Source organism: Antennarius striatus, chromosome 1, assembly GCF_040054535.1.
Source record: "Antennarius striatus isolate MH-2024 chromosome 1, ASM4005453v1, whole genome shotgun sequence".
Taxonomy (NCBI): domain Eukaryota; kingdom Metazoa; phylum Chordata; class Actinopteri; order Lophiiformes; family Antennariidae; genus Antennarius; species Antennarius striatus.
In genome coordinates, this window is record NC_090776.1 from 19,626,877 (window position 1) to 19,694,849 (window position 67,973).

The 67,973-nt window shown below is 40.0% G+C and overlaps 4 protein-coding genes across 8 annotated transcripts in view; all 4 read left to right on the forward strand.

The window, feature by feature from the left end:
• Window positions 1-14,235: 14,235 nt before the first annotated feature.
• On the forward strand, window positions 14,236-22,980 carry cops2 (COP9 signalosome subunit 2). The gene is made up of 13 exons (XM_068321987.1): window positions 14,236-14,386; window positions 14,819-14,932; window positions 15,137-15,214; window positions 15,306-15,431; window positions 15,534-15,623; window positions 15,714-15,791; window positions 16,061-16,235; window positions 16,351-16,529; window positions 16,775-16,827; window positions 17,580-17,677; window positions 17,762-17,844; window positions 22,085-22,143; window positions 22,511-22,980. The coding sequence occupies exons 1-13, from the start codon at window positions 14,333-14,335 to the stop codon at window positions 22,653-22,655; spliced, it is 1,332 nt and encodes a 443-aa protein (XP_068178088.1). The 5' UTR covers window positions 14,236-14,332; the 3' UTR covers window positions 22,656-22,980.
• Window positions 22,981-23,931: 951 nt separating this feature from the next.
• On the forward strand, window positions 23,932-39,319 carry secisbp2l (SECIS binding protein 2-like). Of its 3 annotated transcripts, none has more exons than XM_068320536.1 (18): window positions 23,932-24,021; window positions 27,241-27,443; window positions 28,307-28,634; window positions 28,733-28,871; window positions 30,331-30,554; window positions 31,180-31,204; window positions 31,329-31,438; window positions 31,714-31,809; window positions 31,897-32,007; window positions 32,419-32,586; window positions 32,713-32,854; window positions 33,145-33,317; window positions 33,452-33,584; window positions 33,674-33,836; window positions 35,070-35,290; window positions 35,647-35,801; window positions 36,328-36,547; window positions 37,094-39,319. In XM_068320536.1, the coding sequence occupies exons 2-18, from the start codon at window positions 27,310-27,312 to the stop codon at window positions 37,693-37,695; spliced, it is 3,144 nt and encodes a 1,047-aa protein (XP_068176637.1). In that variant the 5' UTR covers window positions 23,932-24,021; window positions 27,241-27,309; the 3' UTR covers window positions 37,696-39,319. The 3 variants fall into 3 exon arrangements, with proteins under 3 accessions (XP_068176637.1, XP_068176636.1, XP_068176638.1); XM_068320535.1 differs by having other exon boundaries at window positions 23,935-24,154; XM_068320537.1 differs by lacking the exon at window positions 23,932-24,021 and adding an exon at window positions 26,758-26,830.
• A 1,239-nt stretch (window positions 39,320-40,558) lies between these two features.
• On the forward strand, window positions 40,559-53,025 carry LOC137597778 (SHC-transforming protein 1-like). Of its 3 annotated transcripts, none has more exons than XM_068318364.1 (14): window positions 40,559-40,693; window positions 40,865-40,966; window positions 41,037-41,500; window positions 42,850-42,920; window positions 46,425-46,485; window positions 46,733-46,849; window positions 46,961-47,014; window positions 48,429-48,480; window positions 48,578-48,704; window positions 50,312-50,501; window positions 51,018-51,090; window positions 52,048-52,135; window positions 52,208-52,355; window positions 52,448-53,025. In XM_068318364.1, the coding sequence occupies exons 3-14, from the start codon at window positions 41,039-41,041 to the stop codon at window positions 52,619-52,621; spliced, it is 1,617 nt and encodes a 538-aa protein (XP_068174465.1). In that variant the 5' UTR covers window positions 40,559-40,693; window positions 40,865-40,966; window positions 41,037-41,038; the 3' UTR covers window positions 52,622-53,025. The 3 variants fall into 3 exon arrangements, with proteins under 3 accessions (XP_068174465.1, XP_068174467.1, XP_068174466.1); XM_068318366.1 differs by having other exon boundaries at window positions 46,964-47,014; XM_068318365.1 differs by lacking the exon at window positions 40,865-40,966 and having other exon boundaries at window positions 40,571-40,693.
• Window positions 53,026-62,512: 9,487 nt separating this feature from the next.
• The window catches only part of fbn1 (fibrillin 1), a 62,530-nt gene continuing 57,069 nt past the window's right edge, over window positions 62,513-67,973 (forward strand). The window contains exons 1-5 of the mRNA XM_068313523.1: window positions 62,513-62,774; window positions 63,018-63,308; window positions 64,794-64,876; window positions 66,383-66,481; window positions 67,460-67,555. Coding sequence (XP_068169624.1) covers window positions 63,118-63,308; window positions 64,794-64,876; window positions 66,383-66,481; window positions 67,460-67,555 — 469 coding nt within the window. The 5' untranslated portion in view covers window positions 62,513-62,774; window positions 63,018-63,117. The remainder of the gene's footprint in view (window positions 62,775-63,017; window positions 63,309-64,793; window positions 64,877-66,382; window positions 66,482-67,459; window positions 67,556-67,973) is intronic.

Genomic DNA, 67,973 nt, shown 5'->3' on the forward strand with positions numbered 1-67,973 from the left:
GATGAACCCGATGATCCCTGGTGCAAACACGAAGATGCCTCAGATTGTGGAGCTTTGCACCAAAACACACTGATTTGCCTTTGGTTCTGTCAGCCAACTATCTGATTGAGTTATTGTGTGTTTAGATCACAAATTACAAGTTCCAAAACACTGAAATAGATCACCAAGACTTTGCAATATTGATATTGATGAAGTTTTATTTTTTCATCTAACATTATGGTGGCAACATGAATGGCTCCTCCAAAACCACAACAATAGTCAGACTAGAAAAATGAGGAGGCTGCTAGAATAAACACTGTTCTGTGGTTAAGACGAAATACACACCATGACCACGTGGGTCACGAGGAGCACCCGCCGTAATGAAACAGCAGATTCAGCCCTGCACGTGGACGCGTCTATTAAAAGTGATGAGACCAATCCTCTATATTTGTCCGTGTTAAGACAGCCAGTAATAAAACATACTCACACTCAGTCTGTGTGGCCATTAAGGGATGTGAGTCTGACACGAAAAAGAATGACATAATCTTCTGAGAACCTGAAAAATCAGCTTACATTGGAGTTAAGTGGGAACAGAGGGCGGACGACTCGTGTTTGCTTTCCATTTTCAGCTCTGGAACAGATTCAGGCCACCTTTAAGAATCTGAAAACCATTACGTGGGACGATTGGTCAAAACTGCAGACTGTATAGGATATCATGGTGCAGTCCCTTAACAGAGAGATGGAGTGATGGAAATGACGTTGGGGGGAGGATGTGAAAAGGATGTATCGTGGGTAAGATATCGTGCGAGAGGGGAATACGCTGAAGCGGGCAGACGTTCATCACGCCTTCCTGCACAGACGTCTCAATTACAGCCGTCTCACTTATGTGCATGTGTTTGGTTTCACAGAAACAAAGGCATCTTTGCAGTGATGTAATGCACAGTGCTGGTTCATCCATCTGAAGTTACCTTTAAGCTTGTCTAACACGCCACCTTTTGCATGCAACAGTCAATCGGATATAGACAGGCCTCTTCCCCTTTTGTCTCCCCCACACGCACCCACTGAACACGCATGAAGAGGGGGTCACGCACATGAAGACGGCATCCGCTGCTCTCTTGTACAGCTCTGAGCGAGCTGCTGACTGACGTCTCTTAAGAGAAGGAAGTGGTTTAGGTGTGTGTGAGTGTAAACCTGTGAGTGTGACCTTACATGTGCCTCCTTAGTGTGTGTTTATGTCCCCATCAAGTAACTGGAGCTGAAAATTCATTATCAAACAAGCAAATGGAAATTTATTCTCTTCTGTTAATTTTATCCAGTCTTTAAGGTTTAAATTGAATCACATTTTAAAAGTAAAAACGGACTTTGATGCAGAAGAGACATTTACGAAAGCTTCAATAACAGCCATTTGTCTGAATCAGGGGTATCAGCCATCATCAGCATCACGGCTGTCCTCAAAGGGTCAGATGTTACTAATAAATGTAACTAAATGTAACTCAGTGTAATGTAAAATAAATGTAACTACTCCTTAATGTTAAATAACTGAATTTATTACTTATTCAAGTTACAAACATTACAGTTAGACAGAAAAACACATGTTTGTTTCTCTGTTTTAACATAAATTCTTTTAATTTGTCAGGCTATTAAACCCACAGAACTCCATCAATCATGAATCAAACTAAACGTTTGTGTCACAATCAAAGTGGGCTTAACAAATGCATTGTGGGAATTGTAGTTTTTGGTTAAAGCACACTTTTGACCTATTTATTTTTAGACACTCTGTCCTTTTATGTTCTTGTGGGCCACATAAAATGATGTGGCGGTCGACATTTGGCCCCCGGGCCTTGAGTTTGACACATGTTGCAGAGGCACCATTTGGCTGTCGTTCCAATAGCATGTGTAACTGAATGCTGCTGCGGATATAGTGTCTTATCATAACCATGTACTGAGTATTATTTTGCCAACAAACAACTCTGGAATCAAACACTATCTATATAGTATCCTACTTATGAAAGATTACTGTGTTTTATCAGAAATTTCTGTGTTAGATTTTGTCGTCAGAATCAACGCACAAAATTAGTTGTCTAAAGCTACTAAACTGAAATCCTTGATTGTTTTACTTTTGTTGATATCTGGTAATGTGAAATCAAATCCTGGACCAGATGTAGGCCTTAGGTGTTTAGATACTCCATTAGATCTGAAAAATGCACGTGGTCTGAGTATAATACATTTTAATGTTTTCAGTCTACTTCCAAAAATTGATTCAATAAGGATCTGGGGTGAGTCAACCGATGCAGATTTAATTGTAGTATCTGAAACCTGGCTGAAAAAGTCTGTCTCAGATAGAGATATTTACATAAATGGATATAATGTGTTTCGCTCCGATAGGCCCAAAAAAGGAGGAGAAGTTGCTATTTATGCCAAAACCAAGTTTGGTATAAGTGTGTTACTCTCACAATCCCTGTGCAGACAGCATGAAATACTTGCTGTTAAAGTAAAGTGTCTAAAGAAGTGTTCCTTACATTGGTCAGATGTTACAGATCTCCAACTGCTCTGAGCAACACTCTGACTTCTTTCTCAAATTGCTTGTCCAAACTAGATTATAATGAAGTTGTCATAGTTGGGGACTTACAGTAAAATGGGTCTGGTTAAAGCCAAGCTCTGATGAGCTGTGATACTATGAATCTGACACAATCAATAAATGTCCCAACCCGTCCGAATTTGAAATTTCCAGAACAATCAACTCTCATTGATATCTTCTTAACTAATGTTCCCCATAAATACATGGCCATAGTTATTTTTTCAAATGATGTGAGTGACTACTGTGCAATTGCAGTTGTGCGCAACACCAAGGTTCCTAAGACCAAGTCCCGCTTTATAAGCAAACGGTGTTTTAAGCATTTCTCAGAACAAGGTTTCTTATACTTTCTGATATGTATTATTATGACTGGAGTAGGATCAGACTTATTCCTGACGTTGAATTGGCTTGGACCTTTTTTAGAGATAATTTCTTAAACATTACAAACAAACATGTTCCCATAAGAAGTTATAGGATTAAGGGTAGGAAAAATCCTTGGTTTTCTGAAGAGCTGGCTGAACTGATACATGAGAGGAACTTAGCCTGGGCCAAAGCTAGAAAAAATGGTTCAGTTTCTAATTGGATTAGATTTAGGTTTTTAAGAAATAAGTGTACACACCAAATTAGGAAACAAAAATCAGATTATTATTTATCGAACATATCTAAAAATTTGAATAATCAAAAATACATTTAGGAAAACAGTCAAATCTCTACATACAATTTCTAAACCTGAGTTGCCACCACATATTAAAAAGGGTGTGGAAATAGTTTCTGATAGAGTTGAAATATTAAATTGCTTCAATGACCACTTTATTTCCTCTGGCTCTCTGTTCAAGGCTACATCAAATGATCAAGGATTTACAGATATAAAGCAAAACACAGGAAAACGTTTTTGTTTTACTCCCATTTCTGTATCTGTGGTACATAAAGCTCTTAAAGGTATAGATACTAATAAAGCAATTGGTCCAGATGGTTTAGACCCTTATCTCTTGAAACTATCACCTGATATTATAGCTGTGCCCCTGTCTTATTTACTAAATCTTAGCCTTGAATTAAATGAAATCCCCATGGCATGGAAGTCAGCTTTTGTTGTTCCTCTATTGAAAGGTGGCGACCCTTCAAATATAGTATGAACAACTACAGGCCCATTTCTAAGATCTCAACTCTTGCTAAGATTCTAGAAACCCTGGTGTATGATCAGATTAAAGACTTTTTACAAGATAATGATATACTAGTCCAGTATCAGTCAGGCTTTAGAAAACAACATGGCACCACAACAGCAGCAATTTTATTTCATAATGATGTCATCAGTGCTCTAGATGATAAACAGCATTGTGTCTCCCTTTTTATTGACCTGTCAAAGGCCTCTGACATGGTTGACCAGGACATCGTGAAACAAAGATTAGTCAACATAGTTTTATCTGACATGGCAGTGGGTTGGTTCAGTAACGACCTGTCGGACAGAACACAGTGTATGTAATATGAAGGTATGACGTCTGACAAGCTGAGTATCCACAAGGGGGTGCCACAGGGCTCAATTCTTGGACCTTTACTCTTCACAATTTTATATAAATAACATTGGAAAAGGTGTAGAGAATGCTAAATTTCATATCTATGCAGATGACACAATGATGTACTCCTGTGCACCGACATTAGAAGAGGCTTTTGAAAAACTTCAAAGTGCTTTTACTAGCTTACAAATGCAGCTCTGTCAGCTAAAACGTACTTTAAATGCAGACAAGACAAAGTTGACGGTATTTACCAGGTCAAAGAATGAGCCCCAACCCTTACCTCAGATTGCGACAATGAATAACAAATCAATAGAAAGAGTATCAATTAATAAGTATTTTGGTTTTTTAATAGATGATGGACTTACTTTTTATCCCCACATTGAGTCTCTGGTGAAAAAGCTCAGACTTAAGTTAGGTTTTTATTTTCAGAATAAATCATGTTTTTCTTTTGAGGTGAGAAAAAGACTTGTTTCTGCTACTTTTCTTCCTATGGTGGATTATGGGGACATTCTTTACATGCATGTTTCTAAGGCTTGGTTGCGTCTGCTGGACTCTGTATATCATGGTGCCTTGAGGTTTGTGCCAAACTACAAATCATTAACTCATCACTGTGTTCTTCATCAGAAAGTGGGATGGCCGTCCCTCATTTTACGCAGGTTGACTCAGTGGTATGTTTTTATTTATAAGGCAATATTGAAACTGCTCCCATGCTATTTATGTACATAAATTGTCCAGCAGACAAACACAACTTAGTGTTTACGCTCACAAAACTTGTTTTTGCTGAATGTAAAAAAGACTCGTACTGAGTTTTGTAAAAAAGCGTTTCAGTTCGCAGCTCCTATGGCGTGGAATGAGCTCCAGAAGGACTTTAAATTACAGGAGCTCATCTCTTTAAATGCTTTTAAAACAATAGTTAAAGGTAGGGCAGATGCTGAAAAATGCAACTGTTCCTCCCCATAGCCTATATCACAAACCATTTGTTGTTGTTGTTTTTATTGTTATCTATTTTATACTGTACATCTCTCATCTGTAAAATGTTGTAATTTGTCTGTATCTGTAATGATTTGATGTGTGTCTGAAACTTTTTGTTGCCTTCTTGGCCCAGGTCCCTCTTGAAAAAGAGATTCTTAATCTCAGTGAGGCTAACCTGGATAAATAAAGGTTGAAGAAAAAAATGAAATTAAAAAACCCCATCACAACAATGACTTTTGCACATTAAAATGTGCGTTACATTTAGGACAAAGTATAAAAACAGTAAAATAGTTCATACCATACATAGAAGTCTGATGTTGAATTGGACAGTATTTCTGCAAAAAGAAAACATCTAGAAGAAAAAAATGAAGCCGTAGTGAAATTATGAGCGTAATTTGTCCCAAAATGAAAGTTTTACAACATCAGACCGGTATGCTGTTGAAAGAGTAAATCATGCAGTTCAGTGCTGGTCGTCCTGTCAGGTTTAACCCTTTGGCTGCCAGCCATGTGTTACGTCACTGAACGGAAAGACGCCATGTGGCGTCTTTGGCAATCAATGTTGATAACAATTTTTTCTTGTGAAAGTTTCTAATTTCAAATAAGGATATTCCATGGAAATCCTCTGATATGTCAGGATAACGTCCAAGTATTCTCCAAGGAGCGGGAAGGGAGCCCAGGTTGATTTTAGGAGTCAAATGATCCTTTTTTTAACGCTGGACGAGTAGGGTGATATGTTTTTTAAAAATGTTGGATCATTAAATGACCTCATCTTAAAGTAATCATCCACTGACAACAGGAATGACAGATCCACAGCAGTCGGCCTCCGACTCTCACGCTAACACACTGATGTCATTTAAAGGCTCCTCTTCTGTTATTAATACACAATTTTACCAGTAATAGACTTTCATCACATCATGCTGCGTTAGAGAACAAACATGTAACAAAAAAATGACATTTTTTTATTGTAGAAACGTCACTGTTGACGACTGATGGTGTTCTCCATCCCTGAAGGAACAAGTGCAGAGCCCTCAGAAACACATTTTCTGGGGGGTTTTTTTTCATCGTCTGACCACCTGCAACCTGCATGTGTCATGCTATTGCTAGTTAAGACATAAAGTAAATGTAATCCAGACGTGTGCTTTGGGGTCCAGTGAGTTGTGAGGTGGGGGAGAGGGGGTGTGTGTAATGAGAAAGCAACACACTCCCTCTGAGCTGTGCACAACAATCATTAGGCAACCCATCTGCTGAACGCTCGCATGCTAAGCTGTAATTTTCAGGCTTTAGGATGTGTGTGTCTGTGTTTCTGTGTATCTGAGCGTTAATGTGTGTGTGTGTGTGTGTGTGTGTGTGTGTGTGTGTGTGTGTATTGCATATGTATTTGTGTGCATGTGTGAGAACGCCAGAGAAGCCACTGGTGGGGGTTCATGCAAGAAGTGATGCTTGTGCAGCTGTGTTCACAGCATGTGTGTTCACAGTGTGTGTGTGTGTGTGTGTGTGTGTGTGTGTGTGTGTGTGTGTGTGTGTGTGTGTGTGTGTGTGTGTGTGTGTGTGTGTGTGTGTGTGTGTGTGTGCATGCTATTATCTGGATGCCATCATAACCACAGAAATCAGGGCCTGATAATATCTACCCCACCCCCAGCCAGAGTCACGAGAGCCGAGGGTCTCGTTTGGCCACACACACACACACACACACACACACACACACACACACACACACACACACACACACACACACACACACACACACACACACACACACACACACACACACACACACACACAGACACTGCATCATGCTTTCACATTGTGTAGGTAAACATCTCCAGATTGGTGGAATTCCCGCCTCTGTGGGAAACGAGCCCAGAACCATTTGTAAATCCTTTTCTTTTAACTCCCTACAGATTGTAAAACTTTGGATTTCTCTTGAGGAGGTTACTCTATTTTCTTTTGGTCATGACATGCCAAAAACTGCAGTCACGCAAAACATAACACCAATTTATTTTTGTCGATCCGACACGTCGCATGTATTAATTTCCACAGTGTTTTATGAAGTTGCACACGCTACACTGGGGCTCTTGCTTCTGTGTAAATATATTGTCAACAGAATTCCGCCTAACGTAGACAGATAACATGTAGACAACACTGTGAATGATATAGATTTAGATGCATTATGCGTTATGAATTACGCCCATGACTTTACATGAGTCACATCCATCATCTTCAACCTGGATTCCAGAAACATTAGGACATCATTTAAAATGTTAATTAAAGCAGAATGGTATTTCTCCCTTTCATTCCGCTCATTTCTGGATTGCTTATACTGTATCACATGTGTCAAACTCAAGGCCCGGGGACCAAATGTGGCCCGCCACATCTTTCTATGTGGCCCGCAAGAGCAAAAAAGTGTCAGTGTCTAAAAATGAATAGGTCAAAAGTGTGCTTTGAGCAAAAACTACATTTCCCATAATGCAATAATTAAGCTCTTTTTAACTTTGACAAAACCATTTTGAACAAAGTTAATGTCCAAACTTGTGTTTGATGTTATTTTTCTTTATTCATTGATAGTTTGATCCTTGATTGATGGAATTCTGTGGGTTTAATAACCTGACAAATTGAAAGGATTTATGTTAGAACAGAGAAACAAACAAACATGTTTTTTCTGTGTAACTGTAATGTTTGGAACTTGAATAAGTAATAAATTCAGAGTTATTTAACATTAAGCAGTAGTTACATTTATGTTATATTACATTGAGTTACATTTAGTTACATTTATTAGTTACATCTGGCCCTTTGAGGACAGACATGATGCTGATGTGGCCCTCGGTGAAATGAATTTGATAACCCTAGCTTATATCATTAAAAAAACCCTAATCTGTGGTAGTTCAGGATGCAGACACAAGCAGACGGAACAAGTTTTTTTGTGAGTTTAAATGTGAGCTTGATCGTTCTGATTTGCAGTGAACTGTGATGACTGGACCTATTTCTACTGATTCTCATCAGCAGCGACCACAGCATCAACAACAATTTTGCGCATTGCCTCTGCAGCAGCTCCTTATCTCGTACGAGGAACGGTTTCATCTGGTGTGGGGAAACGTAAGGTCACACTTCATCCCTCTTTCTCTCTCTCTGGGGGTGGGGGTGGGGTGTGCAGACACAACTCACATGATGACCCAGCTAACTGGACTCCACACAGTTATGCATGGTTTTTTGTTGTTGTCCCAAACATAAACAAGACCCGCGCCAATGAATGATCATCAATCCACACCATCATTGAGACGATTTCCTTCCACTTAAACGCCCCCTTGCTTTTCCTAGAACTATTTAACATGGGGGACACTCAGATAAGGCTCATCAGAGTAATCTCTGGGCGGTGGAACTGGTTTCATGAAATGGAAAGTTACTATTTGTGACTGACGATGGAAAATCTTCTATGCCTCCCTAGCTGAGGACCACCAGTCTGAGCAGAGATCCCTCATGCAATTATGTGCTATGACTGAGCTCAATTCCCATCAACAACATTTTCTTTCTACTTCTGAAATCCTTCATTATCTTTTGACGTAGAAAGCAAACGGGAATTTCACAAGTTACATGTGTTGAATATTGTCAGGAACAAAAAACTGCATCATTGGTTGGGAAAGTGCCGCAGGTTAAATCCAGGGTAAACATGTCTGCAGGTTTCTGTCGTGCTAAATTGTTTTTTACTGTGAAAGTCATTTGGCTGGTGGTGCGTAAATAATTTCCCCGTTTATTTGAATCCAAAAATGTGTTGTTATTTAATATCAGTACCCTTTTTAAACACAAGTTTTATTATATTTTATGTTCTTTGTCTCATGAACAAGCAAAAAAAAGATAAATAAAGCAAAACATAGTGTTAATTGACAGAAAGTGATGAAAGAGAAACAATGACTTACATGTGGAAAGACTTCATGGAAGAAATTAATTTGATTTGTGATTTTATTGAGCGCAGTACAATTATTACCAGTTTACAGTCATGTGAGTTCAGAATAAATAATCTTCAACAAATTGACGTCTTTTAGGACACTTCTAACGTCCATCTTGCTTTGGTAATCATAAAATTATTAATAAATCATAAATATGGAGAATAACTTATGAAAAAATAAGAAAAAATATGTTCTGGTCTGAATTGAATCCATTCAAGATGGAAGAATTAACTTCTTATGATTAAAAAAAAAGAAATGAAATATCGTAACTCACATTGCTTTCCAAAATTTAGTAGGAAAAATCCACACTGTTGTCTCAATGCCACATTTGCTTGCAGATCAATAAGTTCCATCTGTAGCAATCCAGTGTTGATCTGTTTACCCTCCTGTGAAATGTGGTGACATTTCTGAGCAGAAGGTGAATGTAAATTAAAACAAGGAGCTGCTCTATAAGACCAAAGCTGTCAAAACAACAGCAGAAATTTCTGATCAGTTTTTGTTTGACTTTAACAGGAGAGGAAACATCTCTGCTTGAACGTTTTATTACTGTGGAAACTGAGTTCAGTCTTCTTGCAGATCCACTTTGAAAATGTCCATCTTTCTCTGGAAAATCTAGACAGCTGCTACCAAATCACACACTGTTGATTTTTATTTTTTGTGATTTTATATTAGGAGTGACGTCATGTCAGCTAGTGGTTGTTGCTGATATCAGCAGAAATATTGTGAGCTGAATCATGGATCTATGTGTGTACATCCTCAGTGCATATGTCAGCTTCAGGATCTGTGCAGATTGTTCATACTGGGATTTCAGCTCATTAATTTTCTTTATTTACCATCTGTTGGTAAGTATCTTCCACATGACGATCATTAGCTGAATAATGGTAGTTAATATTTCCACTTTCAAGACTGCTGCAATCCAGCAACTTACACTACAAGGTCTAACTTGCATGAGGACAAAGAATCCCAGAGACAATAATCCACCAATAGCAGACATTCATGTGAGGATCAGAAATGAGCAAAAGGTGTGGTATCTGATCTGTATTTGTGGTATGCGGAAACCAAACACACACGCAATCCTTTCAGCAGGAGCCAAATACATCCACAAGTCGGGGTTTTACTACTTACTTCTGACAAGTACTTTCACAACTGTGGCTCCTCTGAGCTCGGCTGTCACCTCAGGGTAAGAGCCTTTCTCTGACAGCTGAGCACCATGACAACAGAACCTGAATTAATTGCAAACAGGGCTCAATTAAACCAGAATCCTGTCGCTAAAGACCTTGTCATGTCAGAAGACACTAGACATTTTTTCATATTGGTGTTGAATGCGTGAATGTGGGATTGGGAGCCTCAGGAGTGCATTTTCAATCCGGTGCACCTTGACCTGTGGTGATTCTCTGAGCTGAACGCACACAGATGAGTGCAGCAGAGGACAGAGAGAGGACATAAAAGAGGGAAAAGACATTAAAACAGCAGGAAGGAGAGACGATATGTATTTTATAGAGTCCCATCCTCCTGGACCTGATGTAAAAAGCTGGGCTTCTCTGTTTTTGCCACATCTGTTTTACATTTTAATTGCAAAATAGAATAGTAAAACAGAACAGCTTCGAGCTGTTAGTCTGCCATCCCATTGTCGGGGGATGTGGAGGTGGAGGGGGGGTCACATCAGAGAGAGTGGATGGGACACACTGATGCTCCTCGCTGCAGGGAATAGCTTTTACCTACTGTATGTGTGTTACTCATGCTATGTTCACTAACACACCTCCATGCATAACATCGTTTGTAGAGCATTTTTTAACTTTGCACTGGTAACGATTTTGGCTGATTCTACAACATTTGTGCTTCCAGAACATAATTTGAAATTTTATCACATATCAGATCACAGGATATTTTTACACTTCATATTTTTTTTAGGTGTTTTGTTGGCATTAAATTCAGAATGTGCTTATATTTGAAAAACTCGTTGACCTTGATGACCTGTAACTTTACACAATGAATGTGACAATTTTTGTAAAATATCACATTCTACTTTATTAATGTTTGGAACAGGGGACACCTATTCCTGGCTTGAATGAATGGACGGAGCTTATTGAGTCATAATCCCAAACCTCCAAGCAGAATTCGAAGGAACTTGTCCGACATCAGTCTTGTCTAGCATAGTTTTGGCTAAAGTTGTCAAACCAAACCTAATTCTCCTCATCAATTTGATCCTTGTCCTGTGTTGTGTTCTGGAGCTAACCCAAAAAAACAGTGAAACTGTTCATTTGATACTATTTTATTCATTTTTGTTTTCAGTCGTGCATATTTTATAACACCCACCACAAACAGAACATCCTCAAACTCCAACTCCAGATGCTCCTCTCAATGCACATATCACAAACACGTCTCATCGCGGTAGCGTGTGATGCAAAAAGGGGTGCGTGTAGACTTTGCTGTCGTGACTGTTTCGGCTCTAGGAAGTTGGATTTCATCTGTTATAACAACCTCGCTTGATAGAAGTTCCATAAAATCGAGACACGTTCTTACATACCTTGTAAAAATTAAAAGAGCAGCAAAAAAAAAAAAAGAGCAAAAACAAACTGGCTTGTCACGCATCTCGCACAAGTTGAGAAGTGAAAGCAGCTATGATGACCTCAGGGCAGGTCGTACATACTTGGCAACTGTGCAGGTTCTCAGGGCATTTAACAGCATGCACAGGCACACATGATTAAGCAGGTGTGTATATTAGATACACATAAATATACTGTGTATGACCATATAGTATACACTATATGAAAATCTTATCATCCACAAAGGGGTTGGCAGTGGTTCAGCTGGTTAGCACCCTCATTGTAGACTACATAACCAGGCAGCCTGCTGAGAGAGACACACGTGTGTTCTGCTGCCAGATGCCATGCTGGAGATATATTAAAGACTCTCATCTCGTGTTTAAGGAACTGTCAGAAATGAGATTATATTAACTCTATTAAGATTATTTATCAGGTTCGGCATAAAACAGTTTTTGGCAACCAAAAATTAAACGGCTTATGAAAGCCTGTGTATACATTGAAGCCAAGGAAATAATATCCATGTACTATTTTTATCGAATTAATCATAAAAGATGATCTGAAAGGACAAGAGCTCCTTGGAGATGTTTATAAAGCTTATTACATGACTTTTGGATATCTAAATAAGGTTAGTAGATTTACATGGCAAGGTTAAACACGATGAACTTGTGTTTATCCCACCATCTCCCTGACTCAGTCAGATAAATAAAAATCTTTGGCATAAAGTTTTAGTATTAAGCTCGGACTGGGAGGGTCCTTATTTGTCTTTCAAGTACTTCAGCAGCATTGTCCCACCACAGCTGGGAAATGCACTCTTACCATTGCCAGTGTGTTGACAGATCAGACAGCCTGTGGTGCTAACGGTGAATTTCAGGTATGTGAAGAAGCCTCATGCCATGTAATTTTGCAGAGGCTGTGATGACAAATCAGGGTGTATTTGCACTCGTAAGTCTTTTATCTCCGACCCACAGCTTTTCTGGCATTGTTCATTCTAGCACTGAAGCCCTGCTCATTAAGTAGGCCTTTGTGTTCATACTAATACAGTTCACTTAATGAAATTGCTGACAGACAATATATGTGTATCACTGTTGCATCTCATGCATGCAACAAATGGGTGTGCTCATTATTTCATGTGGCCACACTGCACAGTTCAACACACGTTCATGCACACGCTGTTCTCCAGACCGCTTCTAATGCAGAGCATGAAGTTTTTTGTTTTTATGTGAAGCCAGTGGATATATATGGCTTTCTGTAGGAAATACTGTAAGAAATATAATATGGCTGAGAGATTCGCCCTCTATAACATCTGTGAACACACTCTAGGACAAGTACTACTACTGTCGACATTTTTAATGCTTTCAGAATTATAACTCCATCTATGAAAACATTCTTTCCTGTAGTATCGGTGTTGGCGATTCATGTCTGGATATTGTAAATATTATGGCCAAACTGACTGCGTAGGATGATGGACTCGAGTTTTTCATCCACGTCAGTTTTTTGAAATAAACTTGTGAAACATAACTTGATGACACACAAGCTGATTGCAAGAGTTTTTGGGAACACAATTGTAATTCAATCAGTAATTGAATGTTTTGGAGGGTCCGAAGTGGAGTGACCCCCCGAAGAAAGCTGAGAGGAATGTGATGCTGCCAGTGGGTTTCTCAGTGAGGCAGCCACGACTGTTCTTGGAATAGTCAGCAAATCTATTTGACATGAACCTGATTCATGGGGATGACCAAAATCTGATGCACACTACTGTACTTCAGTGGATTTCTGCAGAGAATCAGTAAAGTACATTTACTTAAGTACTGCATATGAGGGCAATTCTGTTTTGTTTTTTTGTTTTTTCACAACAGAAACTGTTTTATTTAATAATCAGAGGGAAATACAGTACTTATGTTTATTCATATGACAGCTGCTAATCCTTACCTGGATTAACACTAAGAATATTCTCAAATTCCTATCTAAATGTCTAATGTTTTTTAAAACGGTTAAGATTTCTACATAAATCAACTGCAGGATGCTATTAACCCATTCATGAATCAAGAATAACATGCAAATATAAAGAACTCTCAGTACTTGAATATCGCTGATGATTATTTTGGATTTCTAAATCAGATAGATGTCAGTGTACATTTTCAAGTAGCTTTCGTAGAGCTTTTCACTGCACCAGTGCTTCTATTGATATTCAATGAATGTGTGAGAGCTGAAGTCTTACTTCCGCTTGATCATTCAATTCTATTCAATTCAAAAAACTTTATTTATCCCCAATGGGCAATTGAAGGCACATAAAGCAGGATTGGCACACAAAAAAAGAAATACAAAGCAACCCCCCCCCCCGAAATAAACAAACAAACAAAAAACACAGAAAGCCAACGCTAACACTAAAATATATAATAAACAGATATGTACAATATAAAAAGGTATGTGCAATGTTGTAATAAATAAAGATATCAAGACCCTTCATATTGTGGCTGCATTGTGTGTGCAATTATTATTTATTGTTCCATAACCTATAAAGAACCTAAACAATTGTTGGTAAGTCAAAAAAAGTACCTCGAAAGTGAAATCAAATTCATTGCGTTAGTAAATGTATTTGTGATATTTGAGCACCGCGCTCCCTCTATTCCGACTTGTGGCGCGTCATAAACGCATCTGAGGTGATCTTCTAGCGCCATCTATCGGCCACTCGCTGCCTCTACACGCCCTGTCAAACGACCGCCTCACCATCACCGCAAACTGCGCGGCCGGGCTAACGACTCCCACTGAGTTCAAAGAAGGAATACCCAAAGACCGTGGAAGACCATCAACATGTCTGACATGGAGGACGATTTCATGTGTGACGATGAGGAAGATTACGACCTGGTATTTCATAATTTAATCTGCGCTCTAGTGATATCCGTTTGTCCGCTAACGGTGGAATGCTAAGCTAGCTAACATTAGCTATAACGTTAGCTTGTTTGCTAACATGACACTGACAGTATTTGAGCAACATCAGCTTCTCACCAGCTAATCCTGGTTGAATTCAGTTAATATCAAACTGCCTGCGACAAACATAGTCAATAAAGATCACTCAGATTAGAAAATGCTGTGTTTTTATTTTGTTACTATCTTTAAAAAGAAACTAGCCGGCTAGTAGGAAAGACATGGCGTTAGCTAGCATAACGTTAGCTCATCTTGCAGAACCACATTCATCTCACAGGGTTTGTTTTCGTGTGGTAGCCTCGAACACCTAGCTGGAACTCGACTTTATAATTAAAATTTTTAACATGCACATTTTTTTTAAAAAAAATGTAGGAATACTCAGAGGACAGTAATTCTGAGCCAAATGTGGATCTGGAGAACCAGTACTACAACTCTAAAGCTTTGAAGGAGGATGATCCTAAAGCAGCTCTCAGCAGTTTCCAGAAGGTGGAGTGCCCTGTGTGTGTGTGTGTGTGTGTGTGTGTGTGTGTGTGTGTGTGTGTGTGTGTGTGTGTGTGTGTGTGTGTGTGTGTGTGTGTGTGTGTGTGTGTGTGTGTGTGTGTGTGTGTGTGTGTGTGTGTGTGTGTGTGTGTGTGTGCTGTATTATTAAAAAGGACAACATTTACCAGCATTGTTTAATTGTGCCTTCAGGTGTTGGAGCTAGAAGGAGAGAAAGGAGAATGGGGATTCAAAGCATTAAAACAGATGATTAAAATCAACTTCAAGTTGGTATGTGGTGAAATAAAATTCATGACTGAGCTTAAACTTGTTTATCCGGCCATATGTTGTCAATTAATATTTTTCTGACTCAACCCCATAGACCAATTTTCCAGAGATGATGAACAGGTACAAGCAGCTCCTTACGTACATCAGAAGTGCCGTCACGAGGAATTACTCTGAGAAGTCCATCAACTCCATCCTGGACTACATCTCTACCTCCAAACAGGTGTGATGAATAGTGTTACCATTTAGATATATTTGTCCTTAAATCTTAAGATACCAGATTTAAAAAAAAACTTTGACAATTCTGATTTATTTTTTCTATCAGATGGACTTACTACAGGAGTTCTATGAAACCACATTGGAAGCTTTGAAAGATGCAAAAAATGACAGACTGTGGTTCAAAACTAACACAAAGGTTTGAAAATGTTTTTCACTCATTGTAGATTGTCTGACATTTTAAAACTATTAATGCATGCGCTCAGAAATTCCCCCCATTCCTCTGCAGTTAGGGAAGCTGTACTTGGAGAGAGAAGAGTATGGAAAATTGCAAAAGATCCTGAGGCAACTACACCAGTCCTGTCAGGTAATAAGTTTTTTTTTTGTGTGTGGGTGTGTGCAAAAATATTTCCTTGGGTTGATAAAAATATTTCTTAACCATAAGCAGCAATATTATGCCTGTTCGCCTCTTTACCTGCTAATTAATAATCCACATGATGTCAAGCAAATCTTAAGTTGAGGCAGGTCTTTCTAAAAAACATAGATACAGCTTTAAAGGCATGTGAAAGTTGACAATTTCTGTGTGTGCGTTTGTTTTGGTGTGTGTGTTTAATGGTCTAATTTTCTTATTTACAGACAGATGATGGAGAGGATGACCTGAAGAAGGGCACACAGCTGTTGGAGATCTATGCTTTGGAGATCCAGATGTACACAGCCCAAAAAAACAACAAAAAGTTGAAAGCCCTGTATGAACAGTCACTTCATATTAAATCTGCCATTCCCCACCCACTCATAATGGGAGTTATCAGAGGCAAGCTGCTGCACACATCTCTTTGTCCATAGATCACTTTTAATGCTTCGTGTTAAGTATGATGATCACAGTAGACTCTGTTGGACTGACGTGTGCTTTGTTTGTTCCCAACCAGAATGTGGAGGTAAGATGCATTTAAGAGAGGGTGAGTTTGAGAAGGCTCACACAGACTTCTTTGAGGCTTTCAAAAACTACGATGAGTCTGGAAGCCCAAGAAGGACAACATGCCTGAAGTACCTGGTCCTAGCCAACATGCTGATGAAGTCAGGAATAAATCCTTTTGACTCTCAAGAGGTACAAACACACCTGTTACCAATCTAAATGTGTGCTTTTAATAACTGCACATGTTCGTAATGATATGAAACATCATGAAAACAACAGAGACTGGTGGTTGCCACATAAGTTAGAAATTTAATTTTTTGTTAAAGCACAGCTTGAAGCATTCTGATGTAAATGATTTGCTGAAGATATTTTAGGAGTTTGTGTTCAATCTGTGCCAGACATAACTTCTTCTTTTTTTTTTCTTTTTTTTTTCAAAGGCCAAACCATACAAAAACGACCCGGAGATTTTAGCAATGACGAATTTAGTAAGGTAAGAGTGCATTAATGTCTAACCTCATTCACAGATGAAGTCTTTAATTCTGACAAGAACCTAATGACTGTTCTAGCATGAGCCGTAACTTAACCTGTGGTAACATTACACATTACCCTGATCCATATTGTCGACCGTAAAAGGTCGAGAGTAGCGTGACCACCTTGGTACCAAAAGTTGTTTAACCCAGCCGTCTAACTGATTTGTCATACTCATGAGTTTATATCATGAACATGCTTTAAACCAGTGATGTTTCTGCAGTAACTTTAGGTCTTTCGATTCATGTTATGAATTCGGTAACAGATCAAAACATTTTTAACTGCCAACCTCCTTCACTAAAAACATTATGATGCCGTCTGTAAGATGTTTGTATTTGTTAATCTAGTCATTCACAATCCAACCTTTTATTCAACCTAAGAGAAATTTTCATATCGATTAACACATAAATAATCGACAGGGGCTACTGAAGCACTGCTCTGTCCAATTAGTGTTCATTTCACAGACTGAGTTGTCTTCCGTTTCCTTGTCTGTTCTCTTTTGTTCTCATGCTGGAATCGATAACAGCCAACGTCTCAAATTACTTGAGTTGCATTCATTTGTTTAAAGTTCAGATTCCAAAAACAAGAAACTAAGAGAGACCGCCGGAATTTGGAAAAAGAATTGTGTTTACAAAAAGCGTCTCGTTGACAGCTAGCTTGATCACGGAATCACAATGTATGAAGCATAACAAAGCTGACTGTTTCTCTTTCTAGCGCCTACCAGAACAATGACATCACCGAATTTGAGAAAATTTTGAAGACAAATCACAGTAACATAATGGACGACCCCTTCATTAGGGAGCACATAGAGGGTGAGTGGAGAACATGACCAGATCCCATTGGACAAGATTTGTCTGTACTGACGTTTAGGTGATTGTGTGATTTTTGTGTTGCAGAGCTGCTGAGGAACATTAGAACACAAGTACTCATCAAACTCATCAAACCTTATACTAGAATACACATCCCTTTCATATCTAAGGTAAGCCCTTAGAGGATTCCCTTTGCGCATGCGCGAGCAGGCTGCAGTTTCCTCTGCTCTGAGCGAGTTTGTTATGCTTAGTTTTGTGTTTTTTTCTATGTTTCTGTGTATATTATTTTAACATAAATTTAGATAATGTATAGTAATATGCTTAGTGCACTCCAGGGAGGAGTTGATGTCTCTGAGGGTCAAAGGAGACCCAGCAACATGCGATCTCATCCCCGCTGAGCTCCGACGGAGATATCGCGGATGCCGAGCGGGTCGCGTTGAAAGGACTAGACTAACGGCTAGAGCCGCTAACCGGAGGAGAGTCAAGCCCTCCGTCCCCTCCGTCATCATGGGGAACGTGAACTCGCTACCGAAGAAGTTGGACGAACTGACGGCGCTGGGCAGGACTGAACAGCGCTACCGGGAGACCAGCTTGTTTGTGTTCTCTGAGACGTGGCTAACTGGCGACGTGCCAGACGCTAAGGTCAGACTAACCGGCTTCTCCTCCGTACGAGTGGACCGGGACACGAACACCGCCGGTAAGAAGAAAGGAGGTGGATTAATCATCTATACCAACGATAGATGGTGCCATCCGGGACATGTGACGGTGAAATCAACACTGTGTAACCGCGATCTGGAGCTAACAGCTGTTAGCATCAGACCCTACTACCTGGCGCGTGAATTTTCACACGTCATTGTCCTCGCCGTCTACATCCCTCCACGGGCGGACCCTGAGACTGCACGAGAGACCATCTGTGGGACCACCTCTGCTCTCCGGACCCGGCACCCGGAGGCGCTCGTCATTATCACCGGTGACTTTAACCACGTCACCTTGGACTCATCCCTCCCCACAATGGTCCAGTGTGTAGACTGTCCCACACGGAAGAACAGAACCATCGATCTGTTCTACACTAATGCTAAGGAGGCATACACCGCCACCCCCCTCCCTCCACTAGGTAAATCAGACCACAACCTAGTGTACCTACAGCCCACCTACATTCCGCTGGTGAAACGGCTGCCAGCAACAACACGACAGATCAGGAGGTGGTCAACAGAAGCAGAGGAAACGCTGAGGGACTGCTTCCAGACCACCGACTGGGATGTCATCGTGGGCTCACACGAGGAGGACATTGAGGGGGCAGCTCAGTGTTTTACAGACTACATGAACTTCTGTGTGGACACCATGGCCCCCGTCAGGACAATCAGGTGTTACCCAACAACAAACCCTGGGTAACAAAGGAAGTCAAGGCTATCCTGAACAGGAAGAAGCGGGCGTTCAGGAGCAAGAACGAGGAGGAGATGAGGAAGACCCAGCAGGAAGTGAGACTCTGTCTGAGGGAGGCCAAGGAGGCGTACAGGAGGAAGCTGGAGAAGCAGCTGGGGCGCAACCAGGTACGGGACGTCTGGAATGGGATGAGAACCATCACCGTACACGGAAAAGGGCGCAGCACTGTGGGGGGGAATATTGAACGAGCGAATGAACTAAACAGCTTTTTCAATCGGTTTAGCTCCCCCACCACTCCGAGCTCCTCATCCCAGGCCTCTCCCGGCCCTGCAGACTGCTCCACTGATGCTCCCTCCTGTGCTTCCTCTCCTTCCACCCCGGCCACTTCTCCTTCCACCCCTGCCCCTGCCACTTCTCCCGAGCCCACTCCAAGAGCTGCGAAGCTCAACGGTCCCACCTCAACCACTGGACTTCCAACCTCGCCACGACTTCCTGCTCCCACCACAACCGAGACCGTCGTCACTGCAGACCTGGTGATGACAACGCTGTGGAGGCTCTATCCCTGTAAGGCGGCTGGACCGGATAAGATCTCCCCAACACTCCTGCGAGCCTGTGCTTCGGAACTAGGGGACTCCATGCAGCGATTGTTCAACCTCAATCTGCGGCTGGGGAGGGTCCCGTCACTGTGGAAGACCTCCTGCATCGTCCTGGTACCCAAGAAAAGATGCTCTACTGAGCTCAACGACCACCGACCGGTCGCTCTTACCTCTCACGTAATGAAGACCCTAGAGCGACTGGTCCTGGAGCTCATGCGTCCACAGGTGCAGGGTGCAATGGACCATCTCCAGTTCGCTTATCAGGCCAAGGTTGGGGTTGATGATGCTGTCTTGTACCTACTCCACCGTGTGCTCTCCTACCTGGATACCGGGGGCTGTGCCGTCAGGGTGCTCTTCTTTGACTTTTTGAGCACCTTCAACACCATCCAGCCCCGGCTCCTACAGGACAAACTGACCTCCATGGCTGTGGACCCCTACCTCATGAGCTGGATCACGGACTACCTAACGGACAGACCCAGTACGTCCGTATGGGGGACTGTTTTTCTTCTATGGTGACCAGCAGCACGGGGGCGCCACAGGGGGCCGTGCTCTCCCCCATTCTCTTCACCCTCTACACATTGGACTTCAAGCACAACTCGGATACATGCCACATACAGAAGTACTCTGATGACACTGCGATTGTGGCATGTATCCGGGAGGGTGATGGGGGGGGGTACAGGGCATTGGTGGCTGACTTCGTGGAGTGGTGCCAACAGAACCAGCTCCAGCTCAACGTCTCCAAGACAAAGGAGATGGTGTTGGATTTCTGCGGGCTATTCCCTCTCCACAGCCAGTGATCATCAAAGGCAGTGAGGTGGAGGTGGTAGAAAACTATAAGTACCTGGGACTGCAGCTAGACAGCAGACTGGACTGGTCACTCAACTAGGACTGTGTGTACAAGAAGGGGCAGAGCAGGATGTACTTCCTGAGGAGGCTGGCCTCCTTCAACATCTGTCCTAAGCTCGTCATGTTCTATCAGTCCGTAGTCTCCAGTGTGCTGTCATATGCCATTGTGTGTTGGGGTGGAGGGGCCAGGAAAAGAAATATGGACTGTCTGAACAGACTCATCCACAGAGCGGGCTCAGTGGTTGGGCTGAGCCTGGGCTCTGTGGAGACAGTTCTAGGGAGCAGGACCATGTCTAAATTCAGGGCTATCATGAACAACACCACCACCTTCTCCCAGCAGAGGAGCACCTTCAGCGGCAGACTGCTGTCACACAGCGCCTCCACAGAGAGGCTGAGGTCCTCCTTCGTGCCCCGTGCCATCAGGGGGTACAATGACTCTGTCAAGAGGAGCGGGGGGGAGGTGGCGAGGTCAGCACGCAGTTAAATGGATTTGGATTTAATTTAATTTAATTTTATACTGTTTATATTTTAATTTTTTTAGTATATGTACTGTTAATGCTACATGTGTCTGTTAGTGTAGTGTATGTCTTGTGGTATGTCCTGTTTTGTTTTTGTTTTTTCCTGGTGTTTGGCTGAGCAGTGGATATGTGTTCTCCGGGATTATGTATGTATGTATGTATGTATGTATGTATGTATGTATGTATGTATGTATGTATGTATCTATCTATCTATCTATCTATCTATCTATCTATCTATCTATCTATCTATCTATCTATCTATCTATCTATCTATCTATCTATCTATCTATCTATCTATCTGTTCTCATTCTATTGGAAAAATATTATTCATGTGAGAGGCTAGTTTTCCTTGAACAATTATGAATGTGTACGTAATTCTATTCACAAGAACAATCTGCCTGTTTGCTCCTTCCATATCCTTCAGTCAGTGGTAGCATTTGAACTTTTGTTGTTGACATTTATGTTCACCCCCCTCCCCCAAATTAAACTACGTTAACTGAAGAACAAAAGTGATCACTTCAAAAGGTGATGGATTTATCTATTGCTCAAGAGTTCTGTTTCTCTGACTTAAAGTCTTATCTGCTGATGATAATTGGTCTTCTCCGAAGTGTTTTTCTACTTAAACTCATCAACAATGATGAGTTTAAGTAGAAAAGGGAGCTTTTTAATTTATTTTTATTAGCTGTAGTATCAACTGGACATGTTCTTAAGGTCTCTTGAGTAGTGACTGATCTCCAGGTTTAGATATAATGGACTGGTTGAAACCCTTCACAAATCCAATCCTGGCTGTAATACCAGCTTTTTTTCAGAAGCACTTATTTCTTTTAGCACCATCATTTTATGAAGGTAGTTGTACTTGGAATAGTAATGTAAGAACAGGAGGTGAAAAGCCAGGAGTAATGACGTTTTACTTTGTTTTCATGCATTAGATTTCCCTCTTTGTATATGTGACAGTTGTTACTGCTGCTTTACATGTCGGGTACCTGTTGATTTTATGAGAATTATTTAAATGTTCAAAAATTTCATTCAACACAGTTTTTCACCGATGTGTGTTTTGTCTGTTTCAGGAGCTGAACATTGATGTGTGTGATGTGGAGAGTTTGCTGGTACAGTGCATCTTGGATAAGTAAGTTTAATCCTGTTTGCTAAGAAATGGACGAAACTAAATTACTTCCAATCCATAAATTAGTCCTCATAGTTCGCAGATTTTTTAGCCTGCTATTTGTTGTGCTATCTGCAATATTAATAGTTCAGCCATACATTTATTTTCTGTAGAATTGTTTTTATACACATTCTTTGTATTTTGTTGTGATGCAGTACTGATATGCACTGTAAGAGGTTTGGAAGAAAACAGACACACAAGCATCCTGGATTCATCAATAAGCCAATGAGAACTACAACTCTCTGTTAGCCCAGTGCTGAAATAAACTGAACTTTGGTGAAAGCTGTTACGCTTATTTAATTTAAAAAAATGTTTCTGCTGTTTGTTTCAGCACGATTCACGGTCGGATCGATCAAGTCAACCAGCTTCTAGAACTGGACTACCAGAAGAGAGGAGGGGCTCGCTACACGGCTTTAGACAAATGGACAAATCAGCTGAACACGCTCAACCAGGCCATTGTTAGCAAACTCACATGATGGCATGTTGAATCAAGAGACAAGGAAAATGGCATGTTTCAATACATCCATGAGTATACTACTGTGCTTCTTCAACAAAGTCCTCTGAGACAAGATGCAAAGCGCTGGTTTTGAAAATGGACACGATTCCAAGGAGACTCCAGGAACTTTGTTTTGTGATGAGGAGAGGAAATCAATGACACTTAAAGTTTTGTTTTCCATGTTTCTGATTGGCAGTTTGTAACATGTGCAGCACACAAATGCCTCAGTTGCTGAAGCAAAAATGGTGTATGGAAACATTTTAATGTATGCTGTTGGTAATAAAGCGATATCTGTCAGCAGTTAATGGATTAATTTGGCTTTTGAATTATACAAAGTTTAAAGTATGACGGACTGAACGTTAAATGAAATGTGTTTGAACTATTTCAGCTGATTTTGCAACGTACAGCACATGTGTCAGACTCAAGCCCCAAGGGCCAAATGTGGCCTGCGAGAGCATAAAAGGAAAGAGTAAATAAATACGGCAAAAAGGTACATTGAGCAAAAACTGCAATTCCCACAATGCATTAATTAGATATACTTTATCCAAAACTAGGAAATTTAAATGTTACAGTAGCATTAAATATGAATAGACAAACAGGGAAAATATACCATTGAAGAAAATTAAAATAATGGGGAAAAGGAATGATAATATAAAAAATATTAACAATATTAAAAATAATATTACCCAAGCATGGCAGGCATGAAGCTATAAATAAGTGTGGCACTCTGTGGCCATACACAGGACCTAAAACCTCAGACTGGTGGAAGTCTGTCTGATATTTTAGAGCCCATTTTAACTTTGACAAAAATGTTTTGAACAAAATGAATTTCCTAACTTGTGTTTGTTATTTTTCTTTATTTACTTGGATAGTTTGATCCTTGATTAATGGAAATCTGTGGGTTTAATAACCTGAAAAAAGGATTAATGTGATAAATTCAGAGTAATTTAACATTAATTAGTAGTTACATTTATTTTACATTTCATTGAGTTACATTTAGTTACATTTATTAGTAACATCTGGCCCTTTGATGCCCGTGTTTTTCCGTGTGTGTGTGTGTGTGTGTGTGTGTGTGTGTGTGTGTGTGTGTGTGTGTGTGTGTGTGTGTGTGTGTGTGTGTGTGTGTGTGTGTGTGTGTGTGTGTGTGTGTGTGTGTGTGTGTGTGTGTGTAGAAGCTTTTCGACCCTCGACAGCTTCCGTTTCAGGTGACTCCCACTTCCGCCCATCGCTCGGCTCATTTGGATCGAGCCAAAGCCGTAGCAGTGTGCAGCAGCAGGGCGCAGCTAGCTGACGCAGCAGCTCCCTGTTCCAGTTAGCAGTGGGATCCAGTGGTGAGGAGGAATTGGGTGTGAGTCTTTGTGATTATTTTTTTTTTTTACAATGAAGAGATTTAAAAGTTCTGCATCCTGACGTCCGCATCGTGGTCAGTGGCGGTTTGTCGCGACGGTAGTGACTGACATGGATGCCAGTGACAACAAGGTACATTTATGTTTGAAAACAAGGAATTAGCTAGTGGAGGAGGATATAACTAATCCCCCCCCCCCGAAAATTACATTATTTAACGTTACCAAGAAAGTTATCGTTGTATATTTTTCCTCAGATAGCAGCTGTTGCTTGTGTTGATTTCTATCAGTAGGTGTTATTTTAGCCGCATTGCTACCATTGGGCTAGCGGGCTAATGCTAACCAGCTAACGGTTTTCGCACCGCGTAACAAAAGGCAACAGATAAATCATTTTAATCTTCTGTCTGATTTCAAATGTCTTCAGTCGTTTTCCCAAAAATGTTTGAAACATATTTCCGTGACAATATTTAATTGTCACAACGTCAAACCTCTTCGAATCAGTCTGTAGCGTTTTAGCTCTGAAGCTAACGCTAAAGCCCTGAGCTGTCACTGGATTGTCATTGTGTTGCGTGTCTTTAGCAGGAGATCGAACATGTTATATTTATCCAACGATCAGAAGACGCAAACTTTTAATGAAGGTTTCAGTCGTGAAGGAATGTGTGCATGAGATGGTTGTCATGAGACGTGAAGAGGTTTTTTGTGGGCTGACAGAAGAGGAATGTCTGGTTCTTCTGCATGTATCGCATTCCTCTGGCTGTGTTGCAATGCTTCAAGTTTCGCTGTTTGTGTTGCTCTGGTTTGGTGATCGACGTGTCATAATAACCTGTTTATAATAAATTATGTTGGTGCTTTTGGCTGACATTACGGGACACTTCAAATGGACATGACTAACTGCGTTTGAATGTCTCAATAGGGTTTTGATTATTATTATTATTAGCTGTCTGAAGCTCCTGCAGGTTTTCTTTTTTCTGCATTGCCCACCCTGCTTTCAACACATGGCAACAAATAGAAACTAACATTGTGTGGAAGAATAAATGCTTGCACAGACAGAGGCTTGTGAGATGAGTGCCCCCCCTCATGTCCTAACTGCTCCAAATTCAACCCTGATGAATGCACATCTGGCTCTGACCTCATTGCCTTGATCACAATCACATCTATTCTCACTGACCCTCTCACCATCACAAAGATACATGCTCGGATCAGGAGCTGAGTCAACGTTTTGATGGAAACATTCCATCAAAGGTTAGAAATTAAGATTCACAACCAGTGTGTCTTAGTCGTCATTCCCTGCATTGCTTTGATAATTAGATTATCCTGTCATATGGTACCTATTTTATTCTCCCACACCTACAGCTACAACAGATGGACTGAAACCAACTATTGTTGTCGTCTTAAATCTTTGTAGTCATCAGATTGTAGATTGGATTTGTAGTAATTGCATTGCAGCTGTAGATTGGCCTTTAAACAATCAGTATGTTTACTCTGGCATTGTTTAGATATGATTGGATCAATAGGTTACCTAAGGAGAAGTCAAAGAACCTCCCACATTCAGTGGAAGACAATAACTGTCTGTGCGACATGCACTGATGTGCCATTCATGAATTCCGATTACTGTGAGGAGACATCTTTGTCCTCTGAACCCTGTTACCCCTCGTAAATCATGGTAAATTATAACAGTATTTTTTATGGTACCAATTGACCTTCTGATGAAATAATTTAGGTGTCATGATTGCTAAATTTAGAAGTTTGGAATCAACTGGGAATATATATATTTTATTTTTTTAAATATACCAATGTATGGTTTAATGTTAATATGATGTTAATATGTGCTGTACAAGCACTGTACATCAATATTTATTAAAGAAATATTTTTATTTTTGCTTTCAATTTATAACGGATATTTAGTCCTGCGTCTTAGTTAAATGTCATCACTAAACATTATCTAGCATTCAGCATATCAGTTTTCTACAAAACAGTCTCAGAAATAGATAATTGAGTTTGGAGCTGCTTTAGTGTTTCAGTCTGAGTTCTGCTTTGAAATAGATAATTATAATCAATTATTATTTTTCTGTCTGTGGCCTGAGTGTCGTGTCTTATGGCCCGAATGTCTGGATTGTAATCCGGAGACCAAAAAACAAACTGAGATGGAGGAGATGTAAAGTTAGTGCCTTTGTTTGCTCTAAATGTACAAAGTTCTTTTGACATTTATTATTTATTTCTGAAGGGTTTTGATTGTTTGTGGTGTTATACACATGAATTTGACTTTTATCTGCGTTCAGCAAAGCTTTTACGTTGCTTGATGTTAAGTAACAGTGGTGCATAGAAATACTTTTCCTCTGGTTGTAGTTTTTTTTCCCATTAATTATATCTGCACACTAATTGGAAGTTTTAACTGATTATAAAACAAATGTGTTTAAATGTGTCCCACTGACCTTAAATTAAATAATGTGCAGTTTGATTTGCTTCATGAGGCTAATTCTCAAAGGCCGTCATGTGTCCAAGGCTTTGAGGAAATTAAAGAACATCGCTTAAAGCCTGAAAAAAAATATTACATCAGCTATTATTTTTTTTAAATATTTGGAATTTCTCATATTCATGCAGATACTGTTCATTTAAAAGAAAAATACCCTTTATGATGCCTTAATGCAGAGATTGCTTCTTGTAGATTATTTTACCAAGAACCTGGTCATTGTTTATACTCTTATCTTCTGGTTATCAGATTGAAGATTTATTGATCCTATGACGCACTGACGGGAATGGCTGGGGCACATTTTTTTCACATGCTGTTTACTTTACCTTGATTCTCTGCCAGGTATGTGCTGTGTCATCTCTGAACAAGTTTTATGGCCCAGTGTCTGTTGTAGTTGTTCTATGCTTTTAATTTCTCAAGACACTAAAGGACAAGTAATTGTGAGACTGAACTCAAGTTAGAGTGCCTGGCCAAATTTTTATTGTTTTCAATTTTTAAAATATATTTTATTTTTGTGAAGGTTATATTGGTAAGTGATGCATGACTAGACTAAATGGCTTGTTGCTTCCACCCTACATCTCTCCTATTTTATAGTTATAGGATGGCAATAACAGTTATAAAATATTATCCGTTGCACCTTGTACATACATCTACCCAGAGGGAAATCATTGGGCTGATAAGACGCGAGCTGCGTGACTCAATGCTGTTGATCACAGCGTGGCGGTAATGACTTTTCTTTCGCCTTTATGCAGGATGTGAAGCTGTCAGCTGAAGTGGAGCCGTTCATCCCGCAGAAGAAAGGATTGGAAGGGTCTTTAGGCATGAGTCTCTCTGGAGAGGCAGGAGGTGGAGGGGGTGGAGGCATAGGAGGTGTCAATGGAGGGGTGGAAACCACCCCCATACCCAGCTACCTCATCACCTGCTACCCTTTTGTCCAGGAGAACCAACCCAACAGGTGTGTGTGTGTGTGTGTGTTGTAATAAGTAGCACTATGTTTCTAATGTTTTACTTCCTAAAAAACTCAAATCTTACCATTAGAACATTGTTTTTGGTTGTAGTTAACTGTTTAACTATGAATAAGAAAACCTCACCACAGTCAGAGTTAACATAAAACCAGAATCTGTTTCCAGTGGCTCTCTCTTTGTCCGCAGTGATCTGCTGTATCCTGCACACATCCGCTCCTTTGTTTCCTTCCCGCCCATTTGAATGCAAGGAAATACTCTGTATAGTAGGCTGGCTGTGAAAATGTCATTTGGATCTTTACCAACATTTCTGCATACCCTTGAACACCCCTCATCTCCCACCCACACCCCAAAAAAACCAACCTACTGTCATTCATGCCCATCACTGTGGCAAAGCAGACATCACCACCTTACTGACCTCATTTCTTGCTATAAGGGTCATATTCCTATTTTGCAGAACACATTTTTAACGCTGGTCGATGTTCAGAGATAATACAAATGCGTAAATGTATTCTTATTACTAAAATAAAGACAATTAACACAGATGAAGGAATTTACGATGTCAGTTAATGTTTTTGCTAACTGCGTCGATGAGTTTGTTGAATCAGTTGAATATTATTGTTGTTTCATTCTTTGGTGCACAGCTCCGTTTTACCCCTAAGAATGATCTGCTTCAAGATAATGTTTTTTTCAGTATTAAGGCATTATTAGCTGGTTTATAAAAATACATAATACACATGGAAAAGTACAGAATAAAAATCCAAAGTTTGTCATTTCAATATATTTTATAAAAACTGTGTGATGGAAGAACACACGCAGAAATGATTGAACACGTTACTGCTTTGCTGTTTCACAGACAACATCCCATGTATAACGGAGGGGAGCTGCGCTGGCAGCAGCCTAACCCCAGCCCCGGTGGTTCCTACCTGGCCTACCCAATCTTGTCCTCCCCCCAGCCTCCCGTCTCCAACGACTACGCTTACTATCAGATTATGCCTGCTCCGTGCCCCCCAGTGATGGGCTTCTACCAGCCCTTCCCCGGCACCTACGCGGGCCCCGTTCAAGCTGGAGTGGTCAACCCCGTCTCAGCAGATGTCGGCGAAAGGCCTCTGCCTATTGGTCCAGCTTATGGGATGGCCGGTCAGAGGGGAAGGGGCATGGTCCGGCCTAACATTCTCTCAAAGGTACGAAGGATCCTGATGTTGTCACGGTGATGCTGCGTTAGTTATGTCACGAGGCAGTGCTCATCCTCCTATTCGGCCTCTTTTACTTTTTCCTAAAGCCACAGTTCGGCCTGTGCCAGCCCCCGAGGGGGCGCCGACCTCCAACCCGGAGTGTCGCTGTGCAGAAAGAGGTGTGCACCTTCGGCCCTGATGGGAGGACCAAGACAGTCATGCTGGTGGATGCAGCACAGCAGACTGGTGAGAATCCTTTGACTGTCCCACCATACAGAGTTCATTTCACCTCAAGAAAGCAGTGCATCCTGGGATGCGCTTCAAGAAAAAATTATGCGTCCCAAAAGTAATAACAGAATATACAGTAGAAGCATATGCGAGTTTTTCCAATAGTACAATATAAAAAAACAAACAAACTGTTAATTTGAATGTTTTTATTAATAACATCATAACCATTAAAGTAAAAATAAAAAAGAGTAAAATTATATATTGGTTTTATCAAAATGTTAAAGCCTGTTAGTCATTGAAAAACGGTTTTAGAAATAAAGAAAGATGTAATAGTCTTTTTTTCGTTTTTGCTTTTCACTCAATAGTTTTCTTTGCCTTTAATTCATATATTCTCCTGTGGACACTGCACCAAGCTGACAGAACCTTCACACACATTTCAATAATATCTGTAGTAATATGTGTAGTAATATCAGTCTCTATTTCTTCATTAACTTTTTATTGTTTTCTTATGCAAGAAAGTACTCGTTGCCACTTGCTTTTTCTCCAACTTTTGCATCTTTTTCAGAGGCTTGGTGATAATCAATCAGCCTTTGTGTGTATCGGGTTTAATCACATCAGCAGACATTTTAAAGTGCTTTGACGAGAACACTGCATACACTTTTCTGTTTTTTTTAATTGTGCTTAAATATAGAAAATGTAGAATATCAACTTTGGCTCCATAAGTTGAAAAGCTTAGTTGAGTGGTGGAGAATTCTGAGGCTAAATATATGGCTAAGGAGGTATGCAGCCAACGTCTAATATTTAGTCGTTTGTCTTAAAGGAAGTGGAAACCTGAAATATTCCAGCCATAGCTATGTTAATTCGAGTGACGTGCTTTACCTGAACAATTCTACTTGTTGGGAAGGAAGTGGCAAACGATGCCCGTAAGGACATTCTTGGTCTTGCGGGTTTAATGTTAGTGATGGTGGCTTTGAACTTCTGACAGACCTGGAATGTAGAGTTTCCAGTTGGGCAGAATCATTTGTTGGGTCATTACATGATCAATGACGTCATTCGTTGGAAGATTAATGACCCTGTATGATTTTTTTTTTTAACAGGTGAAATATTTATTACAGATGCGTCAAAGTGTTCCAGGTGTCTGATCCACCGGTTTTTTTTTCATGATTAGTTTTATGATTATTAACTCATTCGCTGCCAGTGTTTAGTATCAGTTGATCTCCTTTATTAGACTTTCTCCAACATTCTGGACATTTATCGGTGTTTTCTTTATGTCCTTGACTGAATGCAAGATACTCCGCGACACCGTGCTCGCCCACTGATGTACGAAAACTTGGTTGCATTGTAATCTGCTGCAACTTCTCCGTCTTCGTCTGATTCGCCATCCTCTGTTGTCATTACGCTACAATCATAAAGAGTGTAGCAGTGTAATGCTGTGTATCCAAGGTCATTTAAGCTCCGACCTCTGCTGTTTCTTCAGATTCTCCTGGCGATGTGTCAGGGAGGGGTACTGCTGAGCGGTTGAGTCCCCTGCTGTGGAAGAACCGAACAAAGAAGAGACGGTCTTCCCATCCAGGTGAAATCTACAACGAGCCTGGCGCCAGTGAGGCAGACATAGACAGCGACAGCGGCTACTGTAGCCCCAAACACAACCAGGCCTCAGCAGCGACTCAAAGACCAGCGGAGAGTACTGCAGCCCCTACAGTAAGTCGGCTGATTTCAGCACCCAACAGACAAAGCAGATGTGTCTGCTTTTAACATGTTTATTATATTCGTTATTTTTGTAAAACTATTGAATGCAATTACAGTACTTTCTGTACTATAAGGCGCACCTAAAAGCCTTTAATTTTCTCAAAAAACCGACAGTGCGCCTTATAATCCAGTGCGCCTTATATATGGAAAAGTCTTAAAGTAGACCATTCATTAATGGTGCGTCTTATAATCAGATACGCTTTATAATCCAGTGCGCCTTATACAAAAAATAATGTATAGGTTTACAATCTGAAGATCATTTTGAAATGCTTACTACTATGCTTAAGTTTCATTGTAAGATAGGTAAGATAATATTTGTGTATTTTCAGACTATGACAGAATATAAGTGCAAATAAATATGGTCATGACAGTTTTTTTAGTATTAATATTTAGTAGAGATCATAGATGTGACAGAAGGAAATATTACAGACTTAAGTAACAGTAGAGCAGAAACCTACAGAGGAGGAGTAATCTATTACATCCATACAACCCCTCTCACGTCATTATTATTATTGAACATACAGACATCTCAGCTCGTGTTTGTCTCTAATCTTTCTGTATTTTTGGTGCTGTGTAGGGAGTCGAGGCTGGTGTCATGACTGGTGAGTTTCTGACCGAAATTTCAAACGCTGTTTAAAAGTTGTGTCTTATGCGTCATGAATGCATGATATATACTGTATAATAATTAAATGCCTGAGAGTTACTCATGTTTAAAATGTTTTCTAGCGGGTACCTGGGTAAATGTAGCCTCTCAGGCTACCCCATCCTGGGGCGACAGGAACAGTCAGTTTCATCGGGCCCATCAGAGGACGTCTGAGCAGAGAGCCTTCTCACAGGTACAGTAGTAAAATGTGTTCATCCAACCACACAGCGACAAGTATTAGGTCATGAGAATTTTATTGTGAAGGCTCCGCTAGTCACATCAGCACTGACCAAACATTGCATTAAATTGCCCTCATGTAAATGATATTGTTAAACAAATGCACAAGCGTTGCTCTGTGAGCGTTGGTCTGGTCTTTATGCTGTTTAGTCCTTGTCTCACATTTTTTTTCGACATTAAATTGTGTGTGTGCAGAGCGTAGTAAACTCTGCGTCTCCTTGTTTTTTGTAGGATTTCCACGGTGGCTACCCCGGGCGTGTACCGCCTATCCATTCAGAACAAAGACCCCAGCCGGCAGTGGCTGCCCCAGAGCCCCTCTACTTTGAGGTGAACACTGGTTTTCTTGTGAATTTTAGAATTCTTTTAGTTTCACTTTGTTTTAACGTGTTATAATTTTCTTTGCACGTTTTCCAGGATGAAGATGAGTTCCCAGATCTGGTTACTGGAGGGGCCGTCCAACACAACACCAAACCAGAATCGACTCCAGCCCAGACAAACACACAAGCTAAGCTGCCCAAAGCTCTAGTAAGGCTTCTGGAGGTGTCCTGCGTTGTATTCTGACTGTTAGCAGAAACTGTAAAACACAAGATTGTACATATGGGCTTATGAGATTGTTGTTGTTCTTTCCTGTGCCTCTGAATTGTGTATTTTTAATTAAACTGTGCCTGTAAGTCAATGAACAGGTCGCTGTCCACAGTTTTGCGTTAAATTGAACTCGGATGTAGCTCCTTTGCCTGCTCCCGTCTATAATTTCACTGTCAATTTACATGTCAAATATGAAATTACCAGCGAGACGTGTGGTGCAAACATCCATCAGTGCAGGGAATTGTGCGATTAGTCGTCGTGAGCCAGGTTGTGCGTCTCTGCAGCCAAATCTCTGATTTGAATCTTCACATCCCTAATAGGCTCTTCTCTATGCCTCTAAATTCATCACAGCTGGATAACCTACCAGAAGATTCCCCTATTAACATCGTGCAGACGCCCATCCCCATCACGACCTCTGTTCCCAAGAGGGCCAAGAGTCAGAGGAAGAAGGCTCTGGCTGCCGCCTTGGCCACCGCGCAGGAATACTCTGAGATCAGCATGGAGCAGAAGAAGCTACAGGTACAGTGTGTTGCTTTCATCACTCGCCGATACCTTATCTTGGATTCTGATGACTGTTGCTGGCCTCACCAATGATTACCATCCTACTGCTTGTCCGTATCTGACCGCTGACGGTGTTGTGTGCAGGAAACCATCACCAAAGCCGCAGGGAAGAAGAGTAAAAGCTCCAATGAGCTGGACTTGGGAGACATGCTGGAAGCTTTGGCAAAGCAACAGCAAGCTCTGAAGGCTCGGCAGCTAACCAACACCAAGCCGCTGTCTATTGCAGGTATTGGTGAGCCTTAAGAAGCTGTTGATGTGATGCTTGTGTTTATTATAGGTAGATAACAGTCTTTCCATCAGTTGTTTTGCTTTTTTCTTCATCCAAGAGACATAACCAGTCTTCCATTGTCTGTTATGCTGCAGTTTTTACTAGTAATGCTTTTATATTGTAATATATACTGTATATGTGGGCAACTATAACAAACAGTTGTGCAGAAATCATCACGTTAAACAGCTCTAGTTTGCTTTTCATTCTACGTTCTACCTGATTTCTAACTTTTCTTTTCGGTTTTCCAGTGGGAACCGCTCCCATCCACCACAGTTCCGTCTCCAGCAGCATCTCGTCTATGTTGAAGGGTCATCAGCCGTACTCCACTCAACATAATTCCCTGGATTCCACTGCGCCTCGAATTAAAAGGGGGAAGGAGCGAGAGATCCCCAAAGTGAAACGACCAACTGCTCTCAAGAAGGTTAAAGCTTCAAATCGAAATCATTTCTAAGATGTTGTTTAGTTGGCAAAAAAATGAAAAAATGCTTATTGATAAAAGGAATGGAGAACTGCTTTTAAATTCCACTTTTTTGAAATGTGTTTGTAATTCCATAGATTATTTTGAAAGAACGTGAAGGGAAGAAGGGGAAGACGAGTGTGGAACAGGAGTCCTCAGGCCAGGAGGAGCCCGCGGACGAGTCTTTACATTTCACCGATGACCTCGCACGAGAGCCCGCCTCCCAAGACGGTGAGAGGAATTCATTGTCTGGGTTCAGTGTCGTTTGAACGACGGTACATCCTCTCATCGTCGTCTCTGCTCTGCTGTTTCTGCCACAGACAACGGTCTGAGTGTTCCCAGTGACACCTCCCTCTCACCGGCCAGTCAGAACTCCCCCTACAGCATCACCCCAGTATCCCAGGGTTCTCCTGCCAGTTCTGGAATTGGGAGTCCCATGGCTTCAAACGCCATCACCAAAATCCACAGCCGCCGTTTCAGAGAGTAAGTTTACACTCAAACATAGAGCGAGAAGCACAGTGTTGACCTTGAGTAGGAATCCCCAGGATTGGAATGTTGGAATGTCTCAAAAATGCACAACGTGGTAACAAAAATTAGTCCCACTCAAAGTCCCAGAACCTTGGCTGTGAGAGAAGTTTGGTGGTTGTTTTAAAGGATGACACTGTACAATAAAGAATTGTAGATTATGGCCCTTCTCAGCGAAAATGTATGCCAGCAGTTTCAAACACAGCTTTGTCCCTCCGGGTCGTCAGCAGTTGGTCTATTGTTCCAGCCCACCATCTTCCAACAAGCATCCAGAACGCCTCAACCGATAAGCTCCTCCTTTGAGGGCCTTTCAGGTCACCGGTCCATCAGGCCACGTTATTTTAACCTTTTTATAGATCGGGAGGGGTCAAACTCATTTTTACTGAGGGCCACATCAGCATAATGGCTGTCCACAAAGGGCCAGATGTAACTAATAAATGTAACTAAATGTAATTAAATGTAATGTTACATAAATGTAATGTTACATAAATGTAATGTTACATAAATGTAATGTTACATAAATGTAACTACTCCTTAATGTTAAATTACTCTGAATTTATTACTTATTCAAGTTACAAAAATTACAGCTGCACAATAAAAAAAATGTTTGTTTCTCTGTTCTAACATCAATCCTTTTAATTTGTCAGGTTATTAAACCCACAGAATTCCATCAATCAAGGATCAAACTATCAATGAATTAAGAAAAATAACATCAAACACAAGTTAGGACTTTAACTTTGTTCAAAACGTTTTTGTCGGCTGAATTACTGCCTTGTGGGAAATATAGTTTTGGTCAAAGCACACTTTTGACCTATTTATTTTTTAGACTTTTTAATGCTCTTAATGCGGGCCACATAAAATGATGTAGTGGGCCACATTTGGCCCCTGGGCCAAAAATATCACAAAATCTACTGTAGGTGTGGGGGATCACAGAATGTTTTTGGATTAAATGTTTGATTTGTGTTGAGGATTTGAGTCATTGAGGAGATGTTTCACAGAAAAACGGGTAAAAGGAGTCCCAGATACATTTATTTGAAGGCGCCTCATTGATTGTCATGAAGTTTACAATTAAATTATTGTTATATTATCTGTTTAAATGTATCCATTGTCTCAGAGTAAGTTTTACAACTACACAATAGATGGAAATCCTGTCACACAACTTTCTCCCCCCAATGTCTTCTTTTCCTGCAGATACTGCAACCAAGTACTCAACAAGGAGATTGACGAAAGCGTGACTCTACTTTTGCAAGAACTGGTGCGTTTCCAGGAGCGCGTCTACCAGAAGGATCCTACGAAAGCCAAATCCAAACGCCGTCTGGTGATGGGTCTCAGAGAGGTCACCAAACATATGAAGCTGCACAAGATTAAGTGTGTCATCATCTCCCCCAACTGTGAGAAGATACAAGCTAAAGGTGAGGCGTGTTTGAGGCAGCAGTGATCAAATATCTCTTCAGTCACAATCTATCAATTGAACATGAACAAGTCGTTATTGTGATGGATCTACAGCGGATCGCTGCTCCAGTTTTCCTTACTCACTTCAATCAGATGTTGTTGCGTTAATTGATCAAAACTTAATTAAAAGTCCATGTTCTTTGAAATAAAATATAAAACGCAATTGTCAATTTACATGAATTATTCTCAACTTTTTATACTTTTAGTAATTTGACTGAAATTACATCTTTTGCAATGAGGAGCAAACATTTTTTTATTTGTCACCAACAAGTTTTTTTTGTGTGCATTGGAGTCATTAACTGTGATGTTGTTCCAGGCGGTTTGGATGAAGCTCTATATAATGTCATCGCCATGGCTCGGGAGCAGGAGATCCCATTTGTGTTTGCCCTCGGAAGGAAAGCTCTCGGACGATGTGTCAACAAAATAGTGTCTGTTAGTGTGGTTGGCATTTTCAACTACTCAGGAGCCGAGGTGAGGGACTGATGTCGATCAATGACACAGGATCATCTGTCCGTGTGTCTTAAAGACAGGGTTTAAACGGTAGTTCAGTACAGTGTTTCCCGCACTATATGGCTCACTGGATTACAGGCACACCTACAAAAAATGGCCTACTCCTAAAAAAAATTATGTATATTTTTTATAAAAATCTAAATATATATATAATATATATAATATACTGTGTGTGTGTGTGTATATATATATATGTTTATGTATATATGTATGTATATATGTATATAATATATAATTATATATGTATACAGTATATAGTGTATATGTGTGTATATATGTGTGTTTTTATAAAAATATATAAATATAAAAATGTTTTAATATATAAGGCACACTGGATTATAAGTCTTACTGTCGGTTTATGAGAAAATTAAAGGCTTTTAGGTGGGCCTTGTAGTGCGGAAAATAAGTAGTTGTCAGTGTCATTACGAAACACAATCGTTTCAAAGCGACTCACACCGACGTCACTAAGTCTTTCTCCCTCCTTTAGGGCCTCTTCAATCGATTGGTATCTCTGACAGAAGAGGCCAGGAAGGCCTACAAGGACATGGTGTCGGCTTTGGAGCAGGAGCAGGCTGAGGAGGCGGTGAAAAATGCCAAGAAAGTCCCGTACCAAATGGGCCACTCCCGCAACCCCTCCGCTGCGTCCAACATCTCCTTTTGCTCCATTATCTCTGACCCCATGTCGGAGGTCAATGAGAAAGAATACCGTAAGCATCCTCATGGCTGATTCTCTGCTTTTCACTATTGTGGTGTGACACGGTATGGAAGGTGGAAGAAGTTTTTGAATCACTAAATCCAAATACTAGTTATTGTTAACACCTTTTTTGCTGAAGTAGCTCAGGAAACATATTGTGAACTTCTTCTGGTGATTTTTTAGTTTTCCAAAGGGAAACGGGTCCTACCTTAAATTGACTGTAGATCAAAGAGGGAAAAAGACAAAGAAGGAAAAACAAATATTTTTTGAAGTGCATTAATTTTATTGACTTTTCTCTGAAACTGTCAACAGCAGGAAATCTGGAAGCCTCAAAAAGACTCTTTGTGAAAAGCCCTCTGGATTATTTTGAAAAATTACTAATTTTTTTTTTTTTTAAATGGTCGTTAATCTGAATAAATAAGTAATTTTAGCAACAGTTTTTCTGAGTGACACCACTGATGTTTGCAGTGGAGTAAATTTATTTTATCTCTTTCCACAACTTTTTAAAACGTTTCTGAGGTGAAAAAGCAGAGAGTAACGGGTGAATTCATTCTTTCAGAGCCCAACTGGAGGATTATGGTGGAGACTTCAGATGCCCCTGAACCTGCAGAAACTGTACCCAGTCACCCTGCTCCCTCCTCAGCCACCCAAAGGGATAGTGTGGCCCCTCCAGCCGCCCCCAGCATCACCCTTCCTGAATCCACCTCCCGACAGCCGCGGGCGGCGGCGGCTGCGGCCAGCGACAGAGACGAGGTCCGCGCGGACGACCGTCTGGAACTGGCCTCCCAGCAGAGCACGGAGACGGGTTCGTTAGACGGAAGCTGCAGGGGCCCGCTGAACTCCTCCATCACCTCCACCACCTCCACCCTCGTCCCCGGGATGTTGGAGGAGGCGGAGGAGGAAGAAGAGGACGAGGAAGACGACTCTCCCGGACCCATTTCTATAGAGGTGCCCACTCACAGCAGCCGTATAGAATCCTGGGTGTCAGAAACGCTGGAAAACCTGCAGCTGGGGAAGAGCCAGGAAAGTACAGAGGAGGAGGAAGAGGATGATGAAGAAGAGAGGGGACGAAGTGATGAAGAGGAGGACTTTGAATCAGCGGAAACAGAGACGGTGGTTAAGAGTAAAGAACAAGAGGAGGCTGATGAAGTCGCTGCCTGATGCGGTCTCTCTCTTTTTCTGGTTTTACATGTTCCCTCTGGTCACACCTCTCACCCCCAGACAGACACAATCTCAGGTATCACACCCACTGACCAAAATTCACACTAAACACACCGTCATTAAATACAGAGAATCTTACAAATTACACAGGGTTGCAGACAAACGACTCATTCTTCTGCCCGTAACCTGCAACACTTGAATTTTTTGATGGGGAAAGGTTCTGATTTCACTCCTGAAAGCTGAACTCTTTTCGAGTGTTTTTCGGAGCAAAATTTAAGTGTTTCTAAACCGAGAAGCCAGATTGGAAGTTCCAGTTGTTCAGAAAGTAAATGTAACTTCAAGTATTTTGTGTGTGTGTGTTTGCTGTGTTCATTGGCTTTATCTTTGTACAAATTCTGTGTTTTATTCTTTTGCATCTGATGGCTCTGTGTAGGAAGCAGACATGCTAGGATGGTCTTTTGTTTACGTCACAGGAAATTTAGTGTCTTGTGTTCATTTTTTTAAAATCCAAACCACTCCTGTTGCTCTTCAGAAAGTGTTTTTTAATGTTCTGACAAACAAGTGGCTCATTTTGTATTCAAAGAATCTCTTTGTATATAACCATGTCCACGTGTTTCTACTACATTATAGAATGGTTCAATGTTGGGGTGGGTTTAATCTTCAGCCCCCAGTCATTCTTAGTGCTTCATAGAAATGCTCCCACGTTCCCTCTGGGGGTGTTGTTGTCCGACTCGGGGCGATCTCTTACTTGCTCATCACCCTTCAACTTTTTTTTGAAAGTCTATTTATTCAGCGACTCACCAACCTGTTTAAAGTCCATCCAACCTGAAGGATTAAGTTTCTGTAACAGATTAAGTTACAGAAAGAGAACTTTTTATTGTTACTGTAAATCATGTTTACCTGCATCGACTCTATTACCTTTAATAATAAAAAAAACACATGATAAAAAATTAGAAACAGCAGGTTCTTACTGGTATTAAACATAATGTTTGTTGACAACTGAATTGTTTCATGTAGATTTTGTAGTCGATAACAAGTCATGCACACACTAATTTACTATTGTAAATACAATTGTACAAATAAGATATTGATTCTGCATTGTATTACAAAAAAAAAATACAATCACCCTGTTCTTACAGCCGTTTAATAGTTTGAACATTCAAACAGTTGGAATCCAATCTGATAATGGTATCTGATAGTGAATCATAGTGCAGTATATTGGGCTGGATGCAATGTGGAGCCTTGAGATGGGAGATGAAGTTGTACTGAATATCATTCTCGTGCTTATAAAAGTATATCTAGTTTGATAAAAGGTACGCTGTCTGTATTTTTTTTTTTTTGGTTGATCTGACTTCCATCAAAGTGTTTATATGTTATCTGATAGCAAGTGTGGTTTTTTTTGCACTATGTAAATATGTAATGGTTGTGTAACTAATGTAAACACACACAAAAAAAATACTCCAACAAAAAGGATAAATGAAGTACTTTTTTCAATGTGTTCCTCTTTGGATATTTAAGACTTAAGACTGTACATCACTAGCAATGTTGTTCAAGGCTGTTTCTCATAATCCTGTTATCTTTAACCTGTATGGAGTGATGGTTAACATCATTAAAGTATTTATGTAAATCATTTCACTGACTTGTCATTTGTCCACTTTGGACTTTTTCTGGACGTACAGTATTCTTAAAATGTTTATTAGAAAACTTGATAAGAAAATTGTATGTTACAAGTTTGATCATTGATTTTTTCCCCCATATCTTAAATGATGTCTTCATTTTATTATAGTATGAAAAAATCATAACTTATTTATTTTACTACAAAACAAATAACATTTCAGTGAGCTAAGTGCGGCAGATTTTTCCCATTTAAGACGAAATAGTACTTTTGCTGTCATTATTCTCAACCGTGCTAATTCAGTTTGGACTTACATTAGCTGTAATGTTGTATTATGACTGATCATGAAGAGATAAATCATTTTATGACATCATCAATCCTGAACTTTTTATGCACCTAATAAAAATATACATATAAAGTCATTTCAAACTGTTGAATTAACCAAACGACAGTCAGAAAATATAGAAGGCCTTTTAAATATTGATCAATATTTCATAGGGAAACTGGATTTATTAATAAACTAAATAAACCTGTAGTGAATAATTTAAATGTGTTAATTTTCATTGTAGATTGCAGTTCTGTTGAATGACCACTAGGGAGGAACAGAACTCTCCTTTATGATGTTTTATGTCCCTATGAAGGCTTCTCTGGTCTAGTTATCACTGGAATAAAAATCATGAAGCCAGTAATAGTTCAGACTCTTAACTAATTATAACTGAATATAGACAAACCGCTTCACTATGTGCATGTTACTTTTGGTAATAAGCTATCAAAACTAATGCAAATGGCTCTTCATGTGAGCTATTTGTATATTTCTCGAATTAGATGTTTGTATTTGAACATAATTTTACTGTGTAAATCATTTTAACTTCAAGTTTTTTGTAACTACCTCCTAAATTTACAGATTAAACGTAAGAGAAAAGAGACGAGCTGAGCTTGTAGCAGCACGTTTCAGTTAAACTAATGTACTGTAGTGTATAGGTTTGTGTGTGTGTGTGTGTGTGTGTGTGTGTGTGTGTGTGTGTGTGTGTGTGCAGCATGAGTCACCCTACCAGCATGTGATTGGATGGTCGTTCATGGGTGAGGGAGGGGGGCTGGAGGGGGAGGCAGCCTCAGGGGCCGTCTGTCACTCTCCCCTCCACATTCATCTGCAAGCAGCATCACAGAGGAGAGGGAGTGAGCGAGAGCCTCTCATTCATAAAAAAAAAAAAAAAAAGAGTAAGTTAATTCATAAAAAGCTGCACAATGATTGTGCCTCAGAAAGAGAGGAGAGGGGGGTGGATGCGGAGGTGAAGCAGAAGTGGAAGCCTGGCAGTGGAGTGAGTGTGTGTTAGTGAACAGGACGGTGGTGAGCGTGACAGGACGGCCCCCTGTCCCACTAAGGTGAGTTCAATCTGCTACAGTGTGGTGGGGATCTCTTGTGGTCCTCTGAGGACACTAGATGCTATAAGATCATTTCTCAAAGATCAAATGATGAGTAATTTCATCCAAAAAAAAAGTATTTCCTGTCTCTTCTTCTTTTTCTTTTTGTTCCTTCTTGAAAATTTCTTTTAGTTGTTTTCCTGTTTGACCTCAAAATCCTCTCCACGGTCAAGTTCTCCTATTATGAGAGAGCAAATCTCATCCCGGTTGAAAACAAAGACACCCCTCTTCCAGGTAGATCTTCACTTTTTACGGCATTATCAGTAATCAACCTGCATCTGTCATCGTAACACTTCTCCCACAGGCATGCTGAAGCGAACAAAATACAGTCGTCTGCATAACGAATCGCTGACTCTGGAGGATCGGCCCTTGAAGATGGACTTTTGCTCAGAATCTGATTTTGCCCAGCTCGATCCGGGGATGCCCCACCACCACCACAGGGTGTCCACCCTGAGGGGCTTCATCCCACGCATGGCAAACATCCGCCTACAAAGCCCTGTCTGCCTGCACGGCTTGAGGGGGCAGGCAAACCGATCCAGGGGTTGCACATCAGAAGTGACCCCCGATAGATCCTTCTCCACCGGTGACTGGGGTTCAGGAACTAATCAAAGATTCCGTAGCCAACATTCCCAAAGTGTGCCCCCATCAACTGGGAACATTCTCACCCCTTCTGCTCTAAGCTGCACCAGGAGACCCATCACACTGACCCCCAGCTGCCCCCCTGGCTCCGAGCAGACCACAAGCAGAGCGGTTCACCATCACATCAAGGTACCTTGTGTGTCTTGTGTGTGTGTGTGTGTGTGTGTGTGTGTGTGTGTGTGTGTGTGTGTGTGTGTGTGTGTGTGTGTGTGTGTGTGTGTGTGTGTGTGTGTGTGTGTGTGTGTGATATTCCTCTACCTGACTGACCTGCTCGTTTTTCTCTGTTGACAATTTGCTTACAATTTTTTGTATTTTTTTATTATCAGAATATTGATTTTGTCAATATAAAGAGTGAATTTAATCTCCTATATGGGATCCCGGAGGAGAGTTTAGGGGTTACAGTTTCTTTCCTGACATGAACACAAATATGAACACGGGGGTCACACACATAGTTGCACCGTCTCTCTCACACACTCTCTCTTTCTCCGTATAGGCAGTAATGACTCATCGTGGCTCTCTGCTCCTCTCTAGGTCTACACTGCTTCTTCCTCTGTGTGTGTGTGTGTGTGTGTGTGTGTGTGTGTGTGTGTGTGTGTGTGTGTGTGTGTGTGTGTGTGTGTGTGTGTGTGTGTGTGTGTGTGTGTGTGTGTGTGTGTGTGTGTGTGTGTAATTAGGAGCAGGGCTTGTGAGCTGATCACTGATGGAAATGAGAATGGACTGTCTGATTCAACAAATGCACCACATTTCCTCCTGTACCCCCCCCCCCCAAGTCAATGGACTTACTCATCCTGCCTCTAGCCTATAGGGTCTGTTGTGATGAAGCTCCTGGCCAATAGAAGCAGACTTAAGAGTGTAATTCAAATTTTCCTGTGGCACCACCATCAGACAAATTAGACATGATTAAATTTAGCATTGAATGTAATTATTTTTGTTCTGATTTGCACCTTTCTTTTGCAGCACACTAAGTGTGTTTTAGTTAAAACTCGATGACTTGCATTCTGTAGTTTTCAGCAATTATTTGGGAGTCCAGACAAAGACTGGTGCAAAAGATAAAAAGAGGGAAAATGAAATGAAATTCATTAAATTGTTCACATTTACTAACCCAGATGAATACACTTTTTAAGAAACCTGTTGAATAGGTTGGACTGTTGGAATCATCAGACATGTAAAAAACTGTGTCATCTGCATAGTGGAAGATTCTGAGCAAGTTAACAGAACTGTGCTACACAAAATCTCCCATCCTTGAGATTTATTGGAAAGATAACCTCCCTGTCTTTTGTGTGTGTGTGTGTGTGTGTGTGTGTGTGTGTGTGTGTGTGTGTGTGTGTGTGTGTGTGTGTGTGTGTGTGTGTGTGTGTGTGTGTGTGTGTGTGTTTGATTTATTTCATTCATGTCTGATTTGTCTCTCTGAGGACAAATGGTAAAGACATATTATCTGTATTTTTCACATTTTCTGGGCTTCTGTTGTGTTTTTCTAGTACATGGGGAGTGTGGAGGTGACCCAGTCCATGAGAACGCTCGACTTCGACACAAGAAAACACGTCACGCGGTACGGTACCACCGCAGACCTCACAATATGAATATGTTTACTGGAGGATTTTGATTAAACCTGCTAACCAGAATATGCTAACTAAAATCATTTCTGAAACGTATGTTTGAATAGTTGTGGGATAAAGAAGACTAATAAAATGAACTGATTATTGCCTTGCGCATATTAAGTATTAATAAAATGTAAAATTATCTCCTAACAACAAAAAAAGAAGGTGTTAAATCAACATTATGAAAATGAATGAAAAAAGTAGAAACAGCAAACAGTATTTATTGTGCTACGCAGGCATTCCAGTGTTTTTGCTTCAACTGCATCCATCTGCATACCCAGTGTGCAGAGATTACGAGCACCAGATTGTTCAACATCTTCTAAAGTACTCCAACACGTCACATGATCAGTGTTTACATGTTTACATGCCCCACCCCCACCCCCACAGCGACTCTTGTGCCAAGCCTTTCCAGGTAGATCATCACTTTTCCAGCATCATATTCAAAAATTCTTCTAGTCAGACTCTGAGATTCTTCACATTATTGTTTATGTTTTAAGGACAAAATCAATTTAAACATGTAATTGTTCATAAACTGGAGTTTTTCTCCCAAAAGCGCTGATGGATAAAACGAGCTCTGTTCCCATCAGGACTGCTGAATGATGGCTCTGAAAATCCAATTAGATCAATTTCCTCCAAATAATCTCACATAGCTCTTATTAGGAGAGAGAAGACAGACCTCAATCCATTACATTCATTTTTTTGTTGTGGAGAAACGCAGTTCCTGGTAAAATGCATTGCTTCCTGTGTAGTAGGATGTTACTTGTGTGTGTGTGTGTGGTGGTGGTGGTGGTGGTGGGGGTGAGTGTGTGACCTCTCTGACCCCAATGTCAGATGTTTATTTTGCATAAAACAGTGTTTTGTTTTCATTACTTTAAAGGCAGATTTTCTAATCTAATTTCCATCTATTATATTTTGGAATGTGTATTCAAGCTTTGTCTGACAATGAAAGAGCTCATTGATTAGCATCTCTTTATTAACAGAAATATTTCTGGTAGAAAAAACCTACAGTAGAATATAAATAATGGGGGTACAATCATAAAAGTTGATACAGTATTTGAAGACTTTAACACGAGCATTTATATTTTCGATTTTGAATTTGAATTGAGCCAACAACTAGATGTGGATATTACACATTTTAATAACATTTATCAATAAAAAAACCCCCACCACATTATTGATGTTTGACTGGCTGAATGCAGCTTATCAATGCAGAGTCAATAATTCACGTTACGACCTCCACTTCTAGATGCACTTTTAGATTAACACACATCAGAGTGTGAATGTTTTTACACTCTGATGCGTTACAGAGTGGCAGACTATAATAAAATTTGAAGTTTCCATACAATAATGATCATTTGTCTCTGCTTGTCATTCCATATTACCATGGATGTTTGTCCATATAAAACATTGTAGAGCTTGAACATCGTGGTTATCCTCCAGAGACGAATGACATGGCCTTCATGGGGTTATGAGAAGAGTGAAAAGGGAAGAAAAACACCAAAACAAAGGAAGCTTTTTACTCCATGCTTCAACAGTTTAGCTGTGTGGTAGTTATTATTTGATTAAGTGTGCTGAAGTTGAAACCTGTGAGGAGGCAGCGATCAGAGTCACACTGTCTGTGGAGACGGAGAGGACCACCCAGTTCCCAGAAATCTGGAGGTTGATTCGATCCAGAGCAGCAGACGAGCCCTCATTCTGAGATGTAACTAATAAATGCAACTAAATGTAACTAAATGTAATGTAACGTAAATGTAGCTACTCCTTAATGTTAAATAACTCTGAATTTATGACTTATTCATGTTACAAAAAATTACAGTTGCGTAGACAATTATGTTCATTTGTTTCTCTGTTCTAACATAAAACTTTTTAATTTGTCAGGTTATTAAACCCACAGAACTCCATCAATCAAGGATCAAACTATCAATGAATAAAGAAAAATAACATTAAACACAAGTTAGGACATTAACTTTGTTCAAAATGCTTTTTTCAAAAATTCAATTAGCTTAATTACTGCATTGTGATAAATTTTGGTCAAAGTACACTTTTTTTTAATCATTTATTTTTAGACACCCTACCTTTTATGTTCTCGCGGGCCACATAAAATTATTTGATGGGCCACATTTGGCCCCACATTTTTGTTTTACTCTCATATCCAGTATGTGAAGTATTTGCACTGCATCTGCGTACTTCTATTACTCAGTACTTCTTTTTCAAATATATTTAATTTAGACATCTTTTTAACTTCACTACATTCACATGACATCTTTAGTTACACGAGTAACTACAGTTACTTTTCAGATGTTACCAAACTTTAAAGTAAAAACAATGTGATTCATAAAACAACATATTTTGAAGTTTTTGACATGTGATTACAATAATACTTTTTACACAGAATTTTATTTTTACCAATTCCGATCCCTTAATCACGTCACAGTCTCCCAGAATTATCTTGTGAAGCTTTTGGAAGTTGACCAACCCCAAAGTGGATTCAAATCTGGATTCATGTCTTTGTTTAGTAACTAAAACAAGCTCTGAGGACACCCCTTTGCATTAATCTGTGCATCCCTCTGCCTGTCTGTTAGTGAGCCGGGTTACAAAAGGTCATCAACTGGATACAGAATTTTAAAAATGATTGTTGACCACGGTTGGACAATTGTACGATTCTTTTTATTTTTAACTTAATGATTAATGTCCACACAACCTGGACAAATATCACACATTTATTCTGCAGAGATGTGATTGTGATCAAAATGGAGCTGAACTGATCTTGATTCAGTTTGGTGTCAGAGTGGATGGTATTGATCTGGATCCAGAGGGACAACCATGAGTGAAATATTGATTTTTCTTCAAATAACTGTTAATTTAATATAGATTCTATTCTGATTCAAACTTTTGGAATCATATTTTTATGATAAAGGAGTCATATAATAATCATAAAAACAATCAAGTGACTATTTAGGAGTGGTGAAGTTTGTGCTGTCTGGCTATTTGAAACACACACCACTGATAATATTCACATTTTGTTTTATTTGGAGCATTTTTATCTATAATGGAAGAAACTTACATTACATTTCAAGACTTATACATCTTGAAAGCAGCACAGTTTATAACACTTTATTTTTATTCATGTATGTGTGATAATATGTACGTAACTCAAAACTGTTAGTTAAAATAATGTAATTAAAGTTCAATATTTCTCTCTGGCAAGACATGTAAGCATAACGCAAGAAAATATAAGACACTAATATGTAATTATTTAATTATTAGACATAATAAATGTGTGTGTGTGTGTGTGTGCGTGTGCGTGTGCGTGTGTGTGTGTGTGTGTGTGTGTGTGTGTGTAGGTGTGTGTGTGTGTGTGTGTAGGTGTGTGTGTGTGTGTGTGTGTGTGCGTGTGTGTGCGTGTATGTGTGTGTATGTGATTATAATCTGCGTATTTGTGTTTGCGTGTGCAGAGAGGCGATAAGCAGACTGTGTGAGAGGGCATATGCCAAGACGACAGTGAAAAATAAAAAGGTAAGTAACACACACTCAGCAGCAGTCGCATACCAATACAGTTAATGCACACACACACACACACACACACACACACACACACACACACACACACTCACACACACACACACACACACACCACACACACACACACACACACACACACACACACACACACACACACACACACACACACACACACACACACACACACACACACACACACAGACATTAGCAGAACAGTGATTTTGATGGTTGTCACCATCAGCCTGTGTGCAGACAGCTGCCTGCTGTTCTGGGTGGAATCAACCTCCAGTTTTCTGGGAACAGGGTGGTCCTCTCCGTCTCCACAGACAGTGTGACTCTGATCGCTGCCTCCTCACAGGTTTCAACTTCAGCACGCTTAATCAAATAATAACTACCACACAGCTAAACTGTTGAAGCATGGAGTAAAAAGCTTCCTTTGTTTTGGTGTTTTTCTGCTCCTCTTCTTCAGAAGATTGTCCATCATCCCATGCAGGCCATTTCATTTGCCTCTGGAGGCGACCCGGTATGTTCATGGTTCACAAACACACATGTTCATGGAGGACAGGTATAGACAGTAATTAGATAAAACGTGGTCCACAGCCAAAACAGACCCCGTTAGGATTATATATATCCCTTCTATTATCAATATTCTATGTCATTTATGTTATTGTTTTCTCGGAATAACAATTTAACTAAAATAAAGGCATACTTAGGGTGTTGGTATTTATGAATGTGTGTAATTTGTTTGCACATCCTGTAAATTTGAGATAGAGTAATAAAAGTTTAAGAAGAATTCCAATGATATATAATAATTTCCTCTATGCCATCATGCTTTACAAATGGTGTTATATTTCGTTTTGTTTTTTGTTTTTGCACTTATAGACAAATTCCCTGTGTTCATAGATTTATTTCTGCTGTAGAAATTTGTCTTATATAATATTATTTTTAATATTCTCTCATTGTAAGAGAATATTAAAATTGATTATTTTAATATTTTTATTATTTATTTATTTATTTATTTATTTTGTTTTAAATAAAATAAAATAATATTAAATAGATGAATGATTTCAAGAAAAGAAATCATGGAATCTTTTTTTTTTTTTTTTAAATTTAACTTGTCCAACAATGCTGGTATGTCCACTCATCATCTGCATGGGTCCCTGAATCTACTCCAATATACAGTAATCACTCATATTTATTTTTGATCTATTTCCCTGTCACTATTATTTAATTATGACAGAATTCACTTGGTTTCTACGGATTGAAGAGCTTCTTTATAAATGTCAAATATTTATTGAAATATTTAATATTTATATGTCAAAATATATTTTATGGGATTAAAGCTCCATGATTAATTATCTAATATAATCTGTCAGGTCATTCTAGGCCTAAATTGTCTCACACATGATAGACAGTTAAGGGAATTAAAGTCACTTTAGATTTTATGGTGACAGCTATTCAGCTGATAGGGATCGAATCAATTAAATAAAGAATAAGGGATGGTTTCTGTTGTATTACACGTGAACATGTGCGATCTACAAATCAATACTGTTTTATTAACAAACACACTGACTTGAAGTAAAACCACAGGACATTCCTTGGAAGACGGTGTGTGTTATTCTTGAAAGAGGAAACAGCTTATTCATCCTCACAGATTGAATTAAAAGGTAGTAAAATCCCCCCACCCCCCCCACTTCTGAATTGGTCTGACGTGACCTGTAGCTCATGTTTGCAGACAGATAACTCATGTTAGCAGACAGTCACTGCTGTCAAACTCAAATTATTGAGTCAGTTTCATTACTGAATGATTTTAATCTATTTGTGCTGTGTTTAAATACACGCCACACATGATGCAGGACTTTGCATCTTGGAGCTATTTGAGGCCACAGATCGGCTCCATCCACACAGTTTCAATCACTCTTGATTCTTTTGTCCAGGACATGGCGGACTACATCGCTTACGTTGCCAAGGACCGCTTCAATCAGAGAGGTGAGGGCCGTTTAATCTGTCATTGATGAGCAGGGTGTCTGGCCGTCGTTATGGTGTAATAACCCCCCCCCCTTTGTTTTGTGTCCATCTCTGCCAGCGTGTCACATCCTGGAGTGTTCCCGGGGTCAGGCGGGGGAGGTCATCCGCAGCATCGGTCAAGCCTTCGACACGTGTTTCCGCCAACTTCTCAGTCACACACCTTCGGTCCTCTCATCCAACCCCAGGTTGTCATTCACGCCACAGACCCCTTTTTGATGAAATCAAATTCATTCATTTATTCATTCATTTTCTACAGCCGCTTTTAAATTGAATTATGAAATCAAATAAAATTAAGAGTGATATTTATTTCCAACAGGTCATTCTGCAGTAGATAGCAATTCTTTCATATGAGCTTGCGTCAGACACATGTTCTTTAGTTGTAGTGTTTGTGTATCTTGTTAGAGCTGTAGTCACTTTCGAATAATCAACATAATTTTGCTAAATCAACAGAGGATTACACTGTATTGTTTAGGTCATTTTTAAGAAACTATTTCTTGGTTTTTTGTTCTAAAATGCAGATTTATTTTTTAACAAAGTGTCCGGGTAGACACTTATATTTAGAACAGGTTTTATTGTTGCCCATACTGCACGAGGACCATTTTTCACAACTATTTGACATTTTTAATTACAAAATAATAAATTTATTGATGAAAACTCCAAATTATTTGAGAGCTTGTGCTGCATTCACACACATTGCCTCCACATGCTTGCAGATATTTCAACATAAATGGCAGCAAACTAAACGAAACCCAAAACAAACATTTAAACATTGGTTGACTCGTTGCCGATCAGTAAATCTGATTTAGTCTGATTTACTGATCTGATTATAATCTGTCTCTGTCACACCGAGTAGGATTTGGACCTAAATGCAGGTACAGAATTTTTTTTCTCCATATTTTAATAAATTCAAAGCAAAAATCAAGAAAACACAAATCTAGTAAACTGGAGTCATGAGCAGCAACACAAGAACAACCAAAGGCCAAACCAGCTTATAAAGCCTCAGGCTCATCAGCTACTGTATATCAGGTACAGGTGTGGAGACAAGCAACAGGTGTGGGGGCGAGGCTCCGCCCACAAGTTCAACCACTCCTCCTGCCACACCCCCCCACAGCAGAGCAGGAATATCCAACCATAACATCTTCACAATCAGATAAACACTTCTCTAAATGTAACTAAATGTAATGTAACTAAATGTAACTACTCCTTAATGTTAAATAACTGAATTTATTACTTATTCAAGTTACAAACATTACAGTTGCACAAAAAAAAAGTTTGTTTGTTTCTCTGTAATAACATGAATTCTTTCAATATGTCAGGTTATTAAACCCGCAGAACTCCATCAATCAAGGATCAAACTATCAATGAATAAAGAAAAATAACATCAAACACAAGTTAGGACATTAACTTTGTTAAAAATGTTTGTGTCAAAGTTAAAATGGGCTGAATTAATGCATTGTGGGAAATGTGGTTTATAGTCAAAGCACACTTTTCAACTTATTTATTTAGACAGTCTGACATTTTATGCTCTCGTGGGCCACATAAAATGATGTAGAGGGCCATATTTGGCCCCCTGGGCCTTGACTTTGACACATGCGTTCTAGGCTATTATTATGATCCTCAATATGTGTTTCTTTGCATGTGTGTATGTGAGTGTGAGTGTGAGTGTGAGTGTGTGTGTGTGTGTGTGTGTGTGTGTGTGTGTGTGTGTGTACGTGTGTGTACTTAATGTTAACTGCATGCATTTTAACACACATCCAGGGTCACCCTGTGAATATTGTGTAACTTCCTGCAGAACAAACATGACATTCTGTCATAAATGGCATCCAGTGACGACAATTAAAGACCAAGAGGCAAGGAGTGACACTGAAGCCGGTGAACACGGTGAATACTACAACGTGATCCACAGAGGGATGACCCCCGCTGGGTGGCCGGAGCACCAGACCGCCACAACAGAGGATGACCAGGATACTGAGGACCAGAGGGTGAGAAAACATGATATGATCAGTGTGTGGAAATACATTATAATTGTTGCGTGGGTTCTCTCCGGGTTCTCCGGTTTCCTCCCACCTCCAAAAGCATGCGCTTCAGGTTGATTGGCCGGTCGCACATTGACCGTAGGAATGAGTGTGTGTGTGAATGATTGTTTGTTTCTCTGTGGCTCCTCGGTGCACTGGCGTCGTGCCCGGAGTGTCCCCCGCCTCACGCCCTGAGACTGCCGGGATAGGCACCGGCTCCCCCGCGACCTGCGTTTGCGGATTAAGCGGGTTAGAAGATGAATGAATGAATGAATGTTTATTACCAGTATATGTGATTGACATTTTTATTTTATCCTGCATTGTTTTGTATAATAACTGCATTTGAGGAGCAGAAGAAAACTTAAATGTTGTTGGAGTTTGTGTTGATGTGACCCGGCTCCTGTCATCCACATCAGCTGTTGAGCTTTAAGTGTGTTTGTTGAGAGCACCTCAGTTTGTGTGACTCATCTAGTTCTGTTTCAGGCTTATTTATCTCCACCAGCTCCACAGCAGGAGAATTGCGCCATGGCAGAAGGAACTACAGCTCCCCCTGCAGGTTAAAATCATCAGTACACTTTCAGTCGAAATTTTATATATGCACATATATGACAGGTTTATTATTATAATTTTCATTATAAATTATACTATAAATTATGTTATTATAATATAATACAATATAATTATTATATTATTATATAATAAATTAGTATTTAAAAATATAGAATAACACATCCCATGTTTGCTGCATTATAATGAATACAAGCTGGTTTGTAAAACTCAGTTAAATATATTAAAATATAATGTTATACTTGTAGAAATCACATTATTTAGCAAACTTACATGCAACCATTAAAACACTTTAACTATCAGTTCATAGTTAAAACGATGATACTTTAAAGCACATGTGTCAAACTCAAGGCCCGGGGGCCAAATGTGGACCATCACATCATTTTATGTGGCCCGCCAGAGCATAGAAGGTCAGAGTGTCTTAAAATACTGTAGGTCAAAAGTGTGTTTTGAGAAAAACTTTAATTCTCACAATGCAGTACTTGTGTTTGATGTTTTTTTCTCTTCCCTTTATTCATTGATAGTTTGATCCTTGATTGATGGAGTTCTGTGTGTTTAATATTATGACAAATTCAAAGAATTTATGTTAGAACAGAGAAACAAACAAACGTTGTTTTTTTTTACTATGCAGCAGTAATGTTTGTAACTTACTGGTAAATAAGTAATAAATTTAGAGTTATTTAACACTAAGGAATAGTTACATTTATTTTACATTACATTGAGTTAAATTTAGTTACATTTATTAGCTACATCTGGCCCTGTGAGGACAGCTGATATATTGGTGTGGCCCTCAGTGAAAATGAGTTTGACACCCCTGCCTGTGATTGATTATATATTAGGTTGTGATCATATGAATCATTACAGAAGGTGTTGAATTCAGTCTGTTGTCTTAGTTTAAATCATGTTTGAAGAATCCCACACTGATCTTCTACTGAATCCTCACCAGGTTCTGACTTCAGTCTTCAACGGTCCAGTCTTCTGTCTGAGACTCAGACCCAGGATCTGATCCAGGATGAGGTCTGGTTCCACGGCAGGTGGGGAATCCACATCCTTGAACCGTCAGAACCTTTTTTCCTTCCTGGTTCACTTCGTCTCCTTCATCCCAGGTTGGGTCGAGAGCAGGCCGAGTCCCTCCTCACATGCAGTGGTGACTTCCTGGTCAGGGACAGCGGCTCCGCCTCCGGTCAGTACGTCCTCAGCGGCATGGAGGGAACCACAGTTCACCACGTGCTGCTGGTGGACCCACATGGACAGGTAGAGCAGTGATGATCTTTTATTCCACAGCAGGAGGAGCAGGAATCCATTTTCACGCCTGCTGTATCTTTTTTGTGTGTGTGTGTGATCAGGTGCGGACGCGTGATCAGGTGTTCCTGACAGTCGGACACCTGGTCCGTTTCCACATGAAGAACCAGACGCCCATCGTGTCTGGAACTAGCGAGCTGCGTCTGAAGCAGCCCGTCCTACACACACACACTAACACATACATTCATGGACGCTGTGTAATGAGTTACCTGAACTAAGTGAACTCTAAACCTGTAACTTTAAGCACAATTACTGGTGTGTGAAGGAAATGGCCTGAATACTGTAAGATTTACAAAGTAATTGATACAGAAAACTCCTCATCCTTTTACCTTCTTAATGTAGAGCTAAAGTATTGTTTGTATTGACAATCTGCGGAAGCGGTTCATTTTCAGATCAGCTATAATGCATGCAAAGAATAAAGTTTTTATTGTGCATGAAGTATTTTAAAAAGTGCTTTTTGAAATATTTTGACAGAATGGATGATTGTACTTCGTATTTTCTTTTTTTGTAACTTTTCTTACATCTGTGGACAAAATCCAACATGTTTCACAAATAATTCTTCACTTAATATCATATAATGACACAAACGTGAAGGGGGTAAATAGCTTCTATATTTCACACACACACACACACACACACACACACACACACACACACACACACACACACACACACACACACACACACACACACACACACACACACACACACACACACACACACACACACACACACACACACACACTCCTGCCTTCTAAAACCACAACTACAAACACGACTGCTTGAATCTGTGCAACTTAAAAGCACCTTTTTTGCACGACTTGTGATGAAAGTGAATTTTTATTCAGTCAGTATTAGTAGAAACTTCAAGCACATCAACGCAGGAATCTTAAGCCTTGTCTGCACAGGGTCATGGGAATCCAGGTTTTCTCAACAAATTAATACCACATCAGAAGTGTTTTAGTGATCACAAGAAAACAGTACAGAGATTATGTCGGCCTGAGATATCAGCCACTGAAGTGTTTGAGCAAAATTAAAAGCTCATGATCTACATGTAAAATGTCATTTAAAAATCTTCCACCTTTATTCCTCTATTTTAGTAGTATAGGTCATGTTTGTAGGTGGATAGACGCGCTATGATAAAGTCTAAGCAATAAGTATTTCCCAAGAAATCACCAGGGCCCAGTCCAAAATAAATGCAGTATATATGTAGAGTACTGTATATACTGTATGTACTAAGTACATATGGTATACATTCTGATTATTTTTAAGAGAAAAACACTAAAAACTCAAATTTAAAGTTACTATAAATAGACAAAGTGATGAGTAAAAAATAAATAAATCAGATTTAAGTTATTGAAGTGTCCTGGTGTGATTATTACGCTAAAAATGAGATGGAATTATATTACTGTACCGTGCAATAAAATTTCAGCAGCAGATTCAAGTTCTTTTCAGCAGCTGGACGACCTGTAGAGGTTTTCCTCTCAAAATTCTCTCTCAGTTTTTTCTCTCACTATTCTGTCTGAGTTTTCTCTTTCAGAGTCTTTTCTCATTATTCCCTCACATTATTCTCTGTCGGCATCGTCAGTTTTCTGTATTTTCAGTATTCTCAATATTTCTCTCATTTTTCTCTCTCATTATTCTTTCTCAGGATTATCTTGCAATATTCTTCAAGTTCCATCTTTTTATGGTTATCCTGATGATAAAAGATCATCTTTTTAAAATCAATGTCTGATTGGTTGATATCACCCGATTCACAGGGTCACGGCTTCCGTTGGCCTCCTTAGCAGAGTGTTTGAACCACTAGATGGTACTATCAGTCTGGACAACAACCCATTCTCCTTCACAGCACGCTGAAATATCCTTACTGGAACGATCAATTCTCTTTTGCTGGTTTTTAAAATTGTATCTCTTCAAAACCTTCAGATATGAAGATTAAATGATCACATCCTGCCTCTCATGGTTCTGTCATTTTTCTAGAAACAGATGTGGATCTGAAAATGTGAAAATGGTTGGTAGTAAACAGGCTGTAATAATTATTGCAACACTCCTTCCTCGGGTTTTTTTTTAGCGGCTTGTCACTTGTAGATTTTGGTGAAATAAAAGTTAAGTATGAGCTGGAAACATGCAGTCAGCTGCCGTAGGGCTGTGGCCCTCGCCATCCCCTGAGGGCCCCAGAGGTCCTCGCCCTCATTAATCACCCTAGAAAAGCCTGTTAGGCTGAGATCAGGGGATCTCTTGCAGCACAGGGGAGAGAAACAAAATACAAGATAGCAACTGATAGGATATCTGAAGTAAAACAACAGTTCCACTTAATCTTCCGCTAAATGATCACTGTGATCAACTGCAGCTCCTTTTCTGATAGTATGATTAAAAACATATTTACATGCTTAAAGTCACAGATGAGCTTTCAGGATAAATATAATTTGATCAACAGTTTGATTACAAGAGACTGTGAAAAATTAAAGTCTGCATCTGAAACGGCAGTACACACACCATCTTAATCAAAGCAATCGTGTGTTTTGAGTGCATTCCGTGAACCCGGCCCGTGACATGACACGACTCTGAAACAGGAAACGATGATGATAAATGTTCAGTTCAGTCTTCATGTTCAGATCCAGAAGCGTTAAAATGCCAGAACTCTTTGAATTCTTTGACAGAATACACTCGAACACTAATGAACCTGAGGTCATTAATGCTAAACACACACACACACACACACATTGTGTGTATGACAAAGCATTCCCAGACCCCTGAAGCACCTTAATGGAACAATTAAAGCCATAAAAAGAGTCCAGAGTGCAGGAGCATGAAATTGTTCCTTGTTTCAATGTTATCTGTGCCACCCAGAATTCAGATCTGGGAGGAAACCAAACAGGACTTGGCTGCTGACAGCGTCGCGCTGCAAGTTACTGCATTGAGTGTGTGTTCCTTCAGAGCGGAGGAGGAAAGTGAAGTTCACAAACAAAATGCGTCCAAACGGAGAGACGACCTGGTTTCTGCACCGGGTTCTGTTTCCTGTTTCCACCAGTCAGGAACCAGTGAAGGCATTTTGAGGAGGGGGGAGAGCCAAAAGGCTCTGTTAAATGAGTATACAGTAAGTTGCTGTTGGCTGGAGTAAGTGCACAATAGCTGTGTGTGTGTGTGTGTGTGTGTGTGTGTGTGTGTGTGTGTGTGTGTGTGTGTGTGTGTGTGTGTGTGTGTGTGTGTGTGTGTGTGTGTGTGTGTGTGTGTGTGTGTGTGTGTGTAACCCCCACAGCGATGGCTACACTTTTTTGCCTCCCTCGACTCTCGGGTCACAGCCCTCCACACCGACTTCACATGACGATGTGTTTCTGGGGGCTGTGATGGTTGGGTGGACTGTTAAGATTTCTTTGAGCAGAAACACACACACACACACACACACACACACACACACACACACACACACACACACACACACACACACACACACACACACACACACACACACACACACACACACACACACACACACACACACACACACACTTGTGAAAAAAACCACACTGTGTACCAAAACATGCCCTAGAGTTTTTTCACCTCTACATCTGTTCACTCTCGCTTTATCATTCAAAAGTAGTTCAGTGTCAGGTCACGTCATTAACTTGCGCTCCATGCTTGCATGTGTGTGTGTGTGTGTGTGTGTGAGTGTGTGCTCATTTAGCAGCCATGCTTATCTGCCATTTGGCTTAAGAACTTCCTTGAAAATGTTTGTTTTCATGCCCCGCACCGATGGATTGGAATGGAGTCTGCACATTTTGAGTGTGTGTTTGTGTGACACGGTGATGATGAGGGGGTGGGGGATTCCAGGATTCTTGCACGAGGCGAGTAGACAGATGTGGGAGACTTGAATCAAAACTTCAAAACCTGACTTTTCTTCCACTGTTGGTCTTTTTTTTTTTTTTTTTGCCCTCCATTCCTGTCCTGTTTCCTCATGCTTTGGCCGGCGGCTCACGCTTCTCCCTCGGATTTCAGGCACAGGCTGAGATCAAAACTTGGATTCCTGCAAACACCAGGAGAGTTACTTCAGAGTGCTGGACTTTTTTGTTTGTCATGTTAACTCCAAGGATCTACCAGCAGCTCAAAAACATTCAATATTTTATTACCAGGCTTCTCATATTATTAGAATTTCTTGCAAACACGAATTTTAACTGGTGACACATTTCAGAGATCCAGAAAATCTTGAAAAACTTGCAGAAACCTCAGATGTTGCTGTTACAAACAATAAATTTGAATAAAATGTATTATTTCTACTGACATTAATGTTACAATTTACACAAACAAGCCAAAATAAGTGTTTTTTGGGTTTTATTCTTGATACTTTATTGCTCACAAGGTAAAGACTACACCACTGAACAATTCTTTTGTCTATCATTTCCTTTCTGGCAAGGTATGAAAAATTCCTTTAGTGAAATGACAATAATTTATCATAAGATGGCGTGACCTTCATTAGAAGATCAGTTTGTCACAGAATAAAGGGGTCACCACTTCAAATATTTTCTGGACAAATATGAAAAGAGGAATGAAAGTATTTTAAGATTTTGAAACTATTATTGTTGGCTGTTGATAAATGTGAATCAGGGTTTCTCTCTTTTAGTCCAGACAGAGGTGTATCAGTGACTATTAGATGGATTACCGTGAACATTTATTCATTAAATCATGGTTCCCAGAGGATGAACCCTAATCGTGATCATTGTGTTCTGACTTTTAATGCAGAACCAAAGTTTTCACTATTTCCAGTGGGAATTTTATAAATGTTGATGGACTAGAATCAGATCTTGGACAGATGTTCATGTTGCCTGCAGAAAAAAACTAAAAGATAACAACTTTGGCTTCATGAGGAAAAACATTTGTCCAAATATTTTACCTGTAAAGCTAATGATACTGCTTTTACATGTGGTTAGTGTTTAGGGATCCATAGCAAATATCTAACATTATCTTTCTTATACAGATCTAAACCTGCAGTTCAGAACACCACTGGGCTTTGCAGAGCTGAATCACATGTGACCCCAAACAATGATGTCATCACAACTGAAGGGTTGTGCTCAATATTCCGTGTTGCTCCACCAAAAATCTTTCTTCATCTTTTTTTTAAAAGCCCCGGCCATCCTTCTTACCTCTGCTTCTCAGTTTTTGCGATAAAAATATGCGTTCATGCATGCATGAAGCCGTCATTGTGTGTGTACCTACTGTAGGTGTGTTCCTCTGTCTGTCTGTATGGATTGTGTTTATGGGTCTCTACATCTGCTTTTAGTGTCTCTTACAGATGGTGGTGGCGAATCCACTGGCGGGAAAACTCAGCAGGGAATGTTTTCCATCCCTAAGATGGTCAGATTTGTGTTGGGGGGGGGGGGGGGGCACTGACTCTGCATAAATCACATGCGGAGGGGAGATAAGTGGGCGGCTAGACCAGCCCGATGCCAAAAATACTATTCAGTGTGCCCCATAGGGGAAAGACCCTGAATAAATCTGTGTGTTCAGACACAGGGTGTGGACAAAATAACACCCACAACTTATATATTGCATTCTAGTTATGCTCCAATGATCACTATAAAATTAAATCAACACTTACGTTTATGAAAATATATTAGAATCAACAAAAAGTAGTATTTATAGCATCCATATACCATAATATCATCATTAAACTTCATCAAAGAAATAGATTTTAATCCTCTTGCTGAGGGTTGGATAAGAAAATTAATATCACGCTCCTGTTTGTGTGTTACATGTGAAACTAACCGAGACATCCTCACCATGAAAGAGACCAATTACAACATTTTATGGCCATAAAAAATTCTATTTTGTCTTTCTGGATGAAAAAACCCCAAAAACAAATGAGGGGGAAATGAGTTCATGCAGCGTTTAGGTACACTCAAGGAAAACGATCCACTCTGAAGCGAATAGGGAATAAGGGAGTTATTTTGTGGTTAAATTTGATTTTGTGCTGCAGACATGCGCTTATGTGCAGCCCATGTGAGAGGAGGAGGCCTTGTGTGAGAAAATACCGAAGAGTCGATGGAGTTGCATCATTGCATGATCCATATGACACAGAGAGAGACTCATTTCTGCTGCAGCTTTTTTTTAAAATTCAAGCATTTCAAATGAATTTTGGCAGCGGCTGTGCTGCAGAAGACAAAGGGAAATTAAGCATGGCTGCTAGAGCCAAAGACAACACACAGTGTGAGAAAGTCTTGCTACAGTTACTGCACAGAACCGAGAGAGAGAGAGAGAGAGAGAGAGAGAGAGAGAGAGAGAGAGAGAGAGAGAGAGAGAGAGAAGATCTCAATCTAAAAGAGCCTTGAGATGCATGAAACTCCTAGGGAAGAACGTGAGTCCAGAAGAATATGTGGATAGCTGCCAGTGGAAAATAAGCTTCTAACAGGATGAACATTAAAGCATTTCATCAAACGACGGAGGGATATTTGTTTGCTACTGGAGCAATCCAAGAAACAATCAGACAACACTCGTCGTCTTCACTCTTGCTGCTTCACATTCTTATTTTAGCTATTCTTGTCTAAAGGAGTGAAACTGAAATGAATTCCTCTTACGGTCATGAATAGTGAGAAGAGGATGGGGCAGGATGCAGATGATGGAGGGTGGTTTGAAGTGTAAATTCCATCTAGAGTATATGTGTCAAATTCAAGGCCTGGGGGCTAAATGTGGCCCACCATATCGTTCTATGTGGCCCGCAAGAGCATAAAAGGTCAGAGTGTCTAAAAATAAATAGGTCAAACATGTGCTTTGACCAAAAACTACATTTCCCACAATACAGCAATCCAGCCCATTTCAAATCTGACAAAAACCTTGTGAACAAAGTTCATGTCCTAACTTGTGTTTGATGTTACTTTTCTTTATTCATTGATAGTTTGATCCTTGATTGATGGAGTTCTGTGGGTTTAATAACCTGACAAATTAAAAGCTTTTATTTTATAACAGTGAAACAAACATATATTTTCTGTATAATTTTAATGTTTGTAACTTGAATTAGTAATATATTCAGAGTTATTTAACATAAAGGAGTAGTTACATTTATTTTACATTACACTACAGAGAAGCAGGACTTGTAGCTCTGAGTGGAACAATCCTGCAGGATTTTCAGCTCTGACATCACTGCTGTCACGCTGTCATTGGATGTGTGTGTGTGTGTGTGTGTGTGTGTGTGTGTGTGTGTGTGTGTGTGTGTGTGTGTGTGCGTGCGTGTGTGTGTGTGTGTGTATGTGTGTGTGTGTTTAAGTGCTGTTATCTCTGCTTTGTTATCCAAATTGTCCACTGCATGTCAGGGCGTTGCGAAGGACATTCCAGTAATGTTACACACATTGGCCAGTCTGGGATTACCAGCATGTGGAAACAGTTGGATGATAATTCCAGCAGATTTATATTCAAATCTGAATAAGGTACACAAGTGACATCATTTGAGCAATCTCAGTTTGGATTCAGAGACATGAAACTTCTAACATGATGACTTTGTTCCAATGTTGTATACATTTTGGGGTTTACTGTAGGATTATTATATTTACAGGACTGATGGGATGCACAGATTTAAACTGTCAGTAGAATATAAAAGTAGAAAACAGAACAGAGATATCCAGGCTAATGGAGAAGGAGAATGCACCATCAACAATATACAGCTCAGAACTGTCTTTAAAAAGGGAGTTAAACAGTTTGCAAAATGTATTTATTCATGTAAATGAAGTCATGTATGAAGAAACTCCATCTAATATAATCTCAACTCAAAAGTAAGGAAAATAGATATATTTTACTTTTCCTTACATCAGGACCATAAATGGAATATGATATTCAGAATTAATTCATCTTTTATTGTTTACATTCTTATATCGCTAAGAAATACTGAGATATATGGACGTTGCTATATAACATCTATTATGTAGCCAAGGGAAATGGGTTCTAAATTATGTTTTAGAGACAAAATAGGGTTGTTAAAGAGCAGATACGAAGCAATATTCATAGCAGAGAGAAGAATTACTGAATTAAGTTTTGATGTAAGTTATTTACTTTAACCTATAAATTCATATTAGTAATACAAATATGATCAAAAATATATTATGATGCATTATTGTTATAATTATCATTATTATTTCTAAGACTTTCCTGGTAAATTCAAATTATTCACACAATTTAAAACAGAAGAGACTTTGAATGACGTAAAGAATAATCTAATGTATCTAAATGTGTGATATAATATATATGAGAATGTCTTTAGCATCTAAACTCTCCAGAGTTATTGTAAAGGGTATCTTTCCCAAGCAGCAGGATGATGAATATCCCCCTAGAGTGCAGACACTAGTGGTGGCTTATGAATCTGTAAATACTGGACAGTGATGGCGAAGAGTAGAGTGTATGCAACATCAACACCGACAGAATGGCTGTGTGTGCGCGCGCGCGTGTGTGTGTGTGTGTGTGTGTGTGTGTGTGTGTCATATCCACAATGAAAAATATTTTAACTTTTCCAAGGGATATTAAACATAGATTAAAAGTATGTGCACATTTTATCAAACATTTTGATCTAATTATTATTACTTAATTTAAATGACATAGGTACAGTATGGGAGTATATTCCTAAAGCCTTCCATGAAGGGCAGAACATTTAAAATTGCATTCACAATGTCATGGTCAGGCAGGAAAGAGAGTTGACAAAGGGAGTAAAATGCATAAACTTCTGAAATTGAAAATGGACCAGCCTCTATTATTTTGATGCAGTGGTTGGGTTTTATAGTGAATGTGGCCGTCCAAGAGAGAGCTGCAGCCGCCAAAGCAGAATTTAACCATATTAGAGGTAAAGAAGCTTTGCAAAGAAACTGATAAGGAATAAAAGAATGATGGCGGTTATTTAGGGCAAAAAAATGTGGGATCAACACGTGGTCTCATTCTGGTGCTGGTTGCCTCAAAGCAGAAAAAGACTCTTGGCAACCTGTTCAGGAGTAAACGTGGTGTTGTCAGCAGTGATGGAGAGGCCTTGCAAAGGGCAGGACTTTCCAGAGGAAAAAAAAAATGCAGCGTGATATTGTTGAGACTAAGTTTGAGGTGTTGGGAAGACGTCCAGTTGGAGATGTCAGCAGGGCGAGTAGAGAGAGATGATGCCTCGAGATGAGGGTCAGAGAATGGAAAATACAAGGGGAGGTAATGAGATTCTATCTATGTGAATGTGTTGCATTCAGTTTTGTGCTGTTAGGGTGATAGTTGACTTCAGAGAGCAGCCAGGCTGACTCTTTATTTGCTGGGTGTGTCTGCAGGCGTAAATCAGTGTGTGTGAAAACTATCACTGCGCTGGACAAAAATTCCTCAAAACACTCCGTATGGACAGAATCAATATTTATAGCACATCATTTCATACTTAATGAGGGGTAATAAAAGAGTTTTTGTGTTATCATTTCATGAATTTGAGCCTGATCATTTATTCCAAACCAAGAAACACAAGCTAGACTTATTTCTAAAAGCCAAATCCAACTCTTCCTGGCTAGGGGACCCAGTCTGATTGAGGTTAGCTGCTTTAAATTACATTTTGGTACAAGGAAGGGATAATTTGTCAAGGTTTTTAAGCTGTAGCCATAATAATTCAAAGTCAACAACTTAATGATTATCAGATTATGAAGAATCCCTTTGGAATTAGTGTTTTTTGCAATTAGGAAATGAAGTCTTATAATGGAAATTTGGGAATTTGGATGCACACATTCCCATTCCCAACATCTTCTGTCTTATTAAGATACATACATGATTTACTGGATAATCAAACACAAAAACCTTTCTAAATATAAGTAATAAACAAACTGCTATAAGTCGTTATTATGAAATACAAATAATAAAGAGTAGCAAAAGCACTTTTAATGAGTTAGAACTGGGTAGATAAAAATATTTGCTTGTTTGTAAGTCATTCTGTTTCTTATCATACAAAAAAAACCTTAAGTGCGCTTCTTCGTTTATTATTCAGGGAATAACATTTTTGCGCTTCAAGCTTTTGTATCGCGAGAACAGAGGAAGAAAAGGAAAAAAAAATTTTTTAGAGGGGGGGGGGGGGTGTTGATCATAGGAGGGATGAGCAAAGAGCTCTGCTCTGCTGAGAGAGGGAGAGTCACAGTGAGTCTGCCGTTGTCATCCTCTGGAATTCATCAGCTCTCCTAACTTATCAGTGCAAAGTCACCACACGACTGGATGCGCACGAACAGACTCCAGGAGTGACGATGCGCGTCTATTTATAGCAGCTGAGCCACAAGTTTGGAGTGACTTCTTCGTTTTGTCCGCAGTTTGCGTTTAATCAGCAATACCTGCAAAGTAGAAGTGAAGTTGTGCAGTCCTCTGTCGGGTCTGAGGCGAATCTCCTGTCCGGGAGACAAGGTAAAGTAACTCTCTCTCATTCAGTCGTGCGTAATTTTGCGCACGATCTTTTTTTTTTTTTTTGCACTGAAAGTTTTCTTTTTGCGACTCTGATCTGAAACTTTTTTGTGTCACAACTCTTCCACAAAGTGCTGGAGGGTCGTTTCTCTACATTACGCAGCATCTCCTGCGCGTCCCCCCCCCCCCCCCCCCAAATGTTCCCATTTTTAGACTTTTGATTTTCTGTTTTCATTGTTTTTGCAGCTTTGGCTCTAGACTGCAGAGGTACACGGGAGGCAGGAGAGCGATTTCAGGAGACTTTTATTCTACTGCGCATTGGGTTTTTGCACACTTGAGGGTGGATATGCCGGACAGTGGACGCAGTGGACGGCTGCTGCAGTTGGCCGTGGCACTGGGGGCCCTCCTGGCGCTCTGCGCCCAGCTCGGCCACCCGGTGGAAGTGGTGGAGACCGGGGACAGCGAGCTGATCAGCAAACCCACCGACTCCAGAACCAACAGGGCCAAGAGGAGGGGAGGGACGGACGCCCTCAGAGGGTAATGTGACTCTGATAATCCTCATGAGGTCCAGTTGGAGAACAATGTCTTTTCTTTCCTCCAGATTTTTTAATTTAAATGAGCTTCTGCTGTCGATTTGACCCCGAGCAGGTGTCTGCCCCTCTCACCTATAACCTGTTGGTCCTTTGTGTGTGTGTGTGTGTGTGTGTGTGTGTGTGTGTGTGTGTGTGTGTGTGTGTGTGTGTGTGTGTGTGTGTGTGTGTGTGTGTTTAATAATGTAGACTGACATTGTCTGTGATGATAAGTTTGGAGAAAAAGTTGAGTAATTAAATTTTGGCAAGAAGATGACATTCCTGCTGACTGCAATAATAAATTACCTCCAAACAAAGGAGGCCATTGGTCGTGTGTGGCTGTGGCAGAAAGAGAGAGAGAGAGAGAGAGAGAGAGAGAGAGAGAGAGAGAGAGAGAGAGAGAGGGAGAGAGAAAGAGGGGGAAAGAGAGGCAGAAAGAGAGAGAGACTAACAGCCTAATCCTCTTTGTGGCCAAAAACACCACACCCCAGTTGTGGATAAATCACATCTGCAGCTGTACACAGTGGGTCACTGCTGGAGAGGTTGTGTGTGTGTGTGTGTGTGTGTGTGTGTGTGTGTGTGTGTGTGTGTGTGTGTGTGTGTGTGTGTGTGTGTGTGTGTGAGAGAGAGAGAGAGAGAGAGAGAGAGAGAGAGAGAAAAAGAAAGACAGACAGACGAATAACAGGAAAGAAAACAAGAAACGATTAGAGTTTGTATACACCGTCATGCTGATGTTTGCTGCAGCAGGATCACCTGACGGGAAGGTGTTACAGTATGCATTGATCTCAGGATCAAAACCCAGATATGGGTGATCAGAAATGAATGTCAACGTCATGATTGGTCAAAGGAGCTTGAATATTTCTATTCCAGATGAAATATTTACAGCTGCACCAAATGTCTTAAAACACCATCTGCACTCATTCAGTATAACGTATAGAACCAGGAAGTACCAGGAAGCTGCATGCCGGGCTGAACCCACAGCAAGATCAGAACAACAATCTGGTCTTCAATTGTGTTTAAAATCAAATATTTTGATTTTCAACTATTCTGGACTAAAGAAAATGTGACAAATCCTCTTTAATCGAACTGCTCTTGACTCATGACCAACGTGATGGAGGCCAGTGAGATGGCTTTGCTTCATTATTGGCTTTACCTCAGGTATAACCAATAACAAATATAAAGTATACCACAATTTTATAATACATATATTTTTGCTTTTGGCAACTGGAATCTCGATTTGAATCCTTAACCTGGATGATCAAACATCACAGGTTCAAATGGAGGCCAAGAAATGGTTTCACCACTGAATAGTCAAGGGTCTAAGAACCGATGGTGCTTTAATTTACCACGATCAATAAGCAAAAAGACAAATTTAGGATAATAGACTACATAAAAGTGGTAGACGTGACTTGACCTGTGTGAATGGATGATTTAACTTCTCTTTTCTCCACAGACCAAACGTTTGTGGCTCAAGAAACAATGCCTACTGCTGCCCAGGCTGGAAGACACTGACCGGAGGAAACCAGTGCATTGTTCGTGAGTAGCACCTCCATTACTCCACCAGTACGTAAATCCATGTCAGGCTTACAGGCTGAGCCCTTCATCAACATTAACAGCAGTCGTCTGTTTTTATTGGAGCATTCCAGAGGGTATATTACATACCATCTGTGACGCAGAGTGAGCGCACGTTGCATGAATTCAGTTTTTCTACTCTGCTGGTGATAAATCCAACACAAATGTCCTGAGCAGGCCTGAACAACACCGAATTATTCATTCATTCACTGCACTTGAGAGACAAATCATGCTTTTTAGATAGAAATTATGAGTATGGGACCTTTATCTAAATCATGAAGTTAGTATTTTGCTCATGAAAAATTGATAAGCAACGTAAGCAATAGTCTGTAATATTCAGATAATCAATGAGCATGAACTTGTCAACATTATGGTTCAGGTGTTTCTGGTTTTAAAATGAAGTTTCAGTAGTTTATAGATGATTGTAATGTCAGTAAGGAGTAATAACCAATATGTAATGGTTATAATAATATTTAATACATGACAATATAACAATTTGATGGATGTTTTTTTCTTAGTAAAAGTTTTTTTCTTTGATATTCCCTGATGCACTTGTGTTTGCTATACAGGTGTGAGATTAAAAGAAAATATTGTTTTTTTATTTACATTTTAAATAATTTTTTTTATTAATGGGGATCTTTATTTAAGATTAAATATTGGCATTTACTTGTTAAAACAATTTGAGTCTCCAACATGTTTTTATTCCCAATGGTTTTTCTCATGTTGGCAATGAACTAATAATTATCATGTCAGAGGGAATTTTGGTTCATTTGCTCTGGTTTTCTAGTCATAGTTTACTTTCTGGATTTCTACTCTTCTTTTATAGTATTTCCTCCCCACCCCTCCCTCCTTACTATCCTTGCCCCCCCCCAATCTCTCCCCCAGGAACGTCCAAGAGGCTCTAGAGTTGTGTGATTGCCGTCGGGTTGGTGGGCTGGCCCGATGCCTGTGGCCGCTCTAATGACATTGTTTAGCAGTGGGGTTCAAGGGGTGGGGGTCAGCGGCGGGACTCTACCTGATGGGAGCGCTGGGCAGGGCGCCATGCCAACGGTCTGTGGGAAAGAACGCCACTGAAAACAGAAAGCAGTGCTGAAAACACACTTTTTATGGCCGCAAAGTGAAAGAAATTGAATCGCGGGAAGCTAAAGCCAAATGGATTTGTAAAACCTCACCATCATGAAAAAAGAAAGAAACATTTGGGAATATTGGGATCGTTGTCTGTTTGAGTTTTAAAATATTATACAAGGGAGTTCAGGTTCAGGTTTAGATCGTGGCCTAAGTTGCACCAAATGAAATTCCAACCTGAAATAGAATACCTGCACCGGACAGCCTGACGCATAACATGAATGTTTCTCACGCTAAAGTAAAAATCCTGGCGCCCTGAAGCGCGTCTTGAAGTGTTGGTTTAACTTGCACCTGACGGTGAAGTTTTTTATGCTGTTTGACCGCGTGTCATTTTCTTCTTTACAGCGATCTGCAGGAGTTCATGTGGAGACGGTTTCTGCTCCAGACCCAACATGTGCACCTGTCCCAACGGCCAGATCGCCCCGTCCTGCGGATCCAAGTCAGGTCGTTAAACAGCAGCTCCCCTTTCCCCAAGAATGAAGCTCATTTGGTCCAATATGGGGAGGATAAACCAACTGAGATGAACCGTTGTCTATAAGAATAGAACAGAACAGAACAGAACAGAATAGAATGTCATCATTTACTAGTGTAATATGAAAATTTATAGATAACTCTCAGTGCAAAAAAGGACTCAAGTGTAAAGTATAAGGAGGCAATATGGTTATTTTACATTAAGTTATACATTGTGCATAGATGAGAGTGTATAACTGGTACCATACCAACTTATAAATGCATTCATGGTATAATTTATTGAAAAATAGACAATATTTTGTGTGTGTTTCACGAAAAACATCTAAGCAACATATTTTTTGACTATTTTGTATAAAGTAAGTAGATTTTAACTGGGTAATAATTACAGATAATGGATGGCAGAAAACAGGCATTCTTGTTATGCTGCTTTTTTTCCACTAAAAACTGATCACTTTGTAATAGTTACAGATTTATTGAGTTCAGAATACGCTGTGCTGTCTGTCTCCACTCTGAGTAATGAGCCATTTAACAAACTGACAAGTTGAAGCTATTGCAAATTATTTAATCTCATGGGTTGCAGTTTGTGTTTGTATGTGTGTGTGTGTGTGTGTGTGTGTGCGTGCGTGCGTGCGTGCTTGTGTGCGTGTGAGAGTGTGTGTGTGTGTGTTGTGTGTGTGTGTGTGTGTGTGTGTTGGCATGAGTCAGCTGGGTGTGTATCTGTGCTGTGGAGGAAATCATGGTCTTTCTACTATGTTGTTCTCTTCCATCTCATCTGTTTGCACACTATCAGGTTTGTGAAGTTATATCTGAACACGACTTAAAGGAAAACTTTAATTAGTGTGAATTTTGTTTAAATTCTAAATATGATTAGCAGTTTATGTTTGTTAATTCTAAACTGAACATTACTTTCTCTTTCTATGTGTGTGTGTGTGTGTGTTGTTCTCCCCACAGTCCAGAACTGTAATATTCGGTGTATGAACGGGGGCTCGTGTGCAGAGGACCACTGTCAGTGTCAGAAAGGCTACGTGGGAAACCACTGTGGTCAACGTAAGGTTCACCCTGAAACTCTCTTTTGAAGATGAAGGTTTTCAGTAATGCTGCTGCATTTAATAACAAGCTGCTACTGACACTTTTACATCATTCCTTTTCTGATAACTTAATACTTATCCACTGAGTCAGTGGGATGTGAGCGTGGGAACTTTTTTTTTTTCTGTAATGTGAACGTAACTGCCAGTGAAAACCACAGGGATGCTCACATTGATAGGTTTTTACTGTAGTCACCCCTGACTCATGGCATTCAGGCTGAATTGGACATGCTAGTAGCAATTGCTGATAGCAGTAGCAACCTATTGCTCTTTTATTGATTTTATCTATGTTTTATTATTGGTTCTTTTAATGGATTTTGTGTATTTCTGTATGGTGTACAGAAATACACAATATATAATAAAATATTATTATTATTATT

What these genes read in the sequence shown, in the direction of transcription:
- cops2 (XM_068321987.1), top strand. Translation starts at nt 14,333, where the DNA reads ATGTCTGACATGGAGGACGATTTCATGTGTGACGATGAGGAAGATTAC. An exon ending in ACATCTCTACCTCCAAACAG is followed by an intron (nt 15,432 to 15,533) that starts GTGTGATGAATA and finishes TTTTTCTATCAG; the next exon opens with ATGGACTTACTACAGGAGTT. An exon ending in GCAATGACGAATTTAGTAAG is followed by an intron (nt 16,828 to 17,579) that starts GTAAGAGTGCAT and finishes TTCTCTTTCTAG; the next exon opens with CGCCTACCAGAACAATGACA.
- LOC137597778 (XM_068318364.1), top strand. Translation starts at nt 41,039, where the DNA reads ATGCTGAAGCGAACAAAATACAGTCGTCTGCATAACGAATCGCTGACT. An exon ending in CGACAGTGAAAAATAAAAAG is followed by an intron (nt 46,486 to 46,732) that starts GTAAGTAACACA and finishes TGTCACCATCAG; the next exon opens with CCTGTGTGCAGACAGCTGCC. An exon ending in TGGTGGACCCACATGGACAG is followed by an intron (nt 52,356 to 52,447) that starts GTAGAGCAGTGA and finishes GTGTGTGATCAG; the next exon opens with GTGCGGACGCGTGATCAGGT.
- secisbp2l (XM_068320535.1), top strand. Translation starts at nt 24,134, where the DNA reads ATGGATGCCAGTGACAACAAG. An exon ending in CTAAGCTGCCCAAAGCTCTA is followed by an intron (nt 32,008 to 32,418) that starts GTAAGGCTTCTG and finishes AATTCATCACAG; the next exon opens with CTGGATAACCTACCAGAAGA. An exon ending in CAAGCCGCTGTCTATTGCAG is followed by an intron (nt 32,855 to 33,144) that starts GTATTGGTGAGC and finishes TCGGTTTTCCAG; the next exon opens with TGGGAACCGCTCCCATCCAC.